Source organism: Lolium rigidum, chromosome 2, assembly GCF_022539505.1.
Source record: "Lolium rigidum isolate FL_2022 chromosome 2, APGP_CSIRO_Lrig_0.1, whole genome shotgun sequence".
Classification (NCBI taxonomy): Eukaryota; Viridiplantae; Streptophyta; class Magnoliopsida; order Poales; family Poaceae; genus Lolium; species Lolium rigidum.
The window spans coordinates 39,283,867-39,355,955 of NC_061509.1; the positions used below are offsets into that span (position 1 = coordinate 39,283,867).

Genomic DNA, 72,089 nt, shown 5'->3' on the forward strand with positions numbered 1-72,089 from the left:
TTGCTCGCCATCAAAAAGGCTTCGATACGAGCAACGCATGAACAACGTGGAGCTTGTGCTGCCTAGATCGCAAGATGCGATCTAGGCAGACATGTCGCTACCGGTAGAAACCCTCGAGACGAAGGAGTTGGCGATGCGCCGAGATTGATTTGTGTTGGTTGAATGTTGGTTGTTGTTTATTCCATAAACCCTAGATACATATTTATAGTCCAGGGGACTTTCTAATTTAGGCGCGCACCTAACCGCGCACGGGCCAAACTCTATCTTTTAATCTAAGATGCGATCTACTATGTTACAGATACAAGGGCAAACTTGCCCAAACTCTGCATAACGGGCCGATTCGCGTATTTCTCCCATGTATATTCTTCAAGTCCATCTTGATCGCGGCCCACCTCTGATCGGTCAAATTCTGGTGATAACAAGAGGTCAAGAAGAGGGAGTGGAGCAAGTTTGGTGTGGATGAGTTGGCCGCGGGAGGTCTCTATTTATAGGTGAGGTGGTGACCGGCGGGTGCTGTGAGAGGTCATCGCCGGCGAGGGCTGTCCAGGGCGCGAAGGGGCAAGCTAGGGGCGCGCGAGGTAGGCGATGACTAGGAGGTGCTAGAGCGCTTGAAGGGACGACAGGGGAAGGACGGAGCGTGCTGGTCATCGTCGAGAGCTTGCAGTACATGCGCGACAGATTTTTGATGATGGCGATGGCGACGGTGCACGCGCGAGCCAGCGAGCATGTCTACGGCGTAGAGGAGAGGTTGGCGAAGCGCTAGGCAGAGGTAGGCATGCAGGGGGAGGACGAGGGCGACGAGTCGCGTGGCGCTCTGGCGCGCCCAGTGACATGCCAGGGCGCGCTCACCGCGTGCCTGGCAAGTTTCTGGCGTGTCTGGGCACGCGCGTTTCGGCCAAGTGCTGGTGTCTCTTTGCTTAGGGAAGGTACTAGCATGCTCGGTGGAGTGCAGAGAGGCTAGTTGGCAAGGTGAGATGGGTAGGGGAGGACCAGAGAGAAAGTGAGGAGAGTGGCCGGCATGGTACTTGAAATGGATGATATTTGATCATGGCACCACTTTAACCAGTACCAAAATGGCTTTGTTTGATGCAGAGGAGGTACAGGAGTGATGATCATGCAAGGTTTAGGCCAAAATCTGTTGTGTAAAAGCATGTCTCACATTTGCCAATTGATGCCTGCAAGGTATTCGACATAATGGCCGCATGAAAATTCTTTTCAAATTTTGAAATTCTTTTTGGTGCAACTCAATTATATATTTAAAGGGTTGGAAAGGTGGTGGTGGTGTTCATTTTGGTGAAGTTTTGCAATAATTCAAAAAGTGGGTCATCTTCACATAGTTTCAAAGTCTCCACTTGTCTCCTTTATTCTGGTCAACCTGGTCAACATCAGTACTAATGGTCAACATGAAAGTTGCTCACCATCACTTGTTCTTGGATGACATGGCTTTGGTTGACTAAGGTTGGTTGAGGAATCAGAAGATAAATGGGTGCAAAGTGGTGAAGAAAATAAGAATGGGACATATGACCATTATCATATGTGAATTGAATTTGAGATTTCCTTTGATTTGATTCTTGTTTCTTTGATGCAATTGTGTTTGTTTATCATATATAAACATTTTACAAGCAAGAGATCAAGCAATGGTGGCCTTTGGTGAAGTTTTGCAAAATTGGCTTTATGTGTATGTGAGTGAATTTTGGGATTTTCTCACTAATTGATTGCTCTCCATTTGATTTGACTTTTCTTGACTCTAATGTGATTCTTATTAGTTTAGAAACATTTTCCAACCATTGAAACCAATTCAAAAGGTCTTGGTCAAAGATTTGCAAAAATGGCCATAACACATAAGAGGTGAGGTGTCAAATTTTATTAAACTTGTAAATGGTTCATCTTGATTTACTTGGACATGGGTTGGGGTCAATTTAGCATTGGATTAGGTTTAGAGAAGGTTTCCCAACATTTGGTCAAGGTTTAAAGTCATAGGGCAAAATTTGGGTATTATGGCTAAGTGCCACATATGCATCTATGCATAGGTTGCATTGAGTTTTAATTTGACTTGGCTTGACCTTATTGGTGTTGTGGAGTGTTGAAATGGTATATAAGAGTGATCCCACCATTCATCACAAGTCCTAGGGTCAAGGTCCTCAAATTCACAAATTTGCTAATTTACTCTCATATGCAACTATGGCATTTTTAATTTCTTTTTATTTTCTTTGGATTTACTTTGGATTGGGTTTGATAAGTACTAGGTAAGATGTATGAAGGTTTTTCCAAACCTCTAAGTAAAGTAGAAAAGATTAGGGTAAGGTTTTATAAATATAGCCATAGGAACATATGCCTTTTTCTTATTTAATTTCTTTTTATTTTATTTTAACTAGGGTGATGAAAAGAGGGGTGAGGTTTAGGGTTTAAATTCATTTTAAATACTAATAACAAGCAATCATGGCAATAGCACAAGAATTAAGCAAGGTTACTATGGATCAAACTTAATTGAATAAAAGTTTTTGTTTGTTCCAAAATTTGGAAAAAGGGAAGTTCATTTGTTTTATTTTGGAAATTTTGGGATGTTACAGTAAAGCTACAGAATTGGAACACCAATATAAAAATATCTTTGGGTGTACATCTGGGACTTTACCTTTCCATTATTTAGGGGTTCCCATTCACTACTGGCGACTCCGCAATTCTGAATGGAATCCGATGGAGAACCGTTTTGCTTCGAAGTTAGGATGCTGGAAGGGCAAGATTTTGTCGTATGGAGACCGCTTGGTGCTTGTAAATTCTGTACTTACGAGCTTGCTGATGTTTATGTTATCATTCTTAGAAATTTCTAAAGGGGTGGTAAGAGATTTGATTATTATCGTTCCCGCTTTTTTTGGCAAGAGGAGGAGGATAAGAAGAAATATAGATTATCTAGATGGAACATAGTATGTAGACCTAAGGATCAAGGAGGTTTGGGAATTGAGGTACTTGAACTAAAAAATATATGTCTTTTAAGCAAATGGCTTTTTAAATTGTTACATGAACAAGGAATGTGGCAATAACTACTTCATAATAAGTATATCAAAAACAAAACGTTGGCTCAGGTAGAGGCCAAACCTACAGATTCTCCTTTTTGGAAGGGGCTTATGCGGGTTAAATCAGAGTTTCTTAAGAGAGGGAAGTTCAAAGTTGGTAATGGGATGACGGTGCGGTTTTGGGAGGACACTTGGCTGGGCGCATACCCTTTATCTTTACAATATCCATCGTTATATAATACTGTCCAACGGAAAAATGAGTTGGTTTCTTCGGTTTTGGCTCACTCACCGCTGAATATTGGTTTTAGAAGAACTTTCAATGATTACAAATACAATTTGTGGTTACGCTTGTGTCAGCGGCTTATGTCTATTCATTTATCCAATGAAACAGACACTTTTGTTTGGAACCTAAATGAATCTGGTTTATTCTCTGTCAAATCCATGTACCTTGATCTGATGAATGGACATACTAGATTTTTGCGGAAATACCTTTGGAAGATTAAGGTTCCTCTAAAGATTAAATTTTCATGTGGTTTCTAAGTAATAGGGTATGACGAAGAGAAAATGGACAGGAAGTCAAAAATGTTGTTTTTGTAACAATAATGAAACTGTTGACCATCTGTTTCTTCATTGTCCTTTTGCCAAAATTGTCTGGAGAATGATTTTCTTTACATATAATATTCCACCTCCCTCTAATGTAGCTAATATGTTTGGTAATTGGCTAAATGGAGTGAGTAAGAGGGACAAAGCTTATATTCGAATTGGTGTTTCGACAATTTGTTGGTCGATTTGGACTAGCCGGAATGATATCATCTTTAATAAACAAAGGGGCACAATTTTTTTGCACGTTATTCTTCGTGCGGCGTATTGGTTACAACTATGGGCATACTTGCTCCCGTTGGACCAGCGGGATACCATGGTTACTGGATGCAACCGTCTCCTGGAGGTCACTCAGGACTGCTATTTCAAGCTACTGGATGGCGATACATTAGCATGATTCTAGATGGATAGTTTTGGTCTTATATTCATCTGCAGATGTTTCGAACCGTTTTGTTTTAGTGATCCTTGTTTACCAGACATGTTCTATGTAATAAGCACTTGACTTTGACGTTTATTTTATTAATAAATGGTTGTGTGCATCGATTGATGCAGAGGCCGAGACTATACTCCCATATTTAAAAAAATGCCATGCCTGGTATCAATGGAAAGCCACGAAAATCCTTACCGTGCTTACTTGTTGGGAAATGTGCAACGATTGACATGCGAGGGCGTTTTTCGAAATGAATCAAAAATATCTTCTAGAATGATATCCAAGATCAAGTCTGATGCGAGGAATTGGGCAATCGCCGGAACAAAACACTTGAGTGCAATCCTACCATGAGAGTAATCTTTTTTCACGACATTACTGCTTCTTCTCTTCTTTTTTCTTTGAACTGGTCTGATTGTGGACCCTACTTCCTATTTTATAAGATGAGGCAAATATTTGGATACATTTCTCCTACAATGAGCATCCGAATTTAATTTTTTTAGACATGAACCATCTAGGTTTGTAAAATTCAGTTGTTTCCTATTCTATTTACTTCTACAGTAGCTAATTACGAAAATGTTTTCATAGTTTGTTGCCGAGACGGTAGGTCAATTTCCAACAATGACCATCCCCTCTTTTGCTTGCGCATCTCCATCGTCTCCAAGTCAAAGACGATGAATGTACCTATATAACCATGCACACATGCCCGTAGAAGCACCACTTGGCCGCTCCTCTTCCCTAAGCCCTTGAAGTACTTAATAGGTTTTTGACTATCGATGATAGCAGGGTCCAGCGAGCGCAGTTTTTCCTCCATGTTGATCACAGCTTCCAGCGACCAACCAGTACCGCCTGCTGTTGAGATCGGGAGCTGTAGCCACACGGACATGATAAACCTTTCAATGGCGAGCAACTTTTAGCATTTTCCCATCTGAAGATGTTGCGAAGTGGAGCTGGTTGCCGTTGTCGTTGGTGGGCGGTATAGCTTCACAGTGCCTGTCTTCCCTGTGCTCACGTCGTAGCTTAGGATTTGCTTGCAACAATCCTCCATCCAGTGGATGATGCCGCCGCAGAGGACTGCGGGGTCGCTGCGCGTCTTGATCGACCACCATGGGAGGTGATTGTCGTACCCAGTAACAGGACTCCATGTGCCACATGATGACGCAGTCTGAACTTTCATGCTCGATCTGTGGCGATCGATCGCGACCAAAAGGATGGAGCAGTTGATACCATCGGCGGCAGTGAGCAGGACATGCATACTCGCAACAAGAGCTGATCCCGGCGGTTCGGAATAGAATGTCTGGACACCACTCATAGGGTCATACACGCAGAGGTCGGAGCAACTGGTGTCGTCGAACTCTGGTGGGTATTTGATGCTTCGGCGCCGGAGGAGGATGAGGCCGCGTCGGGACACTAGGATGCTATATTGGTCAAAAGAGGCCGAGGGAGTGACGCGACAAGAAGGGAGAGAGAATGTCGTTGCAGAACGACGCGGCAACGTGGGTAACCGGGTGGACAAGGGCGACGTGTGCTTGTTTCCATAGGTGAGATGGGTGAGCACACACGGAGCCGCTTGGTGGCTGGCTTGGCGGATGAAAGACGGACTGAGGATTTCACGACGGAGGAGCTTGGAGGTGGCGGCGCAGCGGATAACGGGGCGTGGTTCCGACCGCGAGATGATCTCCAGCACGAGATCTGCCGGCAGCGTCCAGGCTATTGGAGTCTCCGGCACAGATGCGTTTTCTCGTCGGCGTTTCTGTGAAGGCATGGTGTGTCCGTCCGTAGGTACGAGAGTCCGGTAAGGCGTCGATTGATTGATCAATCTGTTTATATTTCCTCTGCTACGTGCAATTTGGCAACTTATATATGGAAAGAAAGCAGGAAAGGCCAAGTTGAGTTAGATTAGGAAACGATCAGAATCAAAGTTATGTCAGGATATGTCTTCACTTATAGGAAGTACTACCTCCACTACAATCGGGTCATTCCACTACAATCGGGTGATGTCGTCTTACCTTTAGAGATGCCACATCAGATTTTTTTCTTAGTTGGAGAAGAGATCATGAAGAGAGAAGGTTGTATTTCTTTAGCTAAGAGATCATCTCTTAAAAAATAAAGGAAGATTATTTTCTCCATTGTATCACATATGTCTTCCTTTAGCAACAAATTTTTACCAAATTTTTATTATTTATATTATAATTGGTAGAGATGGTTGTAAAAGATAATGCATTGTATGACTTTGGGCATGGACAATGGTTGATAAGACCGTCTTATCTTAACTCCACCACGTAGTCTAGATATAACAACAAAACATGATATACAATGAATCATTTTTTAGTCTTATCGCTAGTAATAAGACATCCCTAAATATGTGGTGAGAGAGATTGTTGCTACGAGATGATCTCTTAGCTAAGAGAAGACAAACCTATTTTTTATATTTCTCTCTCCTCCATGTCATCAATTATTCTACGTGGCATCCCTAAGATATAACCATTGTACATGGACTTATATCTAATGTCTTCTCTAGCTGACGTGGCGAGGTAAAGGAAGGCATGCCTTCTCTATCACTGTACATGCCCTAAGGCTGCTCGAAATTTGAACCACCTTTATAATTAACCATAAAATTGATAAAGAAAATATAATCTATTTGTTATAAAGGAATGTATCGTTAGAAACGTTTTACAATATGAATCTAATGGTATGTTTTATGTAACATATAGTTTGAATATGATATGTTAAATTCATAGTTAAATTTGGGATCAAATTTCAAGGGGGCTTATAATCTCTAATGGAAGGTACTACCCGTCATGGCCAACGAGACAATTCATTTTAAGGACGATGTCGTGGACGGCGGTGCAGGAGGAGGCCATGCGGATGAGTAGGTCGACGGTGCAGCAACTGGAGGAGCTCCGTCGGTGTAGGAGGAGGACGTTGACGGAGCAACATCCAGAGAGGAGGAGGAGGAGGAGGAGGAGTAGGAAAAGAGAAGGAGGAGGGGAGAAAGTGATGACCGTGGGCTGGTTTGTAGTATATATAGCATATGTTACCGCCGGCGCAACGAATATGGTGGTGCGCCGACAATAATGTTTCCTATTTTTTCATCGAAATCTAAAACCTAAAAAAAATTATGTTTCTATTTTGAATTTGCCGAATACAATTTTTGTCTAAACGATCATAGGAAAATTTATGGTCGTTGAAATCAGATAGAAAATTTCGCCTAGAAACATTTTGATATAAATTTTTTTTCGTCAGAAGTCGTATGCAACCAAAAAATCCAGTTTTGCCAAAACATAACACCATTTTGCATAATATATCAAAATTCATGTTTTTAAATTTCTCTTAAAACTACATGACAAAACATATGGGCATCTTGAAAGATTTTATTTTTTTGAAATTTCTACCATTTTCGTTTATTTTTCTCAAAACTGAAAAGGCAATTCCCGGGGGCTTGGGGTGTGGAGGGAAATATATGTGCTCCCCTTACCGCCGGTGCACCTTTATGGTGGTGCGCCGGTGGTAAACAATTGACCACCGGCGCACGATCATAGAGGTGTGCTGGTGGTAAGGGGAGCACAATTTTTTTGATCTGGTCATGACCTGTTCGAACCTTATCCTCAGCCCACTAAATTTTTTATGCATCGGCGGTATTGAGTCATTATCGGCGTGCCCGAAACATGGTGTGCCGGTAGTATTTAGCACCGGCGGGCACCCTTTTTGGTGAGCCGGCAATAGTGCTTGCGGCTATAGGTTTTCTCCTAGTAGTGACACCATGTGTTCATTAACCTTAAAAAATTCCTCAATACAGACTATATTTAACACGATCTCACTTCGAGGGGGCTTTCTGTTGCTTTCGACATTATCTCTGTTATCACCTTTAGTGGCTGGTATTCAGTTTTGCATTTTACATACTGGTATGATGTTGCACTTGCAGGATCGTAGGGTGCTAGTACGGAATCTTGACAAGAAGGTGCCATATGGTCAAGAGCTCTTGATTTGCCCAATTATCTACCTGTTTTTTTTTTTTTGAAGGGATACTTAACTGCAATTAACTGACTACATGCATTCCTGAAAAAAGTCACGTAGCTCCCCAGGAAATTTCCTACACTTTCAGACTGGTAGTAACTGTAGCACTAGAAGTTTAGCCCCTGAAGGAAGCATCGATGCAACCTGTCGTGAGTACATCCAAGGTAGCTCGTCGTTGGCTGCCTTCTCTTCCGGTCGAAGGGCGACCACTCCCTCCTCCTCTGCCGGTTACGGCTTTCTCCGACCAGCGCTCGAAGGAGATATTCAACCTCCGGGCTGCCATGCCATCAAGGAGCCCTCTCAGTAGAGTAAGCTCCCGGTGCCTCGTCCCAAGTGGTTCTGTCCCCGGCGGCGATGTGCTTGACTATGCTACGGCGTGCTGTTGCGGTGGTAGAGGAGCTGGATCAGATGGCGTTTTCTTCATCAATTTTAGGGTCCTTAGTGCATATTGTCTGGACTTGGTTGTAATTTTTTTTCTTTCTTTCAGTCCTACACGTAAAAGTGCTGCCACCGATGAATACATGCTTCTAGGTCCCTCTGGGACCATCCCCTGTTCAAAAAAAAAAAAAATGCAACCTGTCGCTTTTCGATGTACGTACCTGCATGGATTATTCCTCCCGTAGAGATTGAGATGCGCGCATGCTCATGCAGATGTTCTACTTCTTCTTCAAGTAGATCTTCTACACATCTCCAGATTGAGATTAGTGAAATGTTATTGCTTGTTCTCGTTCATGGGTATCCATCCGCAAATCCATCAAAAAGGCTGTTCTTTAGTTAGGAAAAATATTCAGTTTATACATTGGCACTCGTGCAGTCTATAGAGTACATACAAATTATTACCTTTGAAATGTGAATACATACAATATATTTGTTCTTTATCGTCCTTCATGTTTAGTTTCAAAATAAATTCATTAGGTATATTCATTTCTGCTATAAGTATTATTACAGTATATTTCAAAATGTATGTGGTACATGGGACCGGGGATAGAAGCGTGTGAAGATCTAGCAATAGGAATTAGTACACCAAAAATTGCGCATCATCAAGTCTATGATTTACACACACAAAATAAAATGTCAACAAATATGCAAATGTCTAATCGCACATGTGGAAACCTAAAGTTGCACATGGTGTGTATAAAATTCGAAAATGCTTTCTTAACAACTAGATGGAAATCAACATAACTTTCAGATTAACTAGTACTAAGCTGAGCCAGAAATGTGTTTTCTGTCATCAAGATGGAACAATAAAACGCCTTTTTTCAACTGTAGGTTTGCAAGATCTATATGATCAATCATTCAGATGGGTTCTACCTTATATCCACCTTGTAGCGTTGCAAATATATTTGGCAATTGGCTAAATGGGGTAGATACTAGGTATAAAACGCTTATCAGAATGGGTGTGATTGCTGTTGTATGACGCTATGGCTATGTAGAAATGACAAGGTTTTCAATGACAAGAATTCTTCTCTCATGCAGGTCATTTACCGATGTACGGCTTTGCTCCGTTTATGGTCGCCACTTCAGCGCTTGGAGGACCGAGATCTCTTTATGGAGGTGTCTACACGGTTGGAGAACACGGTTAAGGAGTTTATTTCCCAACATAGGTGGCTGCATATTAGGCGGATTGAAGCAAACGAATCATAGTCTAATTTGGCTCTTTCGATCGATCTTTTATTTTTACTTGTTCAGACTTGATACTCGAACGGCTGTGTGCATCTTAGTTATGCAGAGGCTGGGTGTAATGCTTGAATATTTTGAGTAATGTAGCACCCTTTATCGAAAAAAGGTGAGCAAGAAAAACTCATATAAAAAAATAGACTAACCATTTTACATTTCACGCAGTGCGGTGCTATCTCACTGGAGAAAAGGTTTCATGGCACGCAGCCTAGATGGCAGATCGATCTCCAAGAGCACGGAGGACCAAGGAGTTGAGGTTTGATGCAGGTGCATCTCCTTCATCTCATTGTCAAGAACGATGAGCCTCCTACTTGAGCTCAGATTATACGGATATGTGTGCAGCACCACCATGTTGCTCCCCTCGCCGGACCATATGAACTCGGTAAGCAAAATATGACTGATGTTGATACCAGGGTATAACGACAGTAACTTCTCCTCCATGTCGATCGTTACAGGCTCCGACGCCCATTGTTCATTTGCGAGCTGATGCCACACATATATCTTGACCCCCTTAGAAGCCAGCAATATTAGCAGCTTTTGCCCGTCGTTTGGGTAGTATGTTCCTAAGCAAAGCAGTCCTTTGAAGCTGGCGGCAAGGACGGGGGGGCCTTATCGTGCCCTGCTCCATTGTGCATATGCTGTATGATACAATCTCGTGCATGTTGCGCACCATCCAGTGGATGACACCGCCGTGTAGGACAACGGCATCATGGAGCATTGCAAATTTAAGGATGGAACTACCCTTGTGGAGGATGGCAGCCGGTGCCCAGGTACCACACGTTGATGTGGTGGTCTGGACTTGGATGTTGTCAGCAGTGAAATCGACTTCGGCAAACAACAACATGAAGGAGCAGCCGATGCCGTCTGCGTTAGTGAGCAACACATAGCATTGGGTACTATTCGAGTCGGTGTCTGGTGGGTCAGAGAGGAAGTTGCGTTGGCTGGTGATGAGGTCATACACGCACAAGTTAGAGAGCTTGTTGCTGATGTGATGGCGACGGAGCAGGAGGACGAGGCCACCACGGGATGTCACTGGATAGTACTCATAGGTCATCTGCAAAACGCGACATGTAGGAGGATATATGGTCGTCCAAAAATGACACGGCGGCGGTCGTGGCTGGGTGAACCAAAGAGAGAAGAGGTTGTGGATCGGCCCCATCATCATCAGGGCTGTTGTGGTAGGCGACGATGCACGGGGGTACAAATGCCTCCTTGTCGGATGACGCTGAACTCGAACAGGACTCGGTTTCTGTTGCTCGCTAATTAAGGAATAGAGTAGGTGTTTTACATTTTAGTCCTCCTCTCTAGTAATTATTCGCTCCTTTGTAGTGGCTGATGAAAGGTTTTCAGTTGATCAAGCCCACATGCTCGTCGGTAGCATGGCGTGGTAATAACAACCTTGTGTGCTGACCATCATCTTTTATCATGTACAAGTGCGTCCGAGCTTGACCTTGCTGCCTGAATTTTGCCATCCGAGTTCGACCCAACCGCCGATCTCGTGCCGTCTGACTGACCTGCGCTGCCGGAATCCTGCTGTTCGACTGGTCTGCGAGACATTTGGCGTTCTTGTTTCGTTTTTTTACTGCAGCTGCTCTCTTATTTGGCTGCTGTTAATAACTTTTCTTGTGCACCAACAACCACGTTTGGTTGTCCACCATCTCTTTTCCGCACGCGAGAAGGAACATGTCAGGGTATACCAACGAAAAGACTGCTCATCTCGAACGAGAGCTGCAAGAAGAAATCGTCAAGGCCAATCCATTTATATACAATGCAAATCTTGTCGCAAATTTCATCTATGTAAGATCGTGTGAGGAGAAGTGTGGATGGTCACGCACGCTAATAAGCCCAAGAAGCCTCTCATGTCTCATCAGGGGATTTCTACGACCAATGGAAAGAACGAGTTCCATTTGGAAATAAGCTAATACTTTAGGTGTTGGATGAAATGAAGTTTGTTGCTTCTTTGATTCGTATTTGCATCCAAAATTTTGGAGAAATAAAATCATTATAAACTTTTTCTATAGTGTTTGTCTTATTTGTAGGATTAAAATCGTAGGAATTCAGTGTCTTCCATTTACCAGAAGCTATCCGAGGGAGCGTCAGTTGCACACGCAAGGGATGTGTGGGCAGCCAAACTCCCCCTTAAGATTCGGATTTTCACTTGGCAGCTTATCTTTGATCATCTCCCCTCCAGTCTTCTAGTGGCGTCCAGATTTGGCCTGGCAACGGGGAGACGTGCACTCTGTGATGCGCCTGAAGACGCCAACCATATCTTCTTTTCGTGTTCGTTCGCTAGGTTTATGTGGAGTGTGGTTAGACAACTCCTCGAGTGCAGCTGGTCTTCCACCTCTTTTGCTCAGTTCTTTGCCATAGTTTCCAGTTTTTCGGATCGTCCGCGCCGCCTTTTTTGGACTTTGTTTGCGGCTCAAAGTTGGACGCTTTGGCATATTCGCAACAAGCACGTTTTTGAATATAGGGTGATATCTAAACCTGCTAACCTGCTCTTTAAAAACATTGTGTTTTTGCAGCTGTGGACGCCACTCGCAAAGGCACAGGACAAAGCAAACATATCGGAAATGATAAGACAACTAAGACTTATGCACGCGGAGCTGGTGGCAAATGATCATCCAGGAGCCACTTTGGCGTTGGCGCAGGCGGCTCCTCCCTCTTGACGTTGCTGCTCGTGCGAGCCCGGGTCGTCCTCGTGCGGTTCTTTAGGCTATTTTGCTTTGCATTTTCATCTTGGCTAAGCTGTATGCCACAACATTGTAACTATACTTTGTTTCGAACCTGTGGGGTTTTATTAATTTAAAGTCGGGCACTAGATGCCTTTTATCTCAAAAAAAAACCTAGGAATTGTTCTAAAGAAATCCTTTGCACTAGTTTGTATAGAAAATCTAACATCCGCTCAAACCTCTTTTACATAGTCCTTTATTTTTCTATAATGGAATAATAAAAAATTGATATTGCAATCATGCGTTTTTTCCTATCATGTAAAATCAAAAATCAAGGAGGACCTTGCAATTTTTAGAAAAAATAGCTTCTAGCATTTTTAGGTAGAAAATATAGCATTTTTTAGAACAATGGCCGAAGCTTTATTCTTCCCTTGTAGAGTAGTTTACAGCAACACCCATCCCATTTGGAGGATTTACAAACCACACATGTCTACCAATATCTACTTTCATAGTAGCTCATGCTAGACGATGTGCTTCTCCATTCGTTTCGCGCCGCTCGATGGATGAAAGAGACATACACAGAAACTTCCTTCGGAGATAGAACTTCCTTCCGAGATAGAACTTCCTTCATCACCATGCAATGAGAGCCACCACTATGCACTCTGGAGTTCCTGCTTACAACGAGGCAATCTGAAGAAACTGTAAACTTGGTAGACTTGAGACCAGCCGGCAGAGACATGGACTCCGCACACGCCATTGTCTCCAAAGCAACCGGGCTGGTGATGTCATCCACCCTGACCGGTTAGCACCCCAAAAATCTTCCTCAATAATATCTACAAAAAACACTAAAAGCTCCAGAATTTTAAGCCTTTGTAACCACCCCATCGACATTACATTTCAGAACTCAAGCAGGTGGTGGACTCCACTGCGTTACGATCAGATTTGTTGCTCCCGTGTTGGATGGTTAGCAGGGCAGTGATGTCTACCACATTGTGTGTGTGTGTGCGCGAGGGGGGGGGGGGGTCTACCATCCCTCTAGCCTGGTCGATCGGTTCCTGGGCTTCCCAGCGATGTGATGCCTTGTACTGCATGATTTTCTATAGCATGTGAAAAAAGCATCATAAACGCATTTGTTCGAACTACTAGAAATTTCTTGGTCTGCCACTAAGAAGTCATGAATCTAACCAAGACTATGGACGCATGCTAAGAAGTCTTAGTCACGCTTTACTTGTTTTATGTGTTCTAATATGCTACACCTTTAGCTTTATCCGTCTTTTGTGTTGTAATATGTTAGACCTTTAATCTTTACTCATCTCAATATTTTGTGTTGTAATATGGCAACTTTGGGTTATGATGCTTTTTAAACTAGTATAGTCATCCTATTCCATCTCTGTTATTTACTACTTGTGATTTGTATAATGTGCAAACTCTAACATGTGTCCCAAAATGATCCAAAAATATTCTCAAATTCACCTGCCCAGAATATTCCTTAAAATTTATATAATTGAACATATCTTTGACTTATCGGTGAAAGTTTTATTCTGTTTTAATGAGTGGTTTGATAGAACAGTCGATGTGAATGCTCACTTTCAAAATTTGACCGGAAACTGAACGCTTCAAAAAAAAATCCAGTAATTCAAGTACATATATGTAAGAAATCTGGGAACTTTTCATTCCATTTTAATGAGTGGTCTGAGAGAACAGTCGATTTGAATGTTCGGCGAAAATCATACTTTTCAGAAAAATAAAAAATCATTACTAGTAATTAAAGTACTTGTATGTAATCAATCTGGAAAATTTCAATTCATTTGACGGTTCTTCCATTACAGACTTTATTAAACGTGGAAACTAATTGTAGTTACTCCTTACACAAGATTGATTATGTCAATAGATAAACCATCGGCCACTTGGGGCCTTGGGCAACAACAAGTTTCAGGTAGCAGACTTTGGCAAGCTTCAATGGCCGGAAGAGGCGAGGGGCGGCGACGCGCAGTGGGCAGCAGCTAGTGGTGGCGCCGACATGTAGGGTCTGTTTGCATTATGGCCATGACCTGCCCAATAAAATTTTTGGCATTGACTGTGGACACAGGCAATCGTTTGGATGGAAGCCAAGATTTCACATCCGTTCCAATTATTTGGCCGTACCTTCAATTTTTTCTACCCGCAACTTGGCGAGATGGGGCGGCGAAATCGTCCACCAAATAATTGGTTCGCCCATGTTTTGGCAGGGTGCGCGTGGGCACAATCCTAATACAGCCGAAGAGACGTGCCTCCGCCGACATGCGGCAAGCTAGGGTTTCTTGTGCGCCAAGGCTAGGTTTCGGTTGGGTATGTATCAAGGGCAGTTCATTCAATTCACTCCTCGAGCTTTTCCACGAATTCTCGAAAGAAAAGAAAATAAGTCAAAACTGTAAATAATATAGTCACCAAATTAAAACCGTGCCAAAAAAGGAAGGTCAAACTAATAGAGGGCAAATCCTAGAGGTACCAATTAATTAGGGGTAAAAATAAAAAAATCACCATAACTTGCGGCGCCGTCTCCTCCAAAAAAAATCTGCCCCGTCCCAAATCCACTCATTCCAAAATGGTGGGTCAGATCGATCCTTGTTTCCCAAAACCGCAAGCCTCGCCTGCGTAATCTGTATTCCCATGGCTGCTTGATTTCTTACCTACCGAGCTCCCTATATGAGCCTCCGTGTTGAGCCTCGGCAACATCCGTGTTGAGCTCTCCCTATATGGCTGCTGGATGAATTACGCTACTTGCCTGCTCATGTGCGCTTCCTGCTGCTTGCCTGCTTCTATTTCAGTTTACTTTGCATTGAGTTTCAAGTCAGTCAGACTAGTCATTGTGTATATGCTAAACTACAGCCCGTTTGTTGGATTCTATTATGTTCATGTCCAGTTTTGTGTTGATTATCTTGGCTAGTTTTTGTTGTTTACTGTCTTTACTGACGGTAAATGCTGGCCAAATTTTCTGCCTCTGTCGAAGTTTTTCTTTGTGTGGAAGCTGCCTCTGTCCAGCTAATGCGCAAGTATCCCAGCCGGCCAGTCCAGCCCAGCCCACCGACCTAGCTAGCAGGCCAGCCCAGTACTTAGGTCCGATTGCTCCAAAACCGATGACCAAACAGAACGATCGGGGCACCGATCTCTTTTATTGCTTCATTTAAGTGTAGATATGGACACATTAATGGCGTTTAATAAAAAATATCACCATATATCTTTTAGTACTTCATATAAAAGTTTCTTTTCTATATGCTTGGTTTTTCGTATGATATTTAACACAAAGGAAACTTTTCAATGTACATGCGTAATGACAAGATTGGCACGGTGAGTCATGCAACAATTTGAGCAGTCATTTGGAAAGAGTTCCCACGATAACACCACCATTAATGAGTATTAATAAAAAAATATCACCATATATCTTTTAGTACTTCATATAAAAGTTTCTTTTCTATATGCTTGGTTTTTCGTATGATATTTAACACAAAGGAAACTCTTCAATGTACATGCGTAATGACAAGATTGGCACGGTGAGTCATGCAACAATTTGAGCAGTCATTTGGAAAGAGTTCCCACGATAACACCACCATTAATGAGTATAGGCTGTCCATCGCTTGCTTTATTTGTCACATATGCCTATCCTCCGCTCATACTTTTGGAGGTATTTAAGTTTGAACTTTATGCCTTAACTTAATTGATAAGCATATATACCCCCATACCTTCTTCCTTATGGGTATCCTGTGATTCAGAACTAGCATACTCTTCTATCCTTCTGTCCTCCTAACCCACCTCCATGGAACCCGGTCAATTCCATGCCTATAACTTTTCCTATCTGATACTTCGAGAGTTGTTCTTTCGCTTGGTTGTTTGTTTTGAAATTGAGTCTTCCCTTTCCAGGGAGATAATAGCCTTTTGGTTGTGGCTCCAAGGAAATAGCCAGGCTGCTCTCCTTTTGAGCATTGCGTCTTTTGATGATAACCATTTTCATGTGATTGCTTCTACTGCAAAACCTTTTGTTGAGGTTCTCCATTTTGAGTTTGATGGCTCAGATCCTAGATCTGTACCAATAAATCACTTTCGGAGGGAAGCTATTGAAGGGATTTCTTACTACCTCAACAAAGTTTGTTATGAGGCCTTGCAAGTTCTTGAAGAAAGAGCAAAGATGAACTTTTTCCATAATCATACGGCAGATCTGTACCAAAGAGCCTATGGACAATTCATGAATGATAGGGTTCCTATATGCTCGGTAAGACTTGGGTGGATATTTTGTTATCCAAGATCTGATCTGTAACTAGTTTAAAGTTTGTTCCCTTTGTGATTTTCCTTGCCATCTATGCAGATGACAGATCTACACAAAGAGGCATATGGCAATTCCATGAATGACCAGGTTCCTTTGAGCTCGGTAAGACTAAAGTAAATCTGTAGATCTGCTAATAGTATGTCAAGTATTTTTCTTGTTTCTGTGATTTACCAAGTCATCTATGCAGAAGCACCTTCTGACCAAGATCAAGGCTTTGTATGCTAACACTCAAAATCATCATGGTGGAGAAGGCACAAGTTCTAGAAATCTGCATCCTCAAACAAGTCATATGCTCCTTCAAGATATAAAGGGAGTATACGAGTGTCAGCCAACCTCCCGTTTGGTGACATTGTTTGATAACTTGAGCTTCAGAGAGAGGCATGATAATCCAGTAAGAATGTCATCTATGTATTCTTGTTACAAATCACTAATCATTATTTGCATCGTTTTATTTTTATATATGAGACTTGATAGCCTTCATGCAATATTATTGCAGAACCTAGCATAATGAAAGTGTATATTTCTATGCAGATCATGCAGCAGCTATCTGATGTTCCACGTGATGAGAGAACTTTGTTTGTAACATTTTCCAATGGCTACCCACTGACCAAAGATGAACTGCACGATTTTTTCATGAGGTATGCCTATCATTTGAGGTTATATTATATACGTAAATTAACCGTTTGTGTTTTGAGAATGGTATGGTTGTTGATCTCTGGTAATATATACGCCAGACGTGCATTTCAGAATCCCGGTGATTTGATGTGATGCATAATAATAGAAAAACACAAAAGGATAAATATAGATTTCAATTTTTTTGTTATTAGACATTAATAGCATTGAGTTGTTAGGCTAAACTATATCCTCCTTCAGATCCACAAAGACATGTCATTTCAGTCCTAGGTGTAGTCAACTTTTGATACTTCGACTGAATAGTTGAAGGTCATATATTTATATTTGTCCCTATAGTTAGTTGATAAATATTGTATGCTTTTACGTACTTACATTTTACAAATATGCTATAATACTTGGTTGTCAAAGTTGCATTCGAAGACCTTGTCGATGTCCAAAGCGACATTCATATTTGAGAATCGCTGCAAGTAAATTAAGCAAGTCAAATGCATACACAGGCTGTTAATAATAACCATTACGTAAGCTTCTGCATCAGGAAATATAATTTGTATGCTCGTGTGCAGCATTAAATAATCGATCTAGATGAAACGCTACTAGAACAATCAACATCTTGAAGTCCGCCCACTGAACCTTATTAGTATGAACTGGAACAAGTTACAGACACCCATGACACTAGAAAAGTAAGTCTGTTACCAATGCAGTTTGATTTTTTAAGCGATATGAAGATGAATGTTCTGATTTTTTTTTAAAGACCTGTGTAGCTCCTGAGGTTGTAAATTTGATTTGATAGTTAGTAGTAGATATGGATGACATAAGACATAGTAAACTTTATCTACAGTTGACTGAATCATTGCAGTAGTTTCACCTACGTGGCTGCTGATTTTATCAGTTTATTTTGTAACTTTTTTGCAAGTGAGTTTTGTTATACTAATTTCTTTTATCACAGGCACTATGGAGATGTTGAAGAGATAACTGTAGAAGAGCCAATTGGAAACAAACAACCCTTATACGCACACGTTATATTTTACTCACAGGTGACGCTCTTCCGTGTCCTTGATGGGAACTTGAGAGTCAAGTTCATGACGAGGGGAAAACATCTGTGGGCTCGTCAGTATGTGCCTAAGAAAAAGAATACTAAATCATGATGAGCTAAATCCGAATCGTTAGTATTGATATCCTATCCCAAGCATCTCTGAAGCATTGGAAAAAAAATCTACTTCTATAATTACTCTTGTGCAGTCTGCACCTTACTACTCTTTTGTAATCTAGATTTATGGCCATTGTTCTGAACTTCAAATGTATGGCATTGTAATCACTCAAATTTGTACGTGTTAAGGGTTGCAAATCAATACTTTTGGTATGAAAGTATTTACATTTGAATTTATTCTTGGAAACCTATTCTAGTGTATGGTGTAGTCACTGTGTCAGGCTTAAATGGTAAGCTCATTGAGCTAAATCTAGACTCTGTACGGATGAATGAAGCACTGAATAAATGGTTCATATAACGGGCAAGAGTGAGTACACATCTTCTTCTTTTTTTTACTATAAGGGTTACCCCCGATTTCATTTAAAGAAACCAAGTCTACAATATTTTCCACCTCACACCACAACCACCAAGAGTTCTTCCTTTTTTGATTTCACTCATACAAACAAACATCACAGGAAAGAGCTAAAAGGGAGAACTCTTGGTGGTTGTGTACTCACTCTTTGGTGGTTGTGTACTCACTCACAGTGAGTGCACATCTGTTTGGTCGTCCATGTTTTCTTTTTAGATTGAACTGGTTCAGCATGCTCCAGCAAGATATAGGTCTCGTCCATGTTGATCCATGTGCGGTGACACCATTAAAACCGGTGATTAGTATGCTCGTACACTGCCGGGCAATGATTCCTAGGTACCCGAACAGGTTAAATTAAAAAAGAGAGGTGGTGTCGCCACTATCAATTTTAGGAAGGGGATAAAAAATAGGGGATAGTGGAAAATACTGAGCTAGGTTAATTAATTCGATGGCATTTTCCTGGGTCATAGGAAAAAGCCTACAATGGACATGACTGTTTACTTCGATCTAGGAGAAAATTTCAGTCGAGCCAAAAAATATTACGGGTAGCTCAGAATTTTGAGGCCCACAAAAATATCAGGAATATTGATAATTTCCTAGATATTTTTACGAGATTTAAGCGGGGCATTAAGTGTAGTAATTAACATACCAACATGCAAGTGGTCCACTAGACATTGAGACTGTCCCGTGTAATCAAATATATAGCATGGTAGCGACCTATGTTATGCAAGGTTCCATTATTTATTTGTGGTTGGGAGAGTACCATAGTCCAAAATCCATCTTGAGCAGACTGGTTCAGATGAGTAGATTCCGTTCTAATTCAAGCCTACATGCTTCAATTAGGCCAAATGGATAGGAAGCGCCCAAGTTCCACCATCTTCAGTTAGACCATCTCCCAGGCGATACTTTTTGCGCGCAACTCCTCCTATTTCCAAATCCCAAGAAGTAAACTATTGACAAATGCCACGGCACATAGTTACTTCATACTACTAATCAAGTGGATCTCAACACAACCTACCTCCCTTCGATTGATTTGGGCCTCCGAGTGGCGAGCAGACCGACATTAGAGCGTGAGGTGCATGATGCCATCGGAGTGAAGAATGTGCAGCTAGCCATGGCGGCTTGGTGCGGGGTGGTAGCCTACAATGCCTGGGAGGTGCCTCACTAGTGGGGGCTGTAATGTAGGTCACCGGGTCACCGGGGTAGCAGCCAAGGTTGACATGATGTGATATGGGGTGGTCTTATGTAGAACTAATAATAGTAGTACTAGCAATGATTGAGATGGACACATTTTACTTCATGAATGTGTGTTACCGACCGGAATAATTCTACTATCTTAACTCGGCAAACATTGCATTTTTTACATGTGTTACTGTGGTGATACTTTGTTTGAATGTGTCCATCCTAGATGCATGGAGCATATGCTCTTTATTTATTTTTATGGTTTTATATGTTGGCTGATAAATTTTGCAGGGAATGAAATAAATAGTCATATTATCATCAAAAGAAATATATATGTCCATAGTTTGTTTTGGAAGATGGTTGAGAAGTTCACATATATCCAAGATAATGAATTCTCAAAGGATTAGTATAAGGAACAATCGTCGGGCATAATGGGTCACATGGTTGTAATCATGTTCATTGTGCATGCCTCAAATATCATGTTGATATGTCTGAGTAGTTAAATATGCATGAAAGCGCACATGACCCAATAAAAATGCCACTTATGGTCATTTCATGGACACTTATTACTAATACACCAACTAACACTCTCGACGGTCTAACAATACAAATCTTAGTTGTTAGTTATATACCCCCAAGTTCCATACAATCTTGGAAGGAGGGTCCAACATTTCAATGTTCACGTAAAATTTTGACACCCGCCATGAAATCTCCAATACCGACTAAACAAAGCTAATAGAATAGACACAAAATCATGAATGAGATGGTCTTGACGCATGTGCCAAGCGTGACTAGACTGAGTGTAACTTGGTGATGGAGATGCATTTGATGGCATCAATAGGTCTGTCATTAATTGCAATATGTTGATTTTGTACACTTGGAATGGGCGGTCACAATTATGTCTTTGGTTGTAGACATATCATGGAATCTTGTTGACAAATATCGTATCTCAAACATGAGTAGACCCATGAGATGTTGATGACAGCATGCCAACAAATATACTCCAACAAACAAAACGTATGTTATGTGTAATCACATAAAAAATAAATACATGAACAACAATGAGCATAAAACACATAAGTGAATGGTAGAAGCCAAATATAGTGTTTTGCAGTAATTAGTTCAAATAATGGAGCAACACACATGCAATTATTATGTTAACTCTTGTTTGGCTATATGGGCTTCTTGGAATTGATGCACCCATTGTTGGATCAGAGGTAAACATTGCATTAGCATATTTTTGGTACAAATAACAGTTAGAGTTAACCACATAGCCATGTGTGTGTGCATGCGTGCGTGCGCGTGTGTGTTTGTTTGTAGTAGTAGAATACCAGTTCATGTTGATTTGAGTCGAAATCGGCTTTGCAATTGACATTGTCTTGGTTGGGTGATTCCTACACCGAGTTGGAGTTGGGTCATTATAAAATCACATGTTCTGGTTCTTCTAAAAATCACATGAAGTTGAAGCAATAAACAAAGAACTTGCACTATGCTTGACTATATATGGATGAGAGCTACTAAGGATATAGTAAATCAAACCTACTAGCTTTATAGATGCATGTTGAGGAAAGTTGGCAAATAGATATCAATCCAATTTGTTTTCCACTAAGGATCGCATCGATGAGATTGGTTCGTCATGGACACTGGTAAGTACTTGATGGTCGAGTCTTCCAATATCGACATTCCGTAGCAACATGTTATGGACATAAAATCATGCTCATTCAGTTTCATGTCACTTTTAAATCCCACGCAACACCATTAAACAAGTGAGCTAGTGAACGCAAGAGATGTACGGCTCATGCTTCATTAAAGCTAGACAAGCAAAACACGTGCATGCTGAGAGATCAATAGGTACCTCCATCAATTTGCAAACTCCTGAGGTCAACGATATGTGATGTTATGTTGTTCACTGACCGGATATGCACATAAGTAGCAATATATATACATACATTGAGAACATAACAAAGTCACTTGGACAAGCTTTAACGTCTAATGCAACTTAATTTTCTACCAATAGTTTGTAACCTGTACGTAAGTGAATTTTCTTTGTTACATATATACATGTAGAGATTATAATAGTAGCACTGATTGAGATGGGTTGCATCTTGGTATACTTTTGTGTGGCCTTTAACTTCATCAACGTGTTCCTTGGTGTTACCGATCATTATAGCCTCATGATAGCCTATTTATTTTTCGCAGTTGGTGATACACTTCCCTTTTAATAGTTTTAATTTGGTTGTTTGACATGTGTATATTTGATGCATGGAACAAGATGTTAAACTGTTAAATGTTTATATATCCTGGCATGATAATTACGAAAAAATCAAATAAATAGGAATATTATTAGGTACAATATTTTTCATAGGATCATTGGAAAGTTGGCACTAGCTATATGTAGGAGGAAGATTTTTCAAAGTATTAGGGTAATGGACGATCATCGGGAAACATGTCTCTTATGGCCATACTGATGTGTATTTTGCATGCCTTCGACTCATGTTGATATGTAATTAGTTTGGTGTATGCTTGTTGCTAAGACACAAACTTGCGGTCTCTCGACTTGCTACACCCTCTATATGTGATTATAAATCTCGAGGGCCGATTTGTTGGCGCTAAGGTAAAATTTGATTGGCACAATAAGTGCATTTTTCTCAATCAATATTCATGGGATGGGATGAACGCAAGGAACACCTTTATATTATTGAGCAATAACCCCCTCCCCCTCCCGCCTCCCACAAAAGAACACATGTACTAGTCAGAAGAATTTGGCATGAAGAACATTACACCATGTGATGAGTGTGAGATTAGCTATGATAACTAGTCTCTTTGGACTTATACTAGAATGGCACTTCGCACGCTGAAGTGAAAATCACTTTAAGAACTCTAATGTGTAAAAGAAAGGTTATAATACGCTTGAGATGAAGTATCTCAAATATTCTAGACTGGATTGGTGAAAATTGTTGAGATGCCAAATTTATTTGACACGAAATGTTTGTTTATTTGTCAAATTAAATGTCGTTAAGGTTCCATCGTCTATATGACTGATGTTGGTTGCAAATTAATATCAGAAACTGGTCATGGGTCTACCTTGCCAAAAATAAGGTGACATGCACATTTTGCCACATGCACTTCTGGAAAAGTCTTACATATAGCAGAGCACAAAATCTTGAATAACAATGGCATCATTTTCATCATTCAAAATAATAATTGGCACACAATTCACCTGGTTAGCTGAACATGAACATCCAAACAAATTGTAGTGTTCGATTCAAATGATTTAATTTTGTAACTACAGAACATAATGGTGTGGTATCATCAACTGAATGTCTAAAAAGGATAGCATGCTCAGTTGGATGGATACCAGAAAGAATAATGTGGATAGAGAAGCCAAACAAGATCATGGAAACAAAGTTGAAGCTCAACTAAATAATATTCTAGAAAATTAACCCTCAAACTGGTTCTTCTCAAACAACTAATTAAGTATTCAAGTTATAGAATGATACCATCCTCGATGAAGACATGCTTCTGGATTACACTCAAGATGTTTTTGGATATATTAGGTAATCTCCATCAACAATTTATGTCATGTAGCTATTAAAAATACTATTAGATGTTTTATATTGCATAACAATAAGTAGAATAACGTCTTTCGTACTATGTATATTGTATTATGCGAAGAAGAAATAATATTGTTTTGTATTTATATTTGATATTTTTAATATAGATACCATGTTGATGAATACATGAATAAACAATAAGTTATTCTAAGATATTCTCTTTAAGTTCACGGGAAACAATCTGATGGAAAATGAATTATGTTTAGTGGATTGACTACCACTAATACAATTTTAAGTGAAACAAAATAATTTTAAGCACTTACTAACAGAAAGGATGATGTTATGACCATAACTAGCCATAACATAAAAAAATTTGGTTACTGAAGAACCATATTCATACTCCCTATAGGTACTACTCCCTCCATTCACTAGTATAAGATGTTTTAGATTTTAGTAGATTCGTCTATTTTCGTATGTATCTACTATATTTTTAGTGTGTATATTCAATCATTATAGTATGTATCTAGTTCACTTCAAAGTGTCTAAAACGTTCCTAAATTTATGAACAGAGGAAGTACTATTGAAATTCAAAATGCACTCTTGTATCATGATTCTATTTGTACCCTCACAAGTTTCCAATAATGTAATCAAATGTTCTCTGACTAACATAATAGAGGTGGACAATAAATGATACTTGTTTTTAACAAAAAACAACAAACATGAGAAATAAACTCAAAAAAATAATCTATCTTCATTTTCATCCAGATTATGCTATGCATACATAAAAATTGTACCTTACGTTGCGTACAACATAATTTTTCAAGTTTGGTTTTGATAAATTAAGGAATTGACATGACTGCCTTGATCTCTTGGAACATGTATGATAAGAAAAAATCCTGATAATTATGTTGGTCAGAACTAAAAGAATTCAAATTTCTCAAGTCTTCAAATTTTATGTACACCACATCTTCTATGAGAAAATAAAAAATTTAGGGCTCTCTCACCAAAAAATTAGAAAGGATCCATTTAAATTTATCCAACACTACATGGATTACGCATCCATAATTTGGTCCATAATATAAGTACTTAGTAGTATCAATAGACACATATAATAGATGGTCTAATGCGGGTCTTTAAACTCCATAATACCCATTATTTACCGAAAAATAACTTCTCAAATCAAGAGCAAATTATCCTACAGGTTAAACCTAGTTTAATGCCGCTTTCACGAGCATTTAAGATTATATTAAGTACCTCATGTACATACCTAGAATAAATAATTTAGTTATTCCAAGAGCCAAATTACTAACATGACCTCTTATATAGAATTTTCATAAGATACTAACATCTTGTTGGAAACATGCAGTTTTACATGTCACATATCTAATCTAGATCAGGACAACTGCATATCATATTGCTTCCCCAACTGCTTCCCCTTGAAGTATGTACCTGGAAATGAAATAAATATTTCTCATCTACCATAAATCGGTTATATGGCAATATTACCACTTCAACTTACATCAATGGGCCATCACATATGTTTATCCGTCAATCATAAATATCCTAGTCTCCTATTAGGGGAATTGTTTATAGCCTGTATGTTGCTTATATTTTAAATAATTTCATTTTAGGCATTAGGGGATATTAGTGCCACAAATAATGCCGATAAATAATTTAGAAACGTCGTAGCCAATCAGTCCTTATACTCACATACGTCCAAATTGGAATGAAAAATTCAATGATAATTTACAACACATTACAAATCTTCTAGATACATTTACTGATATAAAGATGTGTCTTCCTCATACTACTCATTCAACCAATGGGCCAAAAGAACGTGGTGGTATCTCATACAACCATTCTTCAACTAAAAATGGACCAAAAGGGCAGAAGCATGGTCACATGATAAAGAATTTCTCATGTTCTTACACTTAAACAAAGGAAATTATATCCTCAATTAGTAAATGCCATTCATATTGAATGTCACAAAAGAATGATCATCATCCAAACCCAGCCCAAATGTGCATGCAACACGCTGGCTCCACTATTATGGGAAATCATGAGGAGTTAAACTGTACAATGTTTCCACATATTTCATTAATACAATAGAATCATACAATATAAGACTATTTGTCGAAAAATATTTATTCTTCAAATTGCTAAAACCTATAGAGTCTTGAACCGAAATCCATGGTAGAGTTGCCTCATGCACTCATATATTGGTTCCACTAGAAGGAGGCAATTAAATAAAATTAACACTCGTTCAACAAAAGAGATGTATTTCCCATTGCAAAACCTTCTCCTCAGAAGTATCTTCCCTATGGAAGACAAATGACTTTTCGTACATAATAAAAAAATGAGATGGTGAAAAGCGGGGCTTGTAGCACAAGGTTGCACGTAAAACCCTACATCAATTAATTAGGATGTAACATATCATCTTTGCATAAGTGGAATTACGTTTTGATATTTAATATTGTTGGCAGTTGATGAATGGAGTGAGTGGTAACTCGATTCGGATATCTATATAAAAGTCCGCGACAACCTTAAACACAACATATGTTATGTAAAACTTCAAAGTCAATCTATGACTTCAAAATAGTAGAAAATATAATACGGTACAACCGACTAAGAGAATTCATTCTTCAAAAATATTACTCGAATAATGATGCTTATAGTCATAACCAAAATCCCTAACTGGATTCTACATGGCCTCTATTTATATTAGTGATTTCGTCATCAAAATCTGTAAATAAGGAAAAGCTTCTTGCAATCATCCTATGAAGGGCAGTCTTCATATATGTAAACTTTTTTGGAGAACTTCAGTGTGGATAAAGTATATCCACCTAATAGACATGGTCGGATCCTTTGACATGAAATAAGATCCTCTTAGACCTCGGGAGGGAGAAAAATAAGTATTGGGACCCAAATCACCATATCTCGATGGCATAAGAGAACCAATGTACTCAGAAACAATTGCATTATATGAAACCTCAGAAGTGATTGTATGGCTTCTTAGACTAACCAATCATATTAAACATCGATCTATTGGTTTATTAGAATCACCAACCATTATTTATGGAGATAATGATGTCGGTGTTGCTCAGATACATACTGGGTACATTAAAAGTAGTATCACAAATCATATTGCTCCAAAAAAATCTTTTCCTCGGGAATTACAAAAAAAATCGAGAAATTGATATTTCACAAATATAATCATATGAAAATCTTGTAGATTTGTTCACTAAGTTGTTATCAACATCTTCATTTCAAAAAAAAACATCCAGGACATTGATATGAGGCGCATATAAATTTCTCAAAGTTCATGGTGTGAAAACTCCTAGAAAAGAACATATTAATTATCATCTGATAACCAAAAATATTGAAATCTTCTCCTTATGAGTTCTCTAAGCAATTTTTCATATACATTTTTATGAGACAATTATTATACCCACAGTTTATCAAATTTCTATATTTTCTCTCCTCTTATTTCCTACAGGATTTTTGGAGGACGTAAAGTTTCAACATCAAAGACTATCAAGACCATACAAGGAATTTTCAACATTCAATAGTATGTAAAGATTCAAGGCGATGATTTCACAATGGAGATTGGGGGAAGTGCTAGAGATAAAATAGCAGCTAGAAGTTAGCGTTAGATGTAGGCTAATATGACATTTAGTATCTAGCGTTGTCCAACCGCTACCCAAATGAAAATGACATGTCTATTGGAACATACGTGAGGCACTGTAACCGACATGCAAAAGGACCCTTGGGGACATATAAGTACCCAAGTTCAGATAAATACCACACAAACTTCTTTTCTCAATCTTTCAGTTTCACTACAAATATAACCATAAGTCCACACTTGATACATCAGCAGTTCTTAACCTTCTAGTTAACTCGCAAGCCTACATGCACCATGGACGACTTTTACACGTCGAGGGTGACATGGACATAACCTTTCGGGTACCCATTGTCACTATACCTGGTTCGGCCCAATAAGTAAATTCCAGTATGTAGTCGATTATGACTCTTGTAAACCACATCTTGGTTGCACATATACAAGGAAGGGTACCTATTGAGAACAAGGGAGATCATATCGGGCACACCATAGATGGACTAGATACAACTCCACCTACGGAAGCTCCCTATAAAACAACTATTTTATCATATACTAGATTGCTAGCAGGATGTAGCGATCTTTCATCATGGGGACATGAACCTAGGTATGTCGTGTGCACAATTTCGCTCCCGGAATATATCTCCATCGTCATCTTTCCCTGAAACCCTTAGTCAATATCCATGGACATGTACGAGGTCACCCCTCATCAATTGGCACCGTATGTGAGAATTGCGACGATTGGACTTTGTCATCCGGATGAGATCCATCACCATCAACAACGGCCAAATCGTATCTAGTCTACTTGTCTTCTTCAACATGATCAACTTAAATCATTGACAGGGCGGCAGCTATCGAGTCAGCGATCTCAATGACCAAATCTAATCGCGTATGCAGGCGTGGATGTACGGCTCCCCTGCATGAACGTGCGTTCGAGCGGTGTACCAGTCGGCCCCTATTTTCGTCTGCTTTCGTCGCACATAGATTTGTGTACGATCCGGACTCGACGATGGACAGAGCGATATCGATCAGACTAGAACAAGGCGAAAAACACCAACCAGTTGCATGGATTCTATGGCGAAATGTCCAGCAACTCATTAATTCCTACCATCATATGATGGATTTAGAGGAAGCAATCAACTGCACAACTGGATCATATTCAAAAAACAGATGATGACTGTACCGCTTAGGTCAAGCTGGGTCGAAGGAAGAATCAATCTGGGTAAATCTTAGGAAGTCACCTTGGTCATTTGGTCGGAAGGCGTGTATTTTTTCCGGCTACGTCGCTAGGCACATAGGCGAGACTCCTTCCGCTGTGTCAAGGAGGCATTGTCGGGTAACCCAAATCGAGTACCAGAACCACACTACTCGAGGACTCGCCGATCCTGACAACGTTCGAGCGCTCGGGGACTTGACAACAATTTTCGCCCCTGAATTGTTACACATGCCAACCACCCAATGGCGGACTCACGTGTATATTGGAGACACAAACTTCACTATTTCGACTCAACAAACCAGGCAGTGCTCGCCAGCACCCGATAGCTCGGTGAATTCTTCATCAACGACTTGGCGCGCGACCCTATCTTTCGCACCTACGTCCGTGTTTACCGTGCATCATCTAGCAAAACGGCCTAGGGGTTGGGTGCTCTCATGACATGGTGACATTGATTGCTTCGTCCATGATCAATCCCTACGACTCAACTCTCAGGGCTCAACAACGATATTTCCCCTAATAATGTGTGGAACAACAAACATGGGCATCCGTCTGCTACGTCGACTGCGTCCACCGCGTCGACTGCTTCAGGCTAAACGCCATATGACTATGCCGTGTCGACTGTGTCCGCCGCACGACCTGCTTCCTTGTGGACTGCGTCCGTCATGTCAACTGCTTCAACATCGACTCCAGATAAAGCTAAGTGTTCCTATAATAAGAGCTAATTATTATTTACTTTTATCGCACCCGAAAGTCCGGGGCTGCGCCATGTAAAGTCGCCCTACATATCATCGACTCCGAGTGTCTGACACCTCACATGCGAAAGGCTGAGTAGATATTTCCCCGTCGAATCCTTGAAAACTCCAATCCAGTTGCAGCCCAACTAACAGGTTGGTAAGGCATAGAGACATCGGGTGTTAGGCTAACGAAAAGGTTTAGCATAGGTGGCCATGCGATTGGTCTTATCACCGCCAATGACACTATAAGCTGGAAAGGAAATATTTTTAAGTAATAAATATTTTATATCTCTTCACATTATTTGCATGTCAAAAACTCAAGAAAAATATTTCCTCGAGTGTCTCAAAAACCCGAGATGAATATTTCCTCGGTTGATTCGAAAACTCGGGTCAAGTACTTACACGGGAGCTTCAAAAACTCGGGTTTAGTATTTCCTTCAAAAACTTGAATTGAGTGCTTCCTCGAGTGGTACAAGTCGAGTATACGCGCAGCTGGAAGCGCCCGCCCATAGACCCAGGAGCTACTCCCATCTGAAACGCTGGTCGCACACCCAATAGAAAATATTGATGAACCAGATTACTTCAGCCATTGCTTCGGCCAAATAAAGCATCCGACAAAAAAATCCTAGATCACGTCCACCACGATAACATGTTTGGATGACATGCTTTTCAGCATGAAGGTAAGATATCAGGATCCGTTCTGTGTGGCTTGGTGCTCGCATAAGAATGTGTTTTGCTAGAAATTATCCATATCGACGATATGATGAAAAATCCAACATTTAGATAGAATTTAGAACTCGATAAGACCTCCGCGGCCAGAGATGAATTACGTTGTTTTTGCTCACGAGCAATTAACTGGTTCCCGGTCGGTCGGATGCACCAGACTTGCTTTACCAATATCCTATGACAAAGCAATATATGAGGACACACTAGTAGAAAAGAGGGCTTCCGTCTAAGCCTTTAGTACCGGTTCCCTTACGAACCGGTACTAAAGGGTGCATTAGTACCGGTTGCACTGTCTAGGTCTTTAATACCGGTTCGTAAGGACCTTTAGTACCGGTTCGTGTCACGAACCGGTACTAAAAGGTTAGCGTCGGCCGGAAAACCTTTAGTACCGGTTCGTGACACGAACCGGTACTAAAGGTCTACCCTTTAGTACTGGTTCGTGTCACGAACCGGTACTAAAGGTTTTCCTGCTCCCCATTCGGTGAAAATGATAGAAATTTTGCTTTTGTAAAATACAAATGAAAATGATAGAAAATTCAAAAAATAAAATATTTTTATATTCTTGTATGTTATGCAACCTACTATTCGGTGAAATTAAGAAATTCAAATTTTGACTTTTTTTGCAAAAAAAGTTTAAAAATGGTAAAATCGCATTAATTTTTGCATACGACGTTGGAAAAATGCGTATAATATATTAAAATCATCGTGAGAAAAATTTACATCCGAATTCACCTGGGTTTACCCGGTTAGCCAATTTTTAGATTCTCAAAATTTCAAATGAAAATATGAAAGCATGAAGATTTTAGTTTTTTCCAAAAATTTAGAATTTTATGTTTTTTTTATTTTTAAAAATTAAAATTAATAATGATAAGATTTTTTGAGTACTAAAATATTACTATTACTTTTAGCAAATTATAAGATTTTCAAATTTTCAGGTTTTAGGTTTGGCAAAAAATAATTAAAATAATACAAATTAAAATTTTAATTTAATTTATTTATTCAACATTATTATTACATCATTACTTTTGTTTATTAAAATAATTATTTGGATTTTAAACAATAAAGAAGTGTGACATCGACCAACATGTTAATAGGATTGATATGATAGTACTATCAACAACATGCGCGCGAAGCACTTGGAAGTGGAACGGGTTGGAACTCGGAAGTTAAGCGTGCTAGTGCGGGAGTAGTGTGAGGATGGGTGACCGACCGGGAAGTTTGACCACGGGTAAGTAATTTGATTAGAGATAAAGTGTAGTTAGAGACTAACGAAAATACTAGAAATTTTGGAAAAAAAAAAGGAGTGAAAAAAAGAGAGAGTGAAAAATAATTAGAAAAAATGGATAAAAAAATTAAACGAAATAGCCTTTAGTACCGGTTCGTGTTACGAACCGGTACTAAAGGTTTTCAGCCCCGCGGGCTCCTCCGTGCCCACGTGGAGGCACCTTTAGTACCGGTTCGTAAGGAACCGGTACTAAAGGTGGGAGACCTTTAGTACCGGTTCCAAAACCGGTACTAAAGGCCCTTTAGAACCGGTACTAAAGGGGGGTTTCTCTACTAGTGACAGTTAAAATGTCATTTTAACTCGAATACAATTTTGGGTTCATGCTAAAAAGGAAGAAGCCAAGATTTGACACTCAACCCGAGTCTACGGCTCGAGACGAATATTTCTTCGCATGCTTAAAAACCCGAGACGAATACTTCCTCGAGTTCTTTAAATAGCTTGAGTCGAATACTTCCTCGAATAGTTGAACTTGAGTCTACGTGTGGTTGATGCACGCAAAATGCATGCAGAAACTTTGTAATTTGTTGACACATATTTCCATATATTTACAACATATACGATGTTAGGAGCACAAGCCTTGAGTCCAGAAGGTCATACACGCACATACCACTCTTCATGGTTGTCAACGAGATGGATGAGAGCAAATCGCCTTGATGGAAACTCATAAATAGCTGTACACATCACATTTATCTATCACATTTTCTGTATACGCTAGCTCTGCAATACATACAAACTAGTCACTGATTTTTACCTGTGTTCCATGAATACTCATTGTTTACATTTACAAAAGCAACATATATATAATAACATAACTAAATATATAAAATAATATAGTTAAGGATCTATTTTATTCTACCTGAAGCAAGATAACCTTTCGTACCAGCAAGCCTTGTGAGATTTTGGCCATACCGAAGTCAGAGATGCAAGCTCTAAATTCCAAATCAAGCAAAATGTTGTTACTTGTTATATCTCTGTGGAGTATTGGAGATGCACAATCATGATGCATATATGCCAAAGCTTGAACCACATTGAGCACAATATTTAACCGCCTTTTACAATCCAGTTGCCATTTTGTGTGCCCTTAGTGTTTGTGCCAACTTTCCATTCTACATGTACTCATAGATAAGAAATCTGCCTTGGCTAGAAGAACAATACCCAAATAGTTTCACAATGTTTTAATACCGAGTCTGCAACAATGCCTTGACTTCACGACTGGACATTTAGTCTTTCACGAAATACTCATCTTCTACTAAGTGTATCTTCTTCACTGCAAATATTTCAAAAGTTGGAAGTCTTGCTTTATACACTGATCCATATCCTCCAGTACCTATGCAATGTTTATCACTAAAATTCCCAGTTGCTTCAACGATTTGCTTGAACAAGTCAACCCCATTAAAACTTCCAAAGAGAGAACACATTAGCTTGTGTTATTTTGTGGGTGTTAATTGCCTTGGACTTCGATCTTTTATGTTGGAATTGGAACTCCAATATAGCCTCAAGTAGAACAAGAGATACTAAAATTGAAACCGTCTCTAGTACAACTATTTTTTATGCCTTATGTTGTCCTCTGCTCTGAGTTTCACTACCACAAGGAGGCAATCCTTTCACTGCGTCACATAGTGACTTATTGTAGATGAAGCACTCGAGCGGAGCTCTCTGGAAGAGCATACTCTGTGGGACTACTCCTCCCAATTCATTGTAAGATTCATCAATGTATGTTATGCTTTGCATGATCTGAAATGATGCTGGAATGGTGCCACTCAATTCATTGTGTGAAAGGTTTAAATTAGCTAGCATGATCAGGCCACTAAGTTGGCCTGGTATCGCTTCAACAAATTGATTATTTCTTAAGTCCAGTAAATTGAACAACACCCCTAGCTCGGCAGGTATGTTTCCTTTGAAGTTATTCTGACTCAAATTCAAGTACCGAAGCTTCAAACAATGCGCGGTTGAACCTTGGATCGAACCACTTAGGTCATTTGAAGAAAAATCTAGCAACTCCATATTGGACAATGCTCCAATTTCTCGTGGAATGCTTCCATGGAACAAATTGTCTGCTACGCTCGACTGAAACAAATTTTTTAGATTGCCCATCGCACTGGGAAACTTGCCTTCAAGCTTGTTTGATGAAAGATTAAGTATCTCTAGCTGAGACAGTTTTCCCATACTTGTTGGTATTTTTCCCGTGAGGTTTTTGTTTGAGAAGCGTAGCAGGATAAGATTACGACATTCTCCCCACAGCAATAAGACAATCGGCCAAATAGTCTGTTCATGCTCATATCCGTATACACAAGATTTGGATGAACTCCCAACTCAGAGATATCTCCTTCTATTTGATTACTTTAATAGGTTAGTCCCAAAAATTTAAAAATTAAAGGTAAATAACGAAAGTAATAGTTATTTTAATGACATATCATTCCACGAGTGATTTACTTTGGCCAAAGTGTGGTGCTCATATGATGCTCCTGGTAGCCCCTTGACCATCACACGAACAATGCATGATGTCTTGTAGATATATTTTTTGGGCCTCCAAGCATGAAGTTCTGTAAAATAATAGCATTTTTTTCATTTAAATGAGTGGCCTAAATCACAGAGCAATAGGCAGAGGTTATTAGGGTTGAACAAAATCATCAGGTGAAAGGCGGCAGTGAGAGAGCGGTCATGGGCCTGGTCGGTGTGCATAGGCCTTTCGCACCGCCCACGAGCCTAGGGCCTGCCCAATGTACTATTTGATGTATTTTTTTTATATTTCACGAAAGCACCTTGAATAGACATAAAAGGCGGTGGATAAATGCCTTGAACATTTATTAATAGGTTAGTCCCAAAAATTAAAACAAATAACAGGCAAAAAAGGATATACAAAATTGAAATTCAAAAGTTATAGTTGATTTTACAATGCATCACCCCACGAGTGATTTACTTTATCCAAATGTTGGTGCTAATATGATGCTACCAGTAAACCCTTGACTGTCAAGCATGATGGTCTGTAAAACAATAGCATTTTTATTTAAGTGAGTTCAAAGTGCATGGAGCCCCCATGTGTGGTTTTGGTAATTAATGACAATCCATATGTACTAATGTTTGCATTGAGTTATATTTGTAGGACTTGTCCATATGCAATGCTTGAACCATATGTTGGCTTCAAGATTGTAATAAGAAGCAAATGAAGAAGATAAAGTGTCAAGTATGTCTTGAAGATGAAGATGAAGTGAGCCCTCAAGTTTAACTTCAAGACATCAACAATGAAGAATGAAGAAATAAAGTGCAAGTTCAAGATGAGTCATCTCGAAGAGATCAATTGCTTGAATCTTGCCATCCATATGATGATCATGGATATGTGAAGTTGCACCGAAGAAGAAGCTCTCCTATGGTGGATTATGGGGGAGCAATCCATAAGACTTCGTCAAGCAAGCACTATCAAGAAAGGCGTTCCATCACATTGCGGTCAAGATCGTCATCATCAAGATCAAGAGGAATGCGCAAGGTTAAGGTTTGCTTTTGATAGGGTTTCTTTCTTACCGGTTGACATGGGCATACCCTTTGGGTACCCATTATTAGTATACCTGGATCGGCTCGGCCCAATATGGAGAGAAGGCCCAACAAGGCAACCCGAAGAAGTAGTCGACTAGGACTCTTGTAAAACCCTATGCTGGTTGCATATATAAAGCTAGCCAAGGCACCCGAAATAAGGAGGACAACAGATAGATAGCAAATAGACAACACATCTCTGCCTACGGCGGCACCCTGTAAACATACATATGATCATATACTAGATTGCTAGCAGCACGTAGGGATCCTCCACCGAGGGGACCCGAAGCTGGGTACGTCGTGTGCCTAATCTCGACCCCGGAATCTCCATCGTCGCTCTCTCCCGAAACCCTAGTCTACAATACGTAGGCATTGCCGAGGTATTCCCTCGTCAATTGGCGCCGACCGTGGGGGTAAGCGACGACTGGATTTTGTTATCCGGGCGAGATCTATCGAGCTTATCGTCAACAACAATCAGATTGCATCTAGTCAGCTTTGGAGCGCTTCATCTTCATGGCTAAAGATGGACTACTTCGGTTGATTTTCATGCAAGTACGAGGAGGAGTTCATCTAACTATCCAGGCGAAAGCAGCCAAAGGAGCAAACTTATGCAGTATAAGGTGCTTGGAGAACTGCTTCATGAGCGAAACCAGATTGAATACCTGAAAAACCTGTGCACCCGCCAGCGTAAACTCGGCATCCGACAGAAAAGCTACCCGAATTTTTTGCGCCGTAATATGACTGCAGATTGGAACAAGTTTCGACTGTTTCATCGCGCATAGTCGCCATGCTCGAGAGCTCGCTTTCCGCATCATGGACTTAATATATTCGGGAGCTTACCCGTCGCGGAACCATCACTTCATCGACTATTCCCGGCCAGGCGTCGGCCGACTACTTCAGCTACGGCCATCTAATCAACTGCTACTCTCCGACGAACATCCGACACATCCGACACAAGAATTACCAGGTGCTATATTTCTAAATACGCAAAATTTGTTTCGCCAAATATTTTTCGGCTCGTACTATTATTCGTGCGTAGTTTTTTTTGCGCGGTAATATAAGTGCAGATTGAAACAAAGCTTCGACTACTCTCCTCGGTCGACCACGCCCGCTGTCATGAACTCGTCATACTCGGGGGCACACCTGTCACGGACACAACATCGCGGACTCGATATACTCGGGTGCTCACCAGTCGTGGATCCGCCATATCAACTACGTCTTCTTCGTCGATTACTTCCAGCCAGGCGCTGCACGACTACATCGACTGGGTCCGCTACATGACTTACTTCCACATCGGCTCCACCGCAGCCGATAAAAAAAGCTAAGTGTTCCTTTTCCGAGAGTCAATTATTATTTACTTTCGCCACACCCGAATACTCGAATACTCGGGTGTTGCACCATTACATTATTACAAAAAACTCACCCCAATTCTGGGGCTACGCTATTACTTCGCTACCACAAATATACTCGGTTATTTGCTGAATTTCTTTTCCTTCGACTCTGGATATATTTTCTCCGGCTCAGTGGAATTACTTTCTTCGACTTAGTGGATTTATCTTCTTCGGCGTAGTGGATTTATTTTCTTCGGCTTACCGGATTGGTCTTCTTCGGGTTATTATTGGTTTCCTCTAATATAATACTACTCGACACAATTACGGCGGATTCATCTTCTATGGTTATTACTGGAACTATTTTCTTCGGGTCAACGGATTCATCCTCTATGATATCAGCGGATTCATCTTCTATGGTTATTACTGGATTCTTCGGGTCAATGGATTCATCCTCTATGATATCGACGGATTCATCTTCAATATATGCTCTATATGGCGTAATCTTCAATATGGATTAATCTCAAATACTTCATCTTGGATTCATCTTCGTGGACTTATATTATATCATTGACAATGGCTTCATCCTAAATGGCTTCACCTTATATGACGCCGCGACTCCGTCAACTTCTTTTCATAGCAAACACTCGGGGGCTCAACCATGACTTCACCCCGAGTAGCAAATGTGACACGACGTCTAAGCAACAATCATGACACCACCCCAGCAGCGTTCGGGGGCTCGGCTATATCTTCATCAAACAATTTGGCGGCATTTATTTTCGCTAGTTGGTGGTTTCTACTTCGGCTCAACTTCTTCTCCGCACTCGAAGACTTCATCGCGCCGACTCCGTCGTGCCCAATAAGCTAAGTGTTCTTTTGATTTGCATAAAGTTGATTATCATTTACATTCGCCGCACCCGACGCTCGGGGGCTGCGCGGCATATATTCACTTTACATATCATTGAATTCGAGCATCTGACACTGCATGCAAAAAAGAGAGTCGAGGAAAAGATAGAAAAAGTTTGTTCATTTGTGCAGGAGAAAGCAAATTTCAAAGTATATAAAAGAGTACCCGACAAAATCTTCTTCAGGGAGGAACCCGACGAAATCAAAAGAGTACCCGACAAAATCTTCTTCAGGGAGGAACCCGACGAAATCAAAAGAGTACCCGACGAAATCTTCTTCAAGGATGAACCCGACGAAAAATTATCTCCAAGGAGATCCCGAAAAATTATCTTCAAGAAGGTCCCGAAGAATTATCCTCAAGGAGGATCCGAAGAATTTCCCTGAAGGAGGAACCCGAAGAATTGTCTTCAAGGATGAACCCGAAAAATTGTCATCAGGGAGGTCTCGAAGAACTGTCCTCAAGGAGGACCCGAAGAAATTTTCTTCTAGAAAGAACTCGACCAAATTTTCATCAAGGAGGAACCAACAAAAAAAAAAGAGAGAGGATGGGCAAATCTTCGGGTCCATTGACTCGTCATATTCTTTCGAGCAAGAGCATCTGTGATGAACCCGACAATATAGAAAAACCCAATATATTCGGCTGTCTCATCACGCCCGAGAAAAATATAGAAGAACCCGCAAAATGGGTCATTGCATTAGCCGAACAAGGCACTCGACAAAATATTCTCTGAGCGCCAAAGTCGCGAACAATCTCTGAATGCCGCAAAACTCTGCGAAGGTAAGACCCCGGGTCCGTCCTGTGTGGCGTGGCATCGCCAAAGACTGCGCTCTGCTACTTTTTTCCACATCAACAGATGTGAAGAAATATCCCGACGGACGCGCTCGTGGACCCGATAAAACATGACCGGGACTCGAGCGAATGGTAAGACCTTAAGCGGCACCTGTCGAGTTTACACCAGTATCCCGAGATCATGTCCAGAGACGTGATCTTGAAGTAGGTTTTTGCGGATTGCCACTAGAGCAGTTAACTAGTACCTGATCCGTCAGATGAACTAGCCCCAACTACCATTATCCCTGTACAATATAGATATCAATGGCCTGGATTCGATAAAAGAGGGGCTACGCCAAGTTCTTTATCGAGTAGTACAACTTGAGCCTATGCCTAGGTGCAAGCACCTACCCATAGGCTCGGGGGCTACTCTTATCGAGAGCATTGTTCACCTTCCCGATAAAATACAAGAAAGAGAAAAAAATGTGGAGTCGATATAAAAGCAAGTTGAGCCTACACCCAAGTGCAAACACTTGGTTGTAGCCTCGGGGGCTACTCCCATCGGGAGCGCTGTCGCGCGCCCGATAGAAAATAACTTCGACAGCATCTACGACAATCAAGGTTTGTAGACTCAACTCGATTCTTCGACTCGAGTGGAGCCTACTCCCATCGGGAGCCCATGGATTTCATCAAGTCCTCCAGAAATATAGTTAAAGTTCTTCATCGAGTAGTACAACTTGAGTCTATGCCCAAGTACAAGCACTTGTCCATAGACTCGGGGGCTACTCCCATCGGGAGCGCTGCCGCGTACCCGATAATTTCAAGAATCGTCGACATCATCTACGCTACACATGATCTACGACATGGACCTCGCCTTGTATTTTCTTAGACTTTGGAGATGGTTATGCTTGGAGTTTCTACGCAAGTCTTCGACTTCCCTATAAACTCGGGGGCTACTGACATGGGCATACCCTTTGGGTACCCATTATTAGTATACCTGGATCGGCTCGGCCCAATATGGAGAGAAGGCCCAACAAGGCAACCCGAAGAAGTAGTCGACTAGGACTCTTGTAAAACCCTAGGCTGGTTGCATATATAAAGCTAGCCAAGGCACCCGAAATAAGGAGGACAACAGATAGATAGCAAATAGACAACACATCTCTGCCTACGGCGGCACCCTGTAAACATACATATGATCATATACTAGATTGCTAGCAACACGTAGGGATCCTCCACCGAGGGGACCCGAAGCTGGGTACGTCGTGTGCCTAATCTCGACCCCGGAATCTCCATCGTCGCTCTCTCCCGAAACCCTAGTCTACAATACGTAGGCATTGCCGAGGTATTCCCTCGTCACCGGTCTCATGGTGTAGTTGGAGACCGATTTATAGTTTAGTTATCGTACTATCAAGAGGGCTCTCGAGTGAGTAACTCGATCGTATCATTTGGAGAGAGCTCAAACCTTTGCATCTTTATATGATCTTTCTTGGTTTTCATTTGGATATTATCCACTTGATGCTTGTGCTTATTCTCATGACAAGCTCTAGTTCATTGAGAATGGTTTTTGCATGGGCAACTTGTTGCATTTTCGAGGTTGGAGGTTTTACCGTTATATCATTTTAGATAGGTCAAACCTTTCATCATTTATTTTTATGCTCCCTTGCTGGACTATGATGGTTCCCTGCATAATCTTGTAGAGCTTTTTACTAGCTTCGAAACGAGCCCAAGATCATCAAAATCGGAGTTTGGATGCTCAAGTTATGCTCATTCTCGATTTGTTGTCTTTGTCAGTTTTCAGGGGGGCGGATTATCCGGCCCAAGTGAGAGGCGGATTATCCGGCCCTCGAAAAACTGCTAAGAACTTTTGGGCGTGAGCCCCTGTATTGGACACGGATTTTTGGCCGGATATTTCATCCCGGGGGCCGGATAATCCGGTCTGGTCACCCCCAACGGTCATATTTCATGGGGGGCTATAAATAGCCTTCATCTTCCCCAAATTCCGGAAGCTTCTCTCACTCTCTCCTCCATTGTTGACCTTGAGAAGCTTGTTCTATCTCTCAATCCCTCCATGATTCGTGCCCCCATTTGAGGAAAAAGAGAGAGGAGATCTAGATCTACATATTTGACCAATCAAGTCCATGTCTTTGTGAGGGGAATCCACTAGATCTAGATCTTGGAGAAATTTGGTGTTCCTCCTCTTATTTGTTCTTCCTCTCTTATTCCCCCAATAGCTTTTGTAGCTTTGTTGGAATTTGAGAGAGAAGGAGTTGAGCATCTTTGTGGTGTTTGTAAACACCCAGATTTTTAAGTCCAGATGCCTATTATGCCATCCATCGCAATCCCAGGAATATTGTTTTTACGAGACATAATAGACTGATATCACAACACATCATTCATTACATACCATAATCGTCTTACAAATAAAGGATCACATGATCCCTTCTCATTACAACAGTAGAAGTTCTATTTATTCATTACATAACACATAGCGGAAGCGAAAGTAGCGTAGTAGTAGTCCATCTATTCCACAGCAACCGTTGACGTCGGGAGTGATCCTAGTTGTCGTAGACGTCCCGCTGTCCTTCTTCCAGGTTCTGGTACTCGCTCTTCATAGTCTCGGCCATTTGAATAGCCAGGGACACAGCCATGAGTACTTTAAAGTACTCGCAAACTAATACTAAGGTAAATACTATCAACTATAGTAAGGGGGTTCTAAGCTCTAGTTTCATTTGCATAAAGCCAGCTTTTATTTCATAAACACTTTAATAATCAAAGCATCTTCATTTAACTAACTCAAGTGGGAACATTAGTGTCATTCCCACAACTCAGCTTGTGATTCAAAGTCAAAGTCACCTTTCAATTCAAGTCACAAGTCACCATTCATATTTTTAGAAAAGTTCGATGACTGAACAAGTATGGCCTTTCCAACCGTCCATAACCGAGGACGCGGCTATTCGAATAGGTTTAACTCTGCAGAGGTTGTACACTTGTGCCACAACAATTGCAATAGTTCGTCGTGTAATCGGCCCTAATTTATCGTACGCAGTACGCGAACTACCAATCCTAACCTTTCATTTACATATCCTAGTATAGGCACCTCTCCCCATGAGCTTGGCCTCCCGGTGAAAACAAACCGTCAACCCGGGAACTGCACAGGGCTTGGGTCGTACATTCACCTCATTTCACGTCATTTCACATTCAATGGAGGCAGCCTCGACATAACCCCTATGACGCTTGTTCAGAGGGAACCCATACTAAAATACATAAGTTTCCAGCTAAGCCTTACCCAGATTCAGGTATTGTGGGGGTACTTGTAAAATTGGAATGGTATCGCATCCGAACCCAACCATCGTTGTTTTAGTAAAATTCACCAAGTCATTCACCACTCATATTCACCTTCAAAATCTCTCAATAGAATGACTCATCATTCCAAGGTTTTCAAAGCCATTTCAATTCACAAGTTCCCAACTAGAGTAGTCACTTTTAATATTGAGCACTAGCCACTAGTTATGAGGGGTGCTAAGTATCTTGGAGCTTGCTAGGCTAAGTGTGATTCTCTTGTACTACTCTATAATCCAACCAAGTGAATCATAAATCAAAAAGTAACTTTGATAAATAAAAAATCAAGTAAAGCTTGTAAAGTAAAACTTGGGATAGGTTCATAAAGTAAAATATAATGGTGCCTTGCTCTTGTAGAGCTTTGCACCAGGGAACCTTGCAAGAGTGTTAGCTTTCCTTGATTGGTGAGATGATCAAAGTGTTCTTCTTCTTCCTCTTGGTAGAATACCTCTTCCTCTTGATAGTCTCCGGGACTAGCGTCTATAAACGAATACGAGGATACAATCACCAAACAATACTTAAGTACTCTTAATTAGCCTTAATGGCTCACACAATTGATCTAGCATCACTACTTAACATTTATTTAACAATTAATCTAGGGTTTCCTTATTTAACATTAGGAAAATAATTTCCTCTCATTGAAATTTGAACTTAGGGTTTCTCTTTGGTTTGGAGAAATAATTTCCTCTTATTGAATTCTTCTTAAGATTTAATTTCTCTTATGAATAATATATGACCTAGGTTGACCAAAGTCAACCTCTTCATACTTATCATTTGAGAAAATGATTTAAATGAGGTTCCATACCTCATGCCATTTAATCCTAACATGGTAGTGATTTAGTGCCACCAAATAATTCATTATGAGATTATTAGACCATGGTCACTACCTCATGTTGAATTACTTGAGAACAAGATTTAAATGAGAGGAATACCTCTCATATGATTTAACACGTAGTTGTAACTAATTTAGTAAAAACTACTATTGAGGTGATTCAATATTCTCAAATAACCAGGGATGATCCCATGTTGACCAAGGTCAACACTTCACACTTAGTATTTGAGAAAAGGGATTTAAATGAGATTCATCATCTCATGTGATTTAAATAACCATGGCAAATGTAAATACTATTTAGGTTTAAAAATCTACAAGTGAGCAAGTATGAGCCTAAGCATTTAAAGGTCAACACATTACTTCAAATTACTTGTGAGAAAGATTTAAATGAGGTGCTACTCCTCATAGATTTAAATTCCTAAAATTTGAAATAGTTTGAAAGAGCTAGTATTGACTACATAGCTAATATTATGATTCTAGCCCATGATCATGTACAGAACCCATATCATAATTCTACATAGTAAATTAGGGTTTGTTATATGTGAATTATTGCAATTGGATTCACTGCAAAATTCAAATTGGTTGATTTTTAAGATTTATTTGAAAACTAGAAAGTATCTGTTTTGTTATTTTTGCTATTCAAAAACTACACAAGGTATGAGTTTGAATCCAGTGGGGTGAGTTAGAGCAAAACATAAGCTTTCTATAGAATTTTGAATCACCAGATTTGGATTGGTAGATTTGAAGCTATTCAAATTTGAAGTGTGCGAGCAGTATTGGATTTGAACTAAATGGATTAAACCAAATTTGAATGAACTGGGCCGCGCGGGAAAACCTAATGGGCCTAAATGAAATAACCAGGGTAGCACGGCCCAGCAACACAGCCTGTGTGCGCGGGCCACCTGACGAGGTGGGGCCTGCCCGTCAGTGACTCTTAAACGCCGAAGCGGTACCTGGCAACGTCGACCGTCAGATTAGAAGTGAATCGTGCGGTTGAGGGGCGTCTTCTTCTCCGGCGAGAGGAGGGCGTGCTGGTGACGGAGGGAGGGGGTCGGGGAGCGTCCTGGGCCGCCGGCGGTCGAGGGCGAGGTGCGAGGCGTCGTTGGCGAGGGTGAAGAGGTCCCTGGTACAGTGGCGGAGCTTGGGGAGGCGCGGATTGATGGCGATGGTCTGCGGACTCCGGCGGCGCTGAGCGTCAAATTGCGGCGGGCTAGTGGCTAATCAAGGAGGGGAGATGGTCGAGGAGCTCAAGGAGGAGGAGGGGAGAAACTTTGCTGTGGAGAATTCATCAAGGGGTCGCTCCTATTTATAGCTGGCTTGGGTGCGGTGGGTGTCCGTGGAGGTCGTCCATGGCGCGGCTGTCTGGAGCGGTGAAGGGGCAAGGTAGGGGTTGCGCGAGGTAGGCGATGACTAGGCGAGGCTAGTGAGCGTGAAGGGACGGAAAAAAGGGGGTCTGAGGCGGGCTGGCGACGATCGAGTGCTGGCAGTACGGGTGCGGCCGAGCTCGGATCATTGCGACGATGACGAGGCGTCCGCGAGCTAGTGAGCATGTCCAGTAGGTTGCTGGTGGTGTGGTGATGGCGCGTGCAAGAGGGCAAGGCGAGGGGAGGACGAGGGCGACCGGACACGCACGCGTTCTGGCGCATCCAGGATGGTGCTGGTGCACGCTCACCGCGTGCCTGGCACGTCCTGGGCTTATCTGGGCGTGTTTGTCCTGTCCAAGGCCGGGCTCGATTCGATCCAGGGAGGGTACAGGCGTGATCAGGGAGGTACATAGATGCTTGATGACAAGGTGAAAGAGAGAGGGGAGAGCCAGAGAGATGAGTGCAAGTGTGGGTGGCATGCACACGGCATGGATGAATTGGTGATCATGGCCTCACTTTAACCAGAGCAAATGAGTTGGGTTCGATGCAGAGGAAGTACCAAGGTGTGATGATCATCAAAATAAAGTGGTGGAGGCTAAAAACCAGAGGTTAAAAGGGTGTATCACAATTCTGAAATTGTGCCTGCCAAGTGTTTGTATAAATGGCTGCATGAGAAAAAGTTTTGAATTTTGAGAAAATTTTTGGTGGAGCTTCAACATATAATTAAAGGGAAAGATTGGTGGTAGTGGTGCTCATTTTGGTGAAGGTTTGCAAGAATTCAAAAAGTGGATCATCTTCTCTTTATTTCAAAGTCCTCACTTGGCAATTTTCTACTGGTCAACCTGTTCAACTTCAGCACTAATGGTCAACATGAAAGTTGTTGACCTTGACATGGTCTTGGATGACATGGTCATAGTTGACCAAGTTTGGTTGAAGAAAAGTCAAATGCAGGGGTGTAAAGTAGGGAAGATTTTATAAATGGGTCATATGACCATTATCATATGTATGTCAAAATTGAAAATTCCCTTGATTTGAATCTGGTTTCTTTTATGCATTTGTGTTTGTTTTTGTTATATAAGAGTTTTAGAAACCATAGGGCAAGCAATGGTGGCCTCATATGAAGATTTGCAAAATTGCCCTTAGTGTATGTGAGGGAAATGGGGATTTTCTCCCTAATTGATTTCCCTCCAATTGATTTGACTTTTATTGACTCTAAAGTGGTTCTTATTAGTTTAGAGACATTTTCAAACCATTGAATCCATTTCAAAAGGTCTTGGTCAAAGATTTGCAAAAATGGCCATAACACATAAGAGGTGATGTGTCAATTTTTATTATCTTTGAAAAGGGTTCACCTTGCCTTACTTGGACATGGGTTAGGGTCAATTTAGTGTTATATGAAGTTTAGAAAAGGTTGCACACCATTTGGTCAAGGTTTAAAGTCATAGGGCAAGAATTGGGTATTATGGCTATGTGCCACATATGCCTCTATGCATATGTTGCATTTCATTTTAAATTTGACTTGGCTTGACCCATTTGGTGTTGTTGAGTGTTGAAATGGTATATGGAAGTGATCCAACCATTCACAACAAGTCCTAGGTTCAATCTTCTCAAATTCACAAATTTGCTATTTTACTCTCATATGCCTCTATGGCATTTTTAGTTTCTTTTTATTTTCTTTGGAAACCACTTGGAATTGGTTTGATAAGTACTAGGTAAGGTGTATGAAGGTTTTCCAAACCTCTAAGCAAAGTAGAAAAGCTTAGGGTAAAGTTTTGTAAAAATAGCCATAGGCACATATACTTTTTTCTTATTTAATTCCCTTTTATTTTATTTTAACTAGGATGGTGAAAAGAGGGGTGAGGTTTAGGGTTTTAGATCACTTCAATTTCTAATAACAAGCAATCATAGCAATAGCACAAGAATTAAGCAAGATCCCTATGTATCATACTTAATTAATAAAAGTTTTTGTTGGTTCCAAAATTGGGAACTAGTGAAATTCATTTGTTTTATTTTGAAATTCTTGGGATGTTACAAACCCTTCCCCCTTAAACAAATCTCGTCCCGAGATTTTAAGAAAAGTTAGGTTCCTAAGAGAGATTGAGAAATGGATTAACAGGGAGACATACTTGGCATGGTCTGGGGTGCTTCCTGGGCTTCAGTGGCATTCATGTGGTAGAAACGGCCGTTGTTGTTGTTCTGGTTCCTTCTACCGGCGAAGCGACGCTGTTGCTGGGCAGGTGCAGCAGTATTGGGGGCAGTCTTGGCTAGTTTCTTGGGGCATTCATTTGAGTAGTGGCCAATAGTGCCACATTCATAGCAGGTCACAGTTGACTTGTCCTTCGGGGCGATGGGGGTAGCATTGCTTCCAGTTCTGGGGGCAGTATTTGGGTGGTTATTGTTCCCATTGTTGTTGTTGCGGTTGTGGTGGTTGTTGTGGTTGTTGCTGTTGTTATTGTTGCCTCCGGTCTTTGGGGATCCTCCGTTATTATTGGGGTAGTTGGGGCGATAACTCTGAGCAGTTGGCTTGGTGTTTCTTGGGGTAAATCCTCCGGAGGAGTTATTGCGATACTTCTGGTTATGGTGGGGTCCACTCTGGTTCAACATTCTTCTCTTGCGATTCTCGTTGGCTTGATGCAGCTTCCCTTCCATTTGTATGGCTGAGTCCACCAGGGCTTCCAAGTCAGCGAACGGGATGTTTACTAACACAGTTTGCATCTCGTCGTGCAGTCCGTTCAGAAATCTTTCCTTCCTTTTCTCATTGGTATCCGTCTCATCCAGGGCGTACCTTGACAGAGTAAGAAACCTGTCGCGGTATTCTACCACGGACATCCTTCCTTGTTTGAGTTCGCGGAACTCGTCTCTCATCTTCTTGATTAGTCCTTGGGGCACATGGTACTTGCTAAACTTCAGCTTGAATTCTTCCCAGGTCATCATCTGTCCCGCATTCATTGCACGGGCACTTGTCCACCAGGCTCTGGCAGGTCCTGACAGGTAGTGGGTGGCGAACAGTACTTTCTCTGCGGCTTCAACTCCCGCAACTTCAAGGTTGTTCTCCATCGTCTGGAGCCAGTCATCAGCATCGAGGGGCTCTTCAGTCTTGTTGAACATCGGCGGGTTGGTGTTCTGAAAGTTCTTCAGTTTTGACCCAGGGTGGTCGTGGTTTCCATGGACATTGTTGTTCTGAGCGATCTGTTGCAGTGCCGCAATGTTGGCTTGTCGTTCAGCTCTCTCGGCTTCTCGGTCTGCCATCAGTGTCTGCAGTAGTTGCATCATGGCTTCCTGAGTGGTGTTGCGGGTTGGTGGGGCCATCTGAACATTGGGGTAGATGATGAGATAAGGGGGAAATTTCTATGTTTTGTTTTGGTAAAGTTTAAAAAGTTCATAACTTAAAAATTGGAGTAGTGTTGCAGGGGTAAAACCAACAACACTTTTTCATTCATACCAAACATCACATATTACAAAGCCAACACACCGTTGGTTTGAAGAACCATTCATCGCTCTACGATACAAGGGGAATCCTGATACAACTCACACCTACTTAAGTGCTCCAGTGATACTACTCTTCGGGGTGGATTCTGTGTCTTCACGGGTGATGTGCTTGGCGAGAGGTGAGGGCGTTGTCCAAATTCCTGAGGGTTTGGTACAGCCTGAAGTCCTGGGGGGCTACATAGTGGTTCATCTTCGTGTGTGGTGGTATGCTCATCGGTCTTCCCATGAAGTCATGTCTTGGGTAGTAGATGAAGCGAGTGTTCTTGATCTTGTTCTCATTTTGTCCACACAGACGGAAAATTGCTTCTTGCATAGCTCTGAGTAGTCCTTCCTTCCAAGTGTTTCCCGTTACAGAAAACCAGATGGTTTCCCATACCGGGGCTCCAAGCTTTCTTCGTAGATCAGTAGAAACTTCCCACCGGGGTGGTCCTCCCGACTGAGTTTTGAGGGGTATTCCGAAGAACTCGGGATACGGGTGTCCTAGATATTCCACTAGTTGCTTCAAATCCTTTTCGAACCTCAGTTCTCCTCCGAGACCAAGCTGATAGCACTCCCATTTGTATTTCATCTAAGAACAAAGAGGAGGAGTAAATTAGAGAAGTATTCCAGTGTGCAAAATTTTAGATAGTGCTATAAAGAAAAAGTAGAGCATGAATTTCTTATTTTGAAAAAGATCTCAAGGATAAGAGTGAGAATAAGTTTTTCACAAATATTCACTTCTTTGGTTTTGAAACTAAATTTTACAGACGTCCATTCTAACTAGGGTCCCCTAAGGTCAACAATGGCTCTGATACCAACTTGTAAACACCCAGATTTTTAAGTCCAGATGCCTATTATGCCATCCATCGCAATCCCAGGAATATTGTTTTTGCGAGACATAATAGACCGATATCACAACACATCATTCATTACATACCATAATCGTCTTACAAATAAAGGATCACATGATCCCTTCTCATTACAACAGTAGAAGTTCTATTTATTCATTACATAACACATAGCGGAAGCGAAAGTAGCGTAGTAGTAGTCCATCTATTCCACGAGCAACCGTTGACGTCGGGAGTGATCCTAGTTGTCGTAGACGTCCCGCTGTCCTTCTTCCGGGTTCCGGTACTCGTCTTCATAGTCTGGCCATTTGAATAGCCAGGGACACAGCCATGAGTACTTTAAAGTACTCGCAAACTAATACTAAGGTAAATACTATCAACTATAGTAAGGGGGTTCTAAGCTCTAGTTTCATTTGCATAAAGCCAGTTTTATTTCATAAACACTTTAATAATCAAAGCATCTTCATTTAACTAACTCAAGTGGGAACATTAGTGTCATTCCCACAACTCAGTTGTGATTCAAAGTCAAAGTCACCTTTCAATTCAAGTCACAAGTCACCATTCATATTTTTAGAAAAGTTCCGATGACGGAACGAGTATGGCCTTTCCAACTTTCGATAACCGAGGACGCGGCTATTCGAATAGGTTTAACTCTGCGAGAGGTTGTACACTTGTGCCACAACAATTGCAATAGTTCGTCGGGGTAATCGGCCCTGATTTATCGTACGCAGTACGCGAACTACCAATCCTAACCTTTCATTTACATATCCTAGTATAGGCACCTCTCCCCATGAGCTTGGCCTCCCGGTGAAAACAAACCGTCAACCCGGGAACTGCACAGGGCTTGGGTCGTACATTCACCTCATTTCACGTCATTTCACATTCAATGGAGGCAGCCTCGGCATAACCCCTATGACGCTTGTTCAGAGGGAACCCATACTAAAATACATAAGTTTCCAGCTAAGCCTTACCCAGATTCAGGTATTGTGGGGGTACTTGTAAAATTGGAATGGTATCGCATCCGAACCCAACCATCAGTGTTTTAGTAAAATTCACCAAGTCATTCACCAGTCATATTCACCTTTAAAATCTCTCAATAGAATGACTCATCATTCCAAGGTTTTCAAAGCCATTTCAATTCACAACTTCCCAACTAGAGTAGTCACTTTTCATATTGAGCACTAGCCACTAGTTATGAGGGGTGCTAAGTATCTTGGAGCTTGCTAGGCTAAGTGTGATTCTCTTGTACTACTCTATAATCCAACCAAGTGAATCATAAATCAAAAAGTAACTTTGATAAATAAAAAATCAAGTAAAGCTTGTAAAGTAAAACTTGGGATAGGTTCATAAAGTAAAATATAATGGTGCCTTGCTCTTGTAGAGCTTTGCACCAGGGAACCTTGCAAGAGTGTTAGCTTGCCTTGATTGGTGAGATGATCAAAGTGTTCTTCTTCTTCCTCTTGGTAGAATACCTCTTCCTCTTGATAGTCTCCGGGACTAGCGTCTATAAACGAATACGAGGATACAATCACCAAACAATACTTAAGTACTCTTAATTAGCCTTAATGGCTCACACAATTGATCTAGCATCACTACTTAACATTTATTTAACAATTAATCTAGGGTTTCCTTATTTAACATTAGGAAAATAATTTCCTCTCATTGAAATTTGAACTTAGGGTTTCTCTTTGGTTTGGAGAAATAATTTCCTCTTATTGAATTCTTCTTAAGATTTAATTTCTCTTATGAATAATATATGACCTAGGTTGACCAAAGTCAACCTCTTCATACTTATCATTTGAGAAAAATGATTTAAATGAGGTTCCATACCTCATGCCATTTAATCCTAACATGGTAGTGATTTAGTGCCACCAAATAATTCATTATGAGATTATTAGACCATGGTCACTACCTCATGTTGAATTACTTGAGAACAAGATTTAAATGAGAGGAATACCTCTCATATGATTTAACACGTAGTTGTAACTAATTTAGTAAAAACTACTATTGAGGTGATTCAATATTCTCAAATAACCAGGGATGATCCCATGTTGACCAAGGTCAACACTTCACACTTAGTATTTGAGAAAAGGGATTTAAATGAGATTCATCATCTCATGTGATTTAAATAACCATGGCAAATGTAAATACTATTTAGGTTTAAAAATCTACAAGTGAGCAAGTATGAGCCTAAGCATTTAAAGGTCAACACATTACTTCAAATTACTTGTGAGAAAGATTTAAATGAGGTGCTACTCCTCATAGATTTAAATTCCTAAAATTTGAAATAGTTTGAAAGAGCTAGTATTGACTACATAGCCAATATTTTGATTCTAGCCCATGATCATGTACAGAACCCATATCATAATTCTACATAGTAAATTAGGGTTTGTTATATGTGAATTATTGCAATTGGATTCACTGCAAAATTCAAATTGGTTGATTTTTAAGATTTATTTGAAAACTAGAAAGTATCTGTTTTGTTATTTTTGCTATTCAAAAACTACACAAGGTATGAGTTTGAATCCAGTGGGGTGAGTTAGAGCAAAACATAAGCTTTCTATAGAATTTTGAATCACCAGATTTGGATTGGTAGATTTGAAGCTATTCAAATTTGAAGTGTGCAGCAGTATTGGATTTGAACTAAATGGATTAAACCAAATTTGAATGAACTGGGCCGCGCGGGAAAACCTAATGGGCCTAAATGAAATAACCAGGGTAGCACGGCCCAGCAACACAGCCTGTGTGCGCGGGCCGCCTGACGAGGTGGGGCCTGCCCGTCAGTGACTCTTAAACGCCGAAGCGGTACCTGGCAACGTCGACCGTCAGATTAGAAGTGAATCGTGCGGTTGAGGGGCGTCTTCTTCTCCGGCGAGAGGAGGGCGTGCTGGCGACGGAGGGAGGGGGTCGGGGAGCGTCCTGGGCCGCCGGCGGTCGAGGGCGAGGTGCGAGGCGTCGTTGGCGAGGGTGAAGAGGTCCCTGGTACAGTGGCGGAGCTTGGGGGAGGCGCGGATCGATGGCGATGGTCTGCGGACTCCGGCGGCGCTGAGCGTCAAATTGCGGCGGGCTAGTGGCTAATCGAGGAGGGGAGATGGTCGAGGAGCTCAAGGAGGAGGAGGGGAGAAACTTTGCTGTGGAGAATTCATCAAGGGGTCGCTCCTATTTATAGCTGGCTTGGGTGCGGTGGGTGTCCGTGGAGGTCGTCCATGGCGCGGCTATCTGGAGCGGTGAAGGGGCAAGGTAGGGGTCACGCGAGGTAGGCGATGACTAGGCGAGGCTAGTGAGCGTGAAGGGACGGAAAAAAGGGGGTCTGAGGCGGGCTGGCGACGATCGAGTGCTGGCAGTACGGGTGCGGCCGAGCTCGGATCATTGCGACGATGACGAGGCGTCCGCGAGCTAGTGAGCATGTCCAGTAGGTTGCTGGTGGTGTGGTGATGGCGCGTGCAAGAGGGCAAGGCGAGGGGAGGACGAGGGCGACCGGACACGCACGCGTTCTGGCGCGTCCAGGATGGTGCTGGTGCACGCTCACCGCGTGCCTGGCACGTCCTGGGCTTATCTGGGCGTGTTTGTCCTGTCCAAGGCCCGGCTCGATTCGATCCAGGGTGGGTACAGGCGTGATCAGGGAGGTACATAGATGCTTGATGACAAGGTGAAAGAGAGAGGGGAGAGCCAGAGAGATGAGTGCAAGTGTGGGTGGCATGCACACGGCATGGATGAATTGGTGATCATGGCCTCACTTTAACCGAGAGCAAATGAGTTGGGTTCGATGCAGAGGAAGTACCAAGGTGTGATGATCATCAAAATAAAGTGGTGGAGGCTAAAAACCGAGAGGTTAAAAGGGTGTATCACAATTCTGAAATTGTGCCTGCCAAGTGTTTGTATAAATGGCCGCATGAGAAAAAGTTTTGAATTTTGAGAAAATTTTTGGTGGAGCTTCAACATATAATTAAAGGGAAAGATTGGTGGTAGTGGTGCTCATTTTGGTGAAGGTTTGCAAGAATTCAAAAAGTGGATCATCTTCTCTTTATTTCAAAGTCCTCACTTGGCAATTCTCTACTGGTCAACCTGGTCAACTTCAGCACTAATGGTCAACATGAAAGTTGTTGACCTTGACATGGTCTTGGATGACATGGTCATAGTTGACCAAGTTTGGTTGAAGAAAAGTCAAATGCAGGGGTGTAAAGTAGGGAAGATTTTATAAATGGGTCATATGACCATTATCATATGTATGTCAAAATTGAAAATTCCCTTGATTTGAATCTGGTTTCTTTTATGCATTTGTGTTTGTTTTTGTTATATAAGAGTTTTAGAAACCATAGGGCAAGCAATGGTGGCCTCATATGAAGATTTGCAAAATTGCCCTTAGTGTATGTGAGGGAAATGGGGATTTTCTCCTAATTGATTTCCCTCCAATTGATTTGACTTTTATTGACTCTAAAGTGGTTCTTATTAGTTTAGAGACATTTTCAAACCATTGAATCCATTTCAAAAGGTCTTGGTCAAAGATTTGCAAAAATGGCCATAACACATAAGAGGTGATGTGTCAATTTTTATTATCTTTGAAAAGGGTTCACCTTGCCTTACTTGGACATGGGTTAGGGTCAATTTAGTGTTATATGAAGTTTAGAAAAGGTTGCACACCATTTGGTCAAGGTTTAAAGTCATAGGGCAAGAATTGGGTATTATGGCTATGTGCCACATATGCCTCTATGCATATGTTGCATTTCATTTTAAATTTGACTTGGCTTGACCCATTTGGTGTTGTTGAGTGTTGAAATGGTATATGGAAGTGATCCAACCATTCACAACAAGTCCTAGGGTCAATCTTCTCAAATTCACAAATTTGCTATTTTACTCTCATATGCCTCTATGGCATTTTTAGTTTCTTTTTATTTTCTTTGGAAACCACTTGGAATTGGTTTGATAAGTACTAGGTAAGGTGTATGAAGGTTTTCCAAACCTCTAAGCAAAGTAGAAAAGCTTAGGGTAAAGTTTTGTAAAAATAGCCATAGGCACATATACTTTTTTCTTATTTAATTCCCTTTTATTTTATTTTAACTAGGATGGTGAAAAGAGGGGTGAGGTTTAGGGTTTTAGATCACTTCAATTTCTAATAACAAGCAATCATAGCGATAGCACAAGAATTAAGCAAGATCCCTATGTATCATACTTAATTAATAAAAGTTTTTGTTGGTTCCAAAATTGGGAACTAGTGAAATTCATTTGTTTTATTTTGAAATTCTTGGGATGTTACAGTGTTCTTGCCATTGCATTTGGTGCATCCGTTTGAGTTCTCCACGGTGATTCGTGGAAGTGAAAACAAGAAAATTGTTACTCTTGGGTTATTGGAACCCTAGACGGAGTTGAGACCTTTTTGGCGATTTGTTGGGAGCCTCCAATTAAGTTATGGATGTGTTCCTCAACCTTTGTATAAGGCCCGGTTTCCGCCTCGAAGGAAATCCCTTAGTGGAACCGTCACCTAGGCCTTTGTGGCGAGGGTCACTAGAGATTTAGGTGAGGCGCCTTCGTGGCGCTCGGTGTGTGGTGTGACTACCACATCTTGGGGTGAGACCTTTGTGGCATTGGTGTGCATCGAGCAACCCATATCAATGTGAGGCCATTTGTGGCGTTCGGGAGCACTAAGCCACCGCACCTCTCCCGCGGAGATTAGCACTCGCAAGAGTGTGAACTTCGAGATAAATCATCATCTTCCGCGTGCCTCGGTTATCTCTATGGCCGAGCTCTTTATTTATGCACTTTACTTTGTGATATCCATCGTGCTTGAAGTTATATATCTTGCTATCACATAGTTGCTTGTTTTACTTAGCATAAGTTGTTGGTGCACATAGGTGAACCATAGTATGTAGGCTTTGGGCTTCATAAAGTAAACGCTGATTTTATTCCGCTTTTGTTAAGCCCATCTCATAAAAGTTTTAAACCGCTAATTCCCCCCCCCCTAGGCGACATCCGTGTCCTTTCATGAGTGTCCTAATATGTTAAATCCAGAGATAAGTGGTGAATGGCCTCTTTCCATCTACAAAAGCTAAGCATACGAGAGATATCAGTAGATAATGTGAGATATTCATAGTAAAAGAATTTTTATAGTTTCAAAATATTGAAATGGGAAAATTAAATATGTCTAAAGTAAGTTTTGGTTGTTCTCTATATCATTGCGTGGGTGTTCATAATTCACCAGTATGATTAAATTCTGTGTCGGGTTTGTCCACTATCTGTTTGTTTTTATATGAATTCTCTTTATTTTTTATTCAGCTTGTCATTTATTGTTTTAATTTTTTAATTTTATTTGAGTTACAACTTTGTTCTTATTGGTTTGTTATATTCTTCCAATTTTTAAAGAATATTCGGTTATAGTTTAGCTTTATTTTTGTTCCAATGGTAAATATTTATAATCCATCTAAAATAAAAGAAAATAATGCTAGTCAAATCATCTGGGTTTCCTTAGTTTCGTGATATTCATCTTAATACATGTTATGAATATTTATTATATAGATATGAACATTTCCCATGGATATTGATTCAGAAGCCGACCGGTACAAACTAATGGGTCCTTGGGGTGTAGGGGAAATAAACTAATCCAGTACTTAATATGTGATTTATTACAAAGTAGTGATGCCCCTCAGTAGCAATTTTATGTGATTATTAGTTCCACACTAATGTAACAGAGCAATAGTTTTCGTGTGATTAATGAGCTATATAACAGGGCAAATAATGGTAATTTATTTCATTGCAGCGACGACACTAAGTATTGTGACTAATAAAGTGTATCTAAATATGTTGGATTATGTTTTCCTTTACATAGTACTCCCTCCGTCCCGGTTCACAGGGCTTACAAGATTTTGCATCCGGACCAAGGCAGTATTTGATTGGACACTAAAAGTCTTCCTAGCGTGTGCCTCTTCCCAATCAGACGTGCTCCCTATTTAATAGGAATGCTAACAGACTCAGTCTTCATTGAGCTATGCGGGCATGCATAGGACATTTTTTCACTTTGGTTTTCCACCCCACCCGCGCTTGCACTAGATTGTTCATGTGAGGTAAAAAAAAAGGAGAAATAGAGGTGGAGAGTAATTACTAGGGTGTTACTCCTACTTCCAATTAAATGCATGCAAGTCTTAGTACAAGCGTATTATGGGACAAATGTTTTTTCAGATTAAGCCCTGTGAACCGGGACGGAGGGAGTAGTAATGATCATAATTATCTTCATGGAGTTAATGAATAAAATGTGTATGCAAAAGATTGATACTCTGCCCACTGAATGAAACAACTCAAGTGTGTAACATGTATATTTTCATTTACACCGAAATGATCACAATAAATTTCAGAGATAAGTATGTCTTCCACAACAATTACATCTATATAATTTGTTTACTTGATTGCTTTCGTATCTACCTTTAAAGGGTGTGCGCATACATTCACATTTTTCTTTTATAGAGAAATGATGAAAATTTTCTATATTTCCTTGATGCTTTTCATCTTCTATGTAGATAAAGCATCTCATACAATGTGTCATAATCCACATCCTCGAAGTCACATCCAGTTACAAAGAGGAGGATCCTCTGATAAAAGCTTACAATCGATGGGGGCTGAACGTGTAAGTCAATGGTTCTACATGGTATACTCACATATTACATCTATCATGTTAATGTAAATTCTAACTCTCATGAAATTGTCGAACATGTAAGTTTGGCTTTTGTGTTTCTTAAAGTAAGAGCCCAAGTGGGGGAAAGTACTTACTGTGAGCTTACTGGAATTTTTTCCGTCTACCATCAGTATGAAAATATACAGTTCCTTACTTTTCATGATCTTCAAGTTTAGCATCAAGCCATTCCTATTGATCTACAAATGTGGGTTCAAATTCCATCAACAAATAGAGTAGCCTCCGAAAGGACATAATTCAATGAACTTGTGGTATGAGCTACTTTTTCAGCAATCACGATGTCAAGGGGGAGTTGCCATATTTGATAGTTTATATTTTTGGCGAAAACATTTTATCTAGAGGATGAAAATACCACGATATATCATTATCTAAAGTATATGAATAAACTACATGTAAATATTTTGAACTATAATCGAAACCCTCTACCAATTAGTTTGATATTTCTTTGCAGATCGCGCCATACCAATCCGTGCCAAGTCCTGCGACCTTACTGTATGGTGCCATGGCAACTTTAGATGTTTATGAGTCTCCGAATATCAAGAAGGGACTCTTCTGGAATATGGGTAGAGAATTACCAAAAATATCACTCTGCTTTCGTTAATGTTGTACAAGTCGGATGGAATGTAAGTCAGTTTGTCCTCATTGATACAATACTATGGTATATTTTTGAAGTACCCACTGCCCCAGAATTCTCAAGTAATTCTTCTATTTTCTGTAGATTCAACCTTCTTACTATGGCGACAACAAGACACATTTCCTTATAGGATGGACGGTACTGTAATCAGCCTACTCTCCTTTGCTCACTAGTCTTAACTTACAGATTTCCATTTATGCACTTTTAGTTTGAGAATATTAAGGGCAAACCCTATGTTAGGCCTCGTGGAAAACATGCTCAGACAATATCAAAACAACATCGCATATGTTTATCATGTTGTTGATCAGAAGAAGATACCACACGATGAAATTTCCCTCGTACTCCCCCTATTCTCTTTTAGTCTACATCTTAGATTAAATATTTTTTATATTAGTCTATGTTTTAGCTTTCTAATGAAAAACAACACGAAGCATTCCTACTCTCCCTATTGATTGCCATTAATTTTAATGTGCATTGGATTGGTTCAAACTAGTAGTATTAAATGACTTGCTAATTGATCTTAAAATTTGTAGAATGTAAACTAAAAGAGAACCTAGGGAGTATGTGCTAGTATGCTGAGATTTTTTTCGACCTGGGTATATGTGTTTTTTCATGTTCATGGCACAAACATGACACTGGTTATAAATTGAATAAATGTACTGCATGTTTTTATAACTAATGAGTTTCATCGGAATGGTCAGGCTGGGTACAAAGCACCGGGTTTTTTGACTTGAAATGTGTTGGATTTGTGCCGGTTAAGTATGCTCCAATTAATCCAGGAGATACGCTTGAGGGGAAAAGTAAGATATCGATCAAGATATTCAAGGTGGGATGCCAACTCTCTTAGTACCTTGTTTCTAAATTATTTTCCCTACTCAAAAAGAAAGATTTGTTGTGCTTATGTGTTACCTGCAAATTAAGAGTGGCATCGCTTATTCACATATTACAGGGATACTTCAACCATTTTACAGAGTAAAGAGGACGGAAATTGGTGGCTACACATTCCCCATGTTGGTGAAAATTTTGCTCCAGTGGGATATTGGCCAAAAGATCTTTTCGGTGGTTTGGCTGACCATGCCAATTATGTAACTTGGGGTGGGTACACTAGGTCACTTGTAGGGGACCCTAGCCCGCCAATGGGCAATGGGAATTGGCCAGGAGGCGACTCTGCTTCATTTCAAGACGTGCAATATGTCTACACTGATGGGAATGGTCATCTTCCAAAGCCCAATGTTCATTCCAAGATAACAGATACGGGATGCTATAACGTTAGTGAATTTATGACTGACAAATTCCACTACGGGGGTCCCAGTGGTTGTACTAATTAGTACTGTTATGCGCTAAGATAAAATTATCACAATAAATAAAATTGTTGTCTTTACTATGCCATTGAAATATGTACTAATTAATCTTCTTGTTGCGCTTGTCATCCACGATTCAGCCTGTGCGACACAAAAAAGAAGACATACAAGCATCAATAACCAAAAGTTTCGGTTGTTGATAGTGAAGTAAAGGTGGCTATTGGGTTTGGCGGTTCGGCCTTAAGGGTTAAACCACTATGAAACCCATGAACATGTCTTATCATTCAACACAACCCAGCCCATGAACAATCAGACCCATGCCCGTAACTAGCAGGGGTCCACCATATTTTAGTTGTTTTATACCAATTTGAGAGCATAAAACATGGAAGTACTTATAATTTGATAGGGAGCGGTGTTTTGGAACATGAGTGCATATGCTCCCTATATTTTGAAATGCATCTTACATACATTTTAATTTTTTTTAAATTGAAACTAAAAGTTTGCGCGTACATCTTCACGTGCTACATGCTCACAAAGTCGTTTCATAAAACATCGACTTATCATGTGACGTGTGTAAAAAAGACAAAATTCAGTGCTAAAAATAATGCTTTTCACAAGATAAACTTTCTTTTTTTATATAGACCACACAATATATTAGTTTTTCGTGAAACTTGACAAACGCACGTATATTATGGAGATGTACATGTAGAACTTTTTGTCCAAATATTTTGACATTTTAAAATATGATTTTTTGGTAGAGGGAGCATACGCACTCGGGAGCCGAATTGAATTTCCGTAATTTGATACACATACATTATTAGAAGTTTAATGCAAATGTTCATCTCACATAACCAAAATTTTCAAATGCAAAATATAAGATTGAATAATATTGGTAAAAGGAAATTTTCTAAAATCTTAACCGACAATAGCCGAAATAAGATTTACTAGTATTGAGATGTTTGGGATGCAGCAAGGCCGTTTAGGCTAGGTAGTCAAGAGAAAAGGAAAATAAAAAACAGGTAGTTCAGGTCAGGTAGTCGAGTTTATGAGACGGGATTGAACAAGAGAACACAAGAGTAGGGCCTACACAAGAGTGAGAAATGAGAAGGAAAACGGCTAGGCATGTGCCAGTTCATTGCAACCAAGGACATTACATGCGGGGACATCAACGCTACTAATAATCAACTACCTACAAGGTGTTCAAAATCACATTCTGGATAACAAAATATACATTTTAGATTATACTGCCATTCAGTCCTTGTTCTCACAGTTTTCAACTTTTCATGCATGCTGCATGTATCAGATGATCTGGTCCAACAGCAAATGTTGGTACATCATCTAACCAGAGCAGATGCATGCATGACAACAAGCATCAGTTATCATCAGATAAGTTGTTCCTACTTAACAAGTTTGAATTATCAGTCAGAAAAGACGACTAAACCCGCTCCCGCTCGGGCTACTGTTCCGCCTCCTTAAGCATGACCAAGCCGGCTGTCCCTGACTCGTCATGGTGATGCTTCTCTTCCTCCTCCTCAATCTCGATCTGCCAATACCAAGGCAAGAAACGGTTAAACAGGCGGATGAGCTTGGGGTGTCCATCTAACAGGACCGCCATGGTTCGGGCCACATCTTCAATTCTACAAAATCAGCAGGTTTAAACTTTAAGCCATCACAAGTCAGAAACAGAAAAAATCCGTAGATTGTTGTACATGCTACTGCTCATGCATCACCCACCTCCAGTTCTCGAAATTGCACAGGAACTCGAAGAACTCCTCGTGCTTGTCAGGTTGGTCCGCCAAAATGTCCTTCACGTCCCTGATGTATTACGCTTATGCCCAGTTACCACTAGACACCACAACACTCCGGCAGTCGTGAATCTGCACATTCCTTTCGTGGGAGCACAGTGGCACTGGAGCAATGTCACTCCAGGGTCCTGACTGCTCTTTACAAACAAGGAGTGCTTGTGACGGTACAGCACTCGTCCGTTGGGAACCCCAAGAGGAAGGTATGATGCGTACAGCGGCAAGTTTTTCCCTCAGTAAGAAACCAAGGTTATCGAACCAGTAGGAGCCAAGAAGCACGTTGAAGGTTGTTGGTGGCGGAGTGTAGTGCGGCGCAACACCAGGGATTCCGGCGCCAACGTGGAACCTGCACAACACAATCCAAATACTTTTCCCCAACTTAACAGTGAGGTTGTCAATCTCATGTATAGTGTGGAAGATGATGTTTGCAAAGAACAGTAAGAACAAGTATTGCAGTAGATTGTATTCGATGTAAAAGAATGGACCGGTGACATAGGCATCCCAAATGGGCCTGCCGAAGATAGTACCCGGGGTTTACTGAAGGCCCACTACCCGAAGAATAAGAAGATTCGGGAGCCCAAGATATATCAAGGAAAGTCAAGAGTTGTAATAGGAAGTGTTATCTGTAATCTGGCGGGATGAGTTAGAAACCGTCCCGGACTCCGTAACTTGTATAGCACGAATCCCTCGGCTCCACCTCCTATAAAGGGGGAGTCGAGGGACGAAGAAGGAATCGAATCATTGTCTACAAACCCTAGTTTTCATAATCGTCGAGTACTTTTCGGCTGAAACCTTCGAGATCTACTTACCCTCTACTTCCAACTAAACCCTAGCCTACAATCCATAGGCATTGACAAGTTGATACCTTGTCAATTGGCGCCGTCCGTGGGGACTAGAGGCGTAAGGATCTGATCTCGATGGCACGCTCAAGATCTTCGACATCGTCAACCGCAAGCAACACAATGGATCGAGGTAAACAGATCGCTGCTGGTCTTGTCGATTTTGTTCCTCACCCACCCTCCCGTTTGGATGCATATGCGTATCTGGCGGAGCCCATGGAGATGACGTTCGGAAGGTTTCACTTTCGCGTCGAGAAGGAAGGATCGTATCGTGTCGAGGTTCCGATTTCGTCGGGATCGTCGAAGGTCGATTCCGATTTTTCAAGCTATGCGTCGTCAACCGAGTCAGGAGAAGAAGAAACTTCGGCGACACGCTACATCAGCACCGGAACAAGAGAGAAACTCGCCAAGATCTTCAACGACATGTCGTTTGAGTCATCTGCGGACTCATATATAAGCGATGGCTCAAGCGATGTCGACAGCTATGACTTCATCGACAAATCTATCACAGTGGGCAAGGTCTTCATCAATCTCAACGATGATGTCACCAAACCCAACGTAGATCTGAGTACAAAGTATCATCAGATTTACGCCATTGAAGATCAAGAGGAGACATCTGAGGCTTTCGACGATCTGGGAAATCCATACGTCGATCCCTCCAATCTGCGACAAGGCCTGGGCAATAAATACGTCGGCCAGAGCCGCGAGATAGAGTTCAACTTTCACAAGCAGCGTGGGACAGAGCCGCGAGAGCTATGAACGGCACAGAACCAATGGCTACCACAGCCACACCAGAAGAATTGCAAGCATATCAATATAGGCTCGCACGAGCTGCGAGGGAATTGGAAAAACAGACAGCTGAGTTGAACAGGAGGAAGGAGGCAGCTTCTGCATCCAGCAGAAGAAGGGCAGATCTGAGTCGACAATCTAGAACTTCGGGTGATAGCCACAGGGAGGCTCGGAACAGAGGAAGATCAAGGTTACAACACATACCCGAAGCAGAAAGAGAGCATTTGGTTCAAAACCTCGACATGTCCTTTATGTCGATAGACACAAGAGGAAACATTATCCCTAAGACACCAGAAGCTGGGTATATGGCGACACAAGCTTTTATCCTCGCGTCTAAACCACCTCCAGGTGATCCAAGGGAAACACTATACAATATGGCGATAGCAGGAGTTGGAGCTATGGGGACAGCGTTCGTTTCAACGCCTCCCGAAGGAACAGCAAGGCAAAATAGTCCACGACCTGCAGCAGCAACGGCGGCAGCCCCTGAAGGACCAAGTGGAGCAAGAGATACGGCAGCACAAGCAAGAGTCGACAGAGCACGACAAAGCAGAAGGGATCATCGGCAATCTCCGGAGCTTAACGACGAAGATATGTGCGGCTTGCCATGCTTCACGAGGAGAGTCCGAAAAACTCGAGTCCCTTCAGGATTCAAGCTACCCGACAATTTCAAAAAGTTCGACGGCCTTCAAGATCTAGAGGATTGGCTAGTCGACTATCTGGAGACAGAGTGAAGCTCACGGGAGGAACCAGGGCAACAGCCATGCAAAGCATTCAGGTGCATTTGAGTGGAGCCGCACGATCGTGGATAAAGAAACTCACTCCAGGATCTATCGACAGCTGGGAAAGTTTCGAGGACGTGTTCGTCAAGAACTTCAGATCCACGTGCAAAAAACCCGCGTCGTTAGAGGAGTTGAGAGCATGTCGACAAAAGCCAGATGAGCCAATGAGAAAGTACATCCAAAGGTGGAATATCATCAAAAACTCGGCAGAAAAATATATCCGACGAGAGAGCAATAGATGCGTTTGTCGCAGGAGTCAGGCGTGGAGATTTTGTCGAGGATTTGGGAAGGACCAATCCAAAGACAGTATCCGCGTTAATGGAGATAGCAAATAAATGGGCAGATGGAGAAGACGCTGTCCACAACAAACGGCACAGGTCGCCAGAGGAGGACCGTGGTCGAAACTATCAACTGAGGCGAAGATTTCCTCGGCAGTACTAGAACTACGACGCTCCAGGACAAATTTCGGCAGGTTTTCGGACAAATACAGGAGGAAGCAACAGAGATGATTACCAGAGAAGCAATGAACAGCGAGGTGATAATAGGGATGATTCACGCAACAGGCAAAGTAGCGGGCCTAGGTTTCCAAGACCTTTCGTGTCCCCTGAAGAGATGATGAATGGACCGTGCCAGATGCATTTTTTCCTCGACAGCAACGGTAAAAGACAGTCAGGGCACTTGCAGAAAAGACCGTCGAAATTTTCGGGCAATGTTGCGGTATGCGTGAAACGCTAATGCGCGGGCAGCACAGAGAAATCCTCGAGAACCCAGAAGCGAGATTCACTTGCCGCCTCCTCCCGCGATTACAGACGACAATCGGCATCAGCTCAGAATAGCGGCAACACCTGCACCACCACCTTACGTTGATCCTAACTCCAATGGAGCAGTGTCGATGATTCAGAAGGGAAGGCCGTCAAATAGAGCTCAGAAAGTAATCTCACGACAGGTGTTTATGGCAGAGAAAATGCCTCCACCAACGAGTTGAGTACCTTAATTGGTCAGGACAAGATATCGGCTTCACAATAGCAGATCATCCGCAGCAAGTTCCTCGACCAGGGCGGTCGGCACTTATTCCGCCGCCGGTTATCGCGGGATTTGATGTCTCTCGAGTGTTCATAGACGGCGGCAGCAGCTTGAACCTTATGTATGCGAGATACATTGAGGAAGATGAACATATCCTTAGCAAACTTGAAACCAACAGACACAAGGTTCCACGGCATCACACCGGAGAAACCAAGTTATCCATTGGGAAAGATCAATCTCGACGTGCAGTTTGGGACCCGAGAAAATTATAGAATCGAGAGGCTCGAATTTGAAGTCGTGGATTTTCCATCGCAGTACCACGCTCTGTTGGGACGACCAGCATATGCTAGATTTATGGCGGTGCCACACTATACATACCTGTTGTGGAGGATGCCTGGACCAAAGGGACCAATCACAGTAAAAGGAAGCTTTGCCTTAGCCGATAAGTGCGACAAAGATTTCCACCGGTTGTCAGAAACTTTCGGGATGCAAGCTGAGTACTTGGCGTCAAAAAGCATGACTGATTACGACGTACTGCCAGACGTTGGAAGGCCAAACAAAGAATCAACTTTCAGATGCGAGAAAAATTCAAAAGAGGTGCAGATTCACCCGACAGACCCGAAAAAAGACGACATCTATCGCAAACGACATGGATATCGCATAGGAAAGCGCGCTCGTCGAGTTCCTCCGTGAGCACTGGAAAATCTTCGCATGGTGTCCAGCTGACATGCCAGGAGTACCCAGGGAACTTGCCGAGCACCACCTAAACTTGGATCCACTAGCGAGACCAATCAAACAACCTTTGCGGCGTTTTTCGGAACCAAACCGCAAAGCCATGCTATCAGAAATCAATCGACTACAAGAAGCTGGTTTTATCAAAGAGATATTCACAGAAGCCACATGGGTAGCAAATCCTGTGCTGGTGCCGAAGAAAAACACTAAGGTCCTTCGCATGTGCGTCGACTTTACGTGTCTCAATAAACATTGTCCAAAGGATCACTTTCCCCTCCCGAGGATCGATCAAATTATCGACTCCACGGCTGGATGTGAACGTCTTTCCTTCCTGGATGCATATTCTGGTTATAACCAGATCAGATTGAAAGAAGAAGATGAAGTAAAGACCGCGTTTATTACACCTTACGGCGTGTTTTGCTACAGAACAATGCCCTTTGGTTTAAAAAATGCGGGAGCAACATATCAGAGGATGATGCAGAAGTGTTTGGCGACACAGATCGGGAAGAACGTGCAAGTATACATTGATGATGTCGTCATAACATCAAAAAAGGCGGCAACGCTGATCGAGGATCTCAAGGAAACCTTCGACAACCTTGATAAGTTCTGCCTCAAACTGAACCCGACGAAGTGTTCTTTCGGCGTCCCAGCAGGAGAACTTCTGGGGTTTCTAGTTTCAGCAAGAGGGATCGAAGCAAATCCCGATAAAATACAAGCTATCGTAACAATGAGGAAACCAACAAAGTTGAAAGAAATACAACAGCTAACTGGGCGAGTCGCAGCTTTGAGCAGATTCGTCGCTAGGCTGGGTGAAAAAGCGTTACCATTTTACGCTTTGATAAAGCAAGGAGATAAATTCCAGTGGAACGAAGAAGCCGACAGAGCTTTCGAGGATTTGAAGCGCACAATCTCGACACCACCAATTTTGGTGGCGCCAAAAGAAAGGGAACCTCTCCTGCTGTATATCGCAGCCACGCCCCAAGTGGTGAGCACGGTGCTAGTTGTTGAAAGGGAAGAAGAAGGAAAACTCCACGGCGTGCAGAGGCCGAGTATACTTCGTTAGCGAAGTTTTATCGCCCTCAAAACAAAGGTATCCTTAGTACCAAAAGATAGCATATGGAGTGTTCACGACAGCACGAAAATTGCGCCACTATTTTTCGGCACATCCGATCATAGTGGTCAATGAAGCTCCCTTGTCAAATATACTGAACAACCCAGAAGCTACGGGTCGTGTCTCCCTTTGGGGAATAGAACTTTCCCTCGGGACATCACGTATGAAAAAAGAAAAGCAATAAAGTCGCAAATACTGCCGGACTTCATCGCGAGTGGATGGAGTTGCAAAATACGGGACCTCCGGATTTGTCGAGAACCTGGACCATGAACTTTGACGGGTCCAAAAGACTAGAAGGAGCTGGCGCAGAGTAGTACTCATATCACCTGAAGGCGACAAGTTGAAGTACGTCCTTCGGATGACGTTCCCTAACGCATCTAACAATGAAGCAGAATATGAGGCTCTCATACACGGGATGAAGATGGCGAAAGCCTGCGGCGCAACTCGACTAAAAATCTTTGGCGACTCACAGTTGGTGGCTCAGCAAGTTATGAACCAATGTGACGCAGTCAATGATAGCATGATGGCATACAAGGAGGTGTACAACGAGCTCGAGAAGTTGTTCGATGGATGCGAAGTAAATCATATTAGCGAGATTGAGCAACGACGAAGCCGACGTTCTTGCAAACATCGGGTCGCAATGCCTTGCAGTCCCGCCAGGTGTATTCTGGGAAGAGATAACAGAGAGGTCCACCAAATCAACAAAATCAAAAAAGAAGGAGAAGAAACCCTCGGGGGCTACCAAGGAAAAGCAAGAAGAAGAAGAAGAAGAAGATCAGGACCTGGTCATGATGATACAGACACCGTGGATGCAGCCGTACATATCATACATCCTCAGGAAAGAAATACCCGACGATCCAGTTGAGGCAAGGCGAGTAATTCGACGCTCCAAAGCTTTCACGGTGGTCAAAGGAGAATTGTATAAGCGAAGTATTTCAGGCGTCTTGCAAAGGTGTGTTACACCCGAACAAGGAAGAATAATTCTGAAGGACGTACACGAAGGAATATGTGGCCACCACGCAAGTAGTCGAGCTATTGCAGCCAAGGTCTTTCGGGCAGGATTCTATTGGTTGACAGCAATCGAGGACGCCAAGGACATAGTAAGAACTTGCGACGCGTGTCAAAGGTTTGCCGCAAAACCTCACTCTCCAGCAGCAGAGCTAGCACCAATACCATTGTCATGGCCCTTTGCTCAATGGGGACTTGATATGGTAGGCAAGTTACACAAATCCTGGCCAGGAGGAAAGGAGTATATGCTAGTAGCTGTCGATAAATTTACAAAGTGGATAGAAGCGAAGCCGATAAATTCACCGGACGGAGCATCCGCGATAAAATTCATAAAAGGCCTCGTTTTCAGATTTGGAGTGCCCCACGAAGCATCGTCACGGTACAACGGCAGTAACTTCACATCCCACGAATTCAAAGATTATTGCGAAGAGGTGGGTATCAAGTTGCACTTTGCGTCAGTTGCACATCCTCAAACCAATGGGCAAGTCGAGAAAGCCAATGGTATAATCTGCAATGGCATCAAGAAACGCTTGTTAGGACCACTCGGAAAAAGCTCGACATACCCGGCCGGAAGAACTACCAAGTGTGTTGTGGAGCATCCGAACAACACCAAACACAACAACACGGAAACTCCGTTTTTCTTGGTTCATGGAGCGAAGCAGTACTACCAATCGAGATAGAGCACAACTCTCCACGTGTCGTCGAATATGACGAAGAAGTGTCGAGAAAAGCACTAGAAGACGACGTGGACGCACTTGATGAAGCCCGAGACGAAGTATTGTCTCGGGTAACCAAATACCAACAGGACTTGAAGAATTACCACAGTCGACGTTTGCGGCCAAGATCTTTTCAGGTGGGAGACCTAGTTCTTCGGCTCACGCAAAAAAGTCATGAAAAACTCGAGTCACCATGGCTTGGCCCTTACATTGTCACGGAAGTAATCGGAGGAGGAGCATACAGGATAAAGGACAAGAAGACAGGGGTGGAAGAGCCAAACCCCTGGAACGTGGCGCAACTCAGGCGGTTCTACGCCTAGAGTCGAAATATAGTCCTTGTAAAACTTCAATATACTGAAACGCCCGCGAGTTTTCAGACGCACTCTTTTCCTTTTTCGGGGCACCGAGTGGGGCCGGAGAAGGTTTTTAATGAGGCGGGCTCGCGGTGCTGCAATATAATAAAGATAGTGTCAATATACCTTTCTCTTTATCGACATGTTCAAAGTCTTCGCTCCGACGAATTTCAATATAGTCCATCAAAAAAGAAAAAACCTTGCCTTGGTATTAAAATACCTCGTGAGTCAGTAAAAATACAAAATAGTACTCAATAAAGAAGCTCGGGGGCTCATATTCGCCATAGACATATAAATGCCTTGGTTCAAAACCTCGCAATGTATAAATACAGTAAAGAGTCACCGAAACACTCAGGGGCTAGACGAACAGAGAAATATAATGATTGCTTTACAATATAGTCATGGATTACAAAGAAGAAGTATCTACAAGAGGAAAATAACTAGTCTTGATTCAATATGTCATCAAGAGTAACTCTGTTTTCTTCAGGAGCAGCACCAAGAAAATCGGCATAATGGCCATCGGCAAAAAAGTCGGCGTCCATCCGAAGAAGGTCATCAATCATTTCTTCGGCTATAGGCGTAACCTTCGTATTAATCCTGTCAACACCAACTCTTCGACGTTGTACCTTTTGATGAACTTTTGCGACAACTTGGGTAAGGTCAAGATTTGAGTGGCAGATCTGGAGCATGATAAGAGCAAATGCGGCGCCGACTACCGGTTGAGCTTTGACAAAATCATGGATACTTGCCGAGCATCCTTGAATCTTTCCATCAATTCGGGGAGAGTTTTTGGTTGGACGTTCCGAGGAAACATGGAGTTGTAAACCATGGACAAGGTCTTGGTACGAAGTCAAGGAAATCGCGAGTTTGAGAGGTGCGATCTTGGAATCCGACAATTTGTCGGGTCCTCTCCGGGGTAGCCCAAAACAAAGAACCATGGTCCGAGGAAAGGTTAACAAGGAGGTTCGTCCTAGCATTTACCCTCTCTTCCTCGGCAGCAGCATCAGTAAAGGAACCTATCAAAAAAACGAAGGGGAAACCTTTAAGAGACATAGCATGAAGATGAAAGATATCGGAGGATGAAGCAAGCATACCCGACATATCTGCACTGGCTTCATTCATTAGTTCGAGCATGAAATTTTCTCGAGTAGTCGCCTTTTCAGCCTCGGAAGCAGCAATTTCCTTAGCGGCCACGGCCTCGCGAGCTTGCTGAAGAGCAACTTTTTCGGCTTCAGATGACTTACGAGATTGCTCCATCATCATAAGTGTTTGTTTCTTCGCATACTGAAGTTGCTGTCGAAGTTCATCCAGTTCTTGCGACAAGGTATCGTCGACAGAAGCAGTATCAGCAAAAGCTCCCCTCGCGCGAGAAGAAGAAGGCGAAACATTGGAAGGAGCGGAAGATGGAGTATAGTTATCAGATATCAACTGAAATTTAAACAAGACAACATCAAACAACAAGCAAAGATAGAGTTTTCATTAATCTCTTGGAATAATTACAAGGGCATTACAGTGAAGCTAAGGAAGTACGTGTCGCCAAATGACTACTTTGGCGACAAGAGCAAAAGAAATAGAAAGAAAAACAGAGGCATGCAACTAGACCTCCGGCCTTGACGAGCTAGGAGTCGACGCTGGTTTAATCCCGAGATAGGCCAAGATCTTCTTTGTGTTGGGCTTGGCTGCCTTGATCAGCGACCTCCACCTTGATTGCTCTATCTGTTCGGTGTCGCCAACTTTCATCCAGTCGATAGTTTGTTGACTGTCAGCAACCAAAGCGACAGTGTTCTCAACGGCAACCTTCATATTTTCTTGGCGCATCTTTAGTCCAAGGTCTTCAGATGAGTTGAACATCTTGGCAAGGTTGAGGAAAGTCGCAGGCTCCTCTTTCTTCGGGAAGAAGTAGGGGAACAATGCCGACAACACTGCGCTAGCATTCGACACACCTTCACGAATCTCGGATCCATGAAGCTCCAGATAGGAAAGTGCGTCAAGGATAGGGTCATTGACAGGATTCGTCAGATCAAAATCCTGGTTTGTTTGGGCTGTCAAGGAAACAAAGCATTAGTGAAAAGACAGGAAACAACGATTCTCATAAAAATAGAAGGGGTCAGCAAAATTACTGAAAGTGCGGCGACTCTGAGTTTTCAGGCGCTTGAGGATTCCTTCTTCACGAGAAGCTTGCGCAGCTTTGTGCTCATCCAAGGCAGCTGTAGCATCCTCAAGCTTTTTCTGCAGTTCCTCGACACCAGCAGCTTTCGCCTTGGCTTCATCAGCTTCGGCCTTGGCTTTGCTAGCAGCGAGTTCGGCTTTCTTGCGAGCCGCCTCACTTTGCTCAAGTTTTCGAGCAAGTGCGTCGGCGCGTTCGTTGGCCTCTGCAAGTTTCTCTGTCGAGATATGGAAAAGAGAGAGAAGAAAGATCAAAATCGCGAAAAGCATCAGGAGTAAAAAATCAAGGAAAAACAGCAAGTATAAAATTCGTTACCTTCGGCTCTATTAGCATATTCACGGTATCCAATAAATTGGGAACCGATGCGGAGAAGATCTTTGATCATAGGCTGTTCAAGGTGAACACAGCAAGAGAAACATCGGCATGAAAAAGAGAAAGGGTGTGAAAAAACAAAATAAGGAAAATATAGATGTCGACAAGCTTACATCATCTAAGAGCAGAGTCGACGAACTGCCCAGCTGAGGGGCAGGTTCAACAATCTTTTCAACCCTTGTCCTTTTTGGCGAAGGAGCAAGGGGGCTTGATGGTGGAGTAGTGGTGACGACGTTTTGTTGAGGAGGCGAGTTTTCTTCTCCTTCAACTAGCGTATCTGAGGCAAGTACGATGACGTGACGTGCTTGTCCGAGGAGCCACGTCGATAGTTGGTACTTCTTCCTCGTCATCACTCGTTGATTAAAAATCGGCAGCATAAAAAGCAAGACAAGATAAATATTTCGAGTACAAAAATAGGGAGCACTAAAGACGACTTACGAGCTGACGAGGGATTCAACGTAAGGATCGTAAGTTGCCTTCGGATGAGAAGGAACAACTTCTTCAGCCTTAGAGGTGCCAGAATCCTCAGCATCAGTCCTTTTCCTTTTGTTCCTTGGAGAAACAGCAGGAGGAAGGGATTGCGTCGACTCACTGGCTTCAGACTTAACTTCTTGTTCGTGAGAAGCCGTAGATTTGTGAGAACCCGCGACTTCACTTTCAGGAATAGAAGAACCTTGAGTATCTTCGGCAACGATGGCCTGTTCTTCGACTTCTCCATCCTCAGGAAGAGGAGGAAGGGAGAAGCCGTAGATTTGTGAGAACCCGCGACTTCACTTTCAGGAATAGAAGAACCTTGAGTATCTTCGGCAACGATGGCCTGTTCTTCGACTTCTCCATCCTCAGGAAGAGGAGGAAGGGAAGCCATAGTAGGATGGTTCTGCAAGAAAATAGCGACAAAAGAAAGTTAGCGAGATACCAATACAATGAGATGCAAGGAAAAGTTTAGAACAAGACAAAAACTCGAGAAGACAAAATACCTCGGGAAGAGGATTGGAAGCACTGTATGGTTCTACTCGACAAGAGGAGGGAATAGGATCCTTCTTGGCTAGTCGAGAAACTCTTCGAACCAATTTCTCCAAGTCCTTTACAGAAAGATCGTTGGAGATTCTGTTGGCGTCGTTTTCGCCAGAGTACGTCCAAAGGGGATTTTTGCGAGCTCGAAGAGGCTGCACTCTAATCCTAAGGAAGTAGGCGATGATTTGAACACCGGACAGCTCTTTGCCTCGAGTGTTTTGAAGGCGACGAATACGAGACATGAGTGCCTCTGTCGCCTTTTTCTCTTCCTCAGAAGCTTCGGCATCCCAGGAGCGGCGGCGCTGAATTCTGGCACTTCCGTCGAAAGGAACTATGTTGTGTTCAACGGAGTTGGCGCTTTCTGAATGTAGAGCCACTTTTTGCGCCATCCTTGGACAGAATCGGGAAATTTGACGTCGAAATAATCGACATCAGTACGAACACAGATAACAACGCCACCTATGTTATAAGTGACGTTGTGGGAGCCATTGCGGCGGAGGCAGAAAATGCGTTTCCACGAGCCCAATTGGGAGGGATTCCGAGGAAGCATTCGCAAAGTGTGATGAAAATAGAAATGTGAAGGATGGAATTGGGGGTCAACTGGTGCAGTTGAATCCCATAAACGAAAAGAAGACCGCGGAGGAAATCGTGAATTGGGGTCGAAAGGCCGCGGATGAGGTGATCAACAAAACTAACCCGGTACTCCATTGGAGGCTTGGGGTAGCTTTCTTCGCTGGGAAAGCGGATGGCGTCTTCCTTCTTCATGAGGCCAAGCCTCTTCAGCATGTTGATGTCCTGGTTGGAGATTTTAGATCTCTCCCACTCAAGATCCTCGGCGGCCATCTTGGATTCCGAGTACTCGTGGCGAGTGAGTCGCGTGCGCGGTGGCATCAACGGCAATGGGCAGAGCAATGCTCGTGAGTGCGGATGATCAGAGAGAGTTGGGCGCAGGGGAAGCTTTTGCAAAGAGGAACAGATGAGCGGCGCAAGCGAGGGGATGAACGGAGGTTGAAGAAAGGTTTATATAAGAATCGGGTGAAGCAGTGTGCCGTTGGATGAAGAAATCGTGTGGTGCAAAAGATCTCCTAGATACAAGGGTAAAAAGGTATTTTTACTGAGATAGGCGTTACCGTACGTGCGCCAGAAAAAGCGGAGGACGTGTGTCCCCCACTTGCACGACGTGTCAACGTGGTGGAAGCAATGGACCCACGAGGCGAGAAAAATCACGACTATTCAACAGGGATGAAGTAAATTTGATTAAGGGAAGTATATCGACAAGGAAAATAAAAGAAGATTGGCGACAGGGAGAATTATTAAATACTTCGGGAGCCTTTGATCAAATACAAGTTTTTGCCCAAATGCTCGGGGGCTACTTCGACAAAAAGTAAAATTTCGAGTATGGCAATATAGAAATTGCGGGAGCCTACAACCAAGCACAATTCCTTGGCTGTAGCCTCGGGGGCTACTCCCATCGGGAGCGCTGTTCGCGCACCCGAGAGATAAAAAAAGAAGAAAGAGATCATATTGGGAAATAATGACAATATAGCGACAAGGTGGACTAAAATGTTGAGCCTACAACCAAGCACAAGTTCTTGGTTGTAGCCTCGGGGGCTACTCCCATCGGGAACGCTGTTCGCGTGCCCGATGAAATTAACAAAGGAAAAATAGAAAAGCAAGAGAGTATATTTCGAGTTATAATTAACTCTACATATACTCCCATCGGGAGAGCAATATAAGTCATATTTGACTCGATAAAATGTGCCATTCCAACAGCCGGAAAAGCACTCGACAATATATTCTCAGAACGCCGAAGTTGCGATCAATTTCCGAATGCCGCAAATTTGCGAAGGTAAGACCCCGGATCCGTTCGCCGGGCGTGGCATCGCCAAAGACTGCGCTCTGCTACCTTTATCCGTATCAACGGATACGAAGAAAAATCCTAACGGACGCGTTAGGTACCCGATAAATTTGACCGGGACTCGACAGAATGGTAAGACCTTAAGCGGCACTCGTCGAAGTTTACACCAGTATCCCGAGATCATGTCCAGGGACGTGATCTTGAAGTAGGTTTTTGCGGATTGCCACTAGAGCAGTTAACTAGTACCTGATCCGTCAGATGAACTAGCCCCAACTACCATTATCCCTGTACAATATAGAATTTTATGTGAAGAAATATAAAAAAG

At 41.9% G+C, this 72,089-nt stretch overlaps 2 protein-coding genes and 1 long non-coding RNA gene across 3 annotated transcripts; 2 read left to right on the plus strand and 1 right to left on the minus strand.

Annotated features, from left to right (window-relative positions):
• The first annotated feature begins 16,553 nt into the window (after positions 1-16,553).
• LOC124689127 lies at positions 16,554-16,973 on the plus strand. The gene is made up of 3 exons (XR_006998720.1): positions 16,554-16,650; positions 16,744-16,806; positions 16,892-16,973. It is a non-coding gene; the product is annotated as an uncharacterized LOC124689127 (long non-coding RNA).
• A 27-nt stretch (positions 16,974-17,000) lies between these two features.
• On the plus strand, positions 17,001-18,629 carry LOC124686285. The gene is made up of 3 exons (XM_047220260.1): positions 17,001-17,095; positions 17,236-17,342; positions 18,284-18,629. The coding sequence occupies exons 2-3, from the start codon at positions 17,239-17,241 to the stop codon at positions 18,480-18,482; spliced, it is 303 nt and encodes a 100-aa protein (XP_047076216.1). The 5' UTR covers positions 17,001-17,095; positions 17,236-17,238; the 3' UTR covers positions 18,483-18,629.
• Positions 18,630-31,939: 13,310 nt separating this feature from the next.
• Positions 31,940-33,300, minus strand: LOC124689552 (receptor-like protein kinase 5). Its single transcript, XM_047223065.1, has 3 exons — positions 32,891-33,300; positions 32,087-32,201; positions 31,940-31,957 (listed from the first exon to the last, which is right to left on the minus strand). Exons 1-3 carry the CDS (start codon positions 33,298-33,300, stop codon positions 31,940-31,942), a joined length of 543 nt encoding a protein of 180 aa, XP_047079021.1.
• Positions 33,301-72,089: the final 38,789 nt, after the last annotated feature.

Coding starts and splice junctions, on each gene's coding strand:
- LOC124686285 (XM_047220260.1), top strand. CDS start 17,239: ATGCAGCAGCTATCTGATGTTCCACGTGATGAGAGAACTTTGTTTGTA. Junction 17,343..18,283: donor CTGCACGATTTTTTCATGAG/GTATGCCTATCA, acceptor CTTTTATCACAG/GCACTATGGAGATGTTGAAG.
- LOC124689552 (XM_047223065.1), bottom strand. CDS start 33,300: ATGGGCAATCTAAAAAATTTGTTTCAGTCGAGCGTAGCAGACAATTTG. Junction 32,202..32,890: donor TCTTACAATGAATTGGGAGG/AGTAGTCCCACA, acceptor TATGCATCATGA/TTGTGCATCTCCAATACTCC.